This window comes from Hakea prostrata, chromosome 2 (assembly GCF_041222555.1).
Source record: "Hakea prostrata isolate BN-2017 chromosome 2, UWA_Hpros_2, whole genome shotgun sequence".
Classification (NCBI taxonomy): Eukaryota; Viridiplantae; Streptophyta; class Magnoliopsida; order Proteales; family Proteaceae; genus Hakea; species Hakea prostrata.
Window position 1 is genome coordinate 70,338,870 of NC_142601.1, and position 70,106 is coordinate 70,408,975.

General features: G+C 35.9%; 8 protein-coding genes across 11 annotated transcripts; 4 read left to right on the top strand and 4 right to left on the bottom strand.

Moving 5' to 3' along the window:
• Positions 1-669: 669 nt before the first annotated feature.
• On the top strand, positions 670-7,613 carry LOC149026190 (Putative adipose-regulatory protein (Seipin)). Its single transcript, XM_089146435.1, has 2 exons — positions 670-1,910; positions 6,413-7,613. Exons 1-2 carry the CDS (start codon positions 783-785, stop codon positions 6,896-6,898), a joined length of 1,614 nt encoding a protein of 537 aa, XP_089002561.1. The 5' UTR covers positions 670-782; the 3' UTR covers positions 6,899-7,613.
• Positions 7,614-8,583: 970 nt separating this feature from the next.
• Positions 8,584-9,990, bottom strand: LOC149026191 (aquaporin NIP1-1-like). Its single transcript, XM_089143264.1, has 4 exons — positions 9,812-9,990; positions 9,290-9,712; positions 9,141-9,202; positions 8,584-9,053 (listed from the first exon to the last, which is right to left on the bottom strand). The coding sequence occupies exons 1-4, from the start codon at positions 9,944-9,946 to the stop codon at positions 8,825-8,827; spliced, it is 849 nt and encodes a 282-aa protein (XP_088999390.1). The 5' UTR covers positions 9,947-9,990; the 3' UTR covers positions 8,584-8,824.
• An 8,421-nt stretch (positions 9,991-18,411) lies between these two features.
• On the bottom strand, positions 18,412-19,694 carry LOC149026192 (aquaporin NIP1-1-like). Its single transcript, XM_089143265.1, has 4 exons — positions 19,552-19,694; positions 19,041-19,463; positions 18,892-18,953; positions 18,412-18,803 (listed from the first exon to the last, which is right to left on the bottom strand). Exons 1-4 carry the CDS (start codon positions 19,684-19,686, stop codon positions 18,575-18,577), a joined length of 849 nt encoding a protein of 282 aa, XP_088999391.1. The 5' UTR covers positions 19,687-19,694; the 3' UTR covers positions 18,412-18,574.
• A 2,952-nt stretch (positions 19,695-22,646) lies between these two features.
• Positions 22,647-24,287, top strand: LOC149026193 (uncharacterized). The gene has a single exon (XM_089143266.1). It carries the CDS (start codon positions 22,781-22,783, stop codon positions 23,666-23,668), a length of 888 nt encoding a protein of 295 aa, XP_088999392.1. The 5' UTR covers positions 22,647-22,780; the 3' UTR covers positions 23,669-24,287.
• A 1,664-nt stretch (positions 24,288-25,951) lies between these two features.
• On the top strand, positions 25,952-27,175 carry LOC149026194 (small ribosomal subunit protein eS26y-like). Its single transcript, XM_089146436.1, has 5 exons — positions 25,952-26,066; positions 26,164-26,256; positions 26,372-26,456; positions 26,563-26,693; positions 26,811-27,175. Exons 1-5 carry the CDS (start codon positions 26,064-26,066, stop codon positions 26,880-26,882), a joined length of 384 nt encoding a protein of 127 aa, XP_089002562.1. The 5' UTR covers positions 25,952-26,063; the 3' UTR covers positions 26,883-27,175.
• A 6,019-nt stretch (positions 27,176-33,194) lies between these two features.
• On the bottom strand, positions 33,195-35,349 carry ACD32.1 (alpha-crystallin domain 32.1). Its single transcript, XM_089146437.1, has 6 exons — positions 35,094-35,349; positions 34,628-34,741; positions 34,281-34,545; positions 33,983-34,097; positions 33,672-33,836; positions 33,195-33,368 (listed from the first exon to the last, which is right to left on the bottom strand). The coding sequence occupies exons 1-6, from the start codon at positions 35,181-35,183 to the stop codon at positions 33,332-33,334; spliced, it is 786 nt and encodes a 261-aa protein (XP_089002563.1). The 5' UTR covers positions 35,184-35,349; the 3' UTR covers positions 33,195-33,331.
• Positions 35,350-36,163: 814 nt separating this feature from the next.
• On the bottom strand, positions 36,164-46,347 carry LOC149026196 (uncharacterized). 2 transcript variants are annotated; one of them, XM_089146439.1, is made up of 8 exons: positions 46,164-46,347; positions 45,312-45,992; positions 44,582-44,821; positions 42,488-42,577; positions 40,469-40,618; positions 40,251-40,375; positions 38,618-38,747; positions 36,164-37,114 (listed from the first exon to the last, which is right to left on the bottom strand). In XM_089146439.1, exons 2-8 carry the CDS (start codon positions 45,867-45,869, stop codon positions 36,989-36,991), a joined length of 1,419 nt encoding a protein of 472 aa, XP_089002565.1. In that variant the 5' UTR covers positions 45,870-45,992; positions 46,164-46,347; the 3' UTR covers positions 36,164-36,988. The 2 variants fall into 2 exon arrangements, with proteins under 2 accessions (XP_089002565.1, XP_089002564.1); XM_089146438.1 differs by having other exon boundaries at positions 45,312-46,347.
• Positions 46,348-51,239: 4,892 nt separating this feature from the next.
• Positions 51,240-56,968, top strand: LOC149026197 (RING/FYVE/PHD-type zinc finger family protein). 3 transcript variants are annotated; one of them, XM_089146441.1, is made up of 6 exons: positions 51,240-51,334; positions 51,461-51,605; positions 52,078-53,169; positions 54,403-54,603; positions 55,995-56,190; positions 56,539-56,968. In XM_089146441.1, the coding sequence occupies exons 2-6, from the start codon at positions 51,495-51,497 to the stop codon at positions 56,721-56,723; spliced, it is 1,785 nt and encodes a 594-aa protein (XP_089002567.1). In that variant the 5' UTR covers positions 51,240-51,334; positions 51,461-51,494; the 3' UTR covers positions 56,724-56,968. The 3 variants fall into 3 exon arrangements, with proteins under 3 accessions (XP_089002567.1, XP_089002568.1, XP_089002566.1); XM_089146442.1 differs by having other exon boundaries at positions 51,487-51,605; XM_089146440.1 differs by having other exon boundaries at positions 51,246-51,334; positions 51,434-51,605.
• Positions 56,969-70,106: the final 13,138 nt, after the last annotated feature.

Sequence of the window (70,106 nt, forward strand, 5' to 3'; positions counted from 1 at the left end):
ATTGGGCTTGTTGACCTGTAAAAAAAATGCTACTTTCCTTCACTACAGAGTTGGCCAATGCGCTGAACCGTAGAAAAATCCAAAGGCTAAAGGTAGAAAACCCAAACCTGTATTTCTTGTCCGTTTAAGAACTTTCACCTTATCAATGGTATCATTTAATTCTCCCATATGTTTTTACTTGTTCGTAAGTAATAAATTGTGTCTTCCACGCCTGATAAGACTACAGAATTTTTGATTTTCTTTAAATGTTATTTCAACAAAATGAATATGTACTGTATAAGAACATTATAAGAAGATAAGAGTAATTCAAGCTGTCATATATGGATGGAAGTGATGGTTATGTATCCATTCAAAAAGATTCCCATAGTGCTCGAAGCCCGTCTGTCAGTGTGATACATGAAGCTTGTTGAACAATATGCCTAAACAAGTTAATATGCCTCAGAAGAGTTAAACCCACGACCTCTTCACTAAAAAGTATTGATATCAATTACTAGAACACTCTGTATTTGCACTTCCATTTGTTTAGATAGAATTTCATTTATCAAAACGGTCCATCTCTAATGATGGTCTACCAAATAGACGGTGCAGATGAGGGGAAGGTCGTTGACGATGTTCTGATCTCTACGGTCCCAGACATCTCAATCTTGATTGCCACGTCATCATCTTCCTCTTGTAGTTCCCATCTCCTTCTCTCTTTCTCGGTCGAACATCTTGAATGAAATCATCAGAAATCAGACACCTTTTTTAATCTTACGGCGTTGCCTTCATCTCGTCTGTATTGTATGGAAAACGCAAATATTGGACAACACTTGAAGTCCGATCAGTTCTTCGACGCCCTCGAAGAATCTCCCTTCTTGGACTGCAATGGCAAGGACGAGTTCCGAGAATCCTCCTCCGAGTCTTTGACGCACGAAATCGTTGAAGATGGAGACAGTGAAGTTTTTAGAGCTAATGATTCCTCCATCACTACTCCCCGCAGTGGCCTCCGTCGTCGTCGTTCATTGCGACTCAGTCGTGAAGGAAGTCCCGGCTTCGATGAGAAGGGCGAGAGATCTGATTCCCCGGTGGTTTCGGAAGTCACCCTCGCTTCTGATTCATTATTTCATGCCCAGAAAAGTAATAAACAGAATGATCACGATAAGGTACGTGAAATTTCTGATTCTCCTCGGCTTCGTTCAAACCCTGATCCATCTATTAGTATACAAGAGGAGGATAACGAAGTTTCGACCGTCACTTCTGCAAATAACGAGCGTGTTGATGAATCCGCGACTGGGGATTCCCGTGTAGCGAACACTGATGAAAATTCATCTAGTTTTCTGGTTTTGGTAGCGGGATTGATGATTAAAGCAATAGAATTTCAATTTAGTATTTTGATTAAGCTATTTACTTTCCCTATTTGGTTATCTTATTATGCTTTCGTGTTCGTGATCAACCCCTTTCAAACTACGAGAAGGGCTAAAAGATATTTGACGGCGAAGTTGTTTGGGATTTGGGGTAATATATGGGGGATCATTTCTCCATATATATTTGAACGGTTGAAGGGATATAAGATTGGGTCATTGATCGCTAAGCTCGGTTGCGGATTATTCTGGTCGGTCTATGTCTGTTTCATGTTATGTGGCCTCCTGGTTTTGGCATTCCTGATGGGTGGTTTTGTGATGCGGTATATAGTTGAGGAGCCCATTCAGTTAAAGGAAACTCTGAGTTTTGATTACACGATGGAAAATCCTGTTGCATATGTTCCTCTCACGCATTGCTCTGGTGCCTTATGTGGTTCAGATTGTAAAGGACTAGATGAAGTTAAAAAGAATGTTGGATCACGTTTTGCTCCCCCAGGTCACAAATTGGAGCTCACCATTTCATTGACATTGCCTGAATCTGAATACAACAAGAAACTTGGAGTCTTCCAGGTATGTCCTTGCATTATTCCTAGGCTTCAGTTCTATTTATTTTGTCAATGCTTGCTGTTTGATGATAGTTACTTCTTATTTGAGCTCCTGTACCTTTTTTTTCTTGTTGGTCTTCTGTGGAACCATCACTTGATCTCCTCATGTTTAAATTCGCTTTCTCTTTTGCACAACTTTAACCAAAGTGAAAATTAAGTGGATACTGATTGTCGACTTGTCGTACAGTATATATTGTTCAAAACAGTGGTTTGTATAATGGTGACTATGCCCTGATCCATCTGACCTTGGAATAAGTTGGAGATTCTTCTTCAATCTCAGTATTCGGTGTCTGTTCCAATTAAGTTCAACCTGGAGGCTCATCCAATGGTTTCATCACTTCTGGTAGTAAAAGTATTAGATGTTTTCAGTCTTTACATATCAATCTTGGCTACAAGCCTATAACAATCTATCTCCTGTCCTAGTTGCGTTCTCTTGTTCTGATTGACATAGTCGTCTATGTGGGTACATTACATAACAAAATTAGAAGCTTTGCAGTTACTTGCATTTTCTTCCCCCCCCCCCCCCCCCCTGTGCCACCCCCAATAAAAAGAAGTCATGCTATCATGGTGTGGAGCAGTGAGATGTACCTTCTGCTTATAGTTCTGGAACTCTTTTTGCCCAGAATTTGTCTGCATTTTGCACTCCCAACTGGGTGATCTCTTTTCAATCTTGTGGTGGTTGCTTCTTTATTTTCTCCCTCTTTTTCTGTTTCTGGGTATTCTGTTCCTGTGCTTCTCTACCATCATTTCTTCCTCTGGAGAGCCTCATCCCCTTCGCCTTTCTCGGTCATAAAGCTTATGCCTTTAAACACTTGTATGGACAGTTATTTGTAAGTTTCCAGTATTGAAGAAGGTCTAATAGTAACTTAAGAAATTCTGTCATGAGACCTCACTTGGAGAGTACCACATCTACAAAGATTACATGCACTTACAATTAATTTGGAAAACCTTGAGAGTCAAGGAATCAAAACAGGCTGAAACTCTATCTTTTTATATTACAAGAAATATTGGGATTCTTATAAGATTTGATATCATGGGGTGACAAGATCACATGTAATAAGGGTTCCAGCTGGCTAAACTTGGAACAAAAGTACAATCAAGGTTGACCAAGAGATTAACTCTGATGATACAACCCCTCAAGCTAATTATGAAAGATTTTGAATCTTCAGGTTGTCATCAAGAAAGGTGAATCATGCAGTGGAGAGACCTTTAATAAAGATGTCGGCCAACTGATCCTTAGTTGAAATAAACTACATGTTAAGCTCCTCTTTCGCAACATTTTCTCTAACAAAGTTTAAGTCAATTTTTACATGTGTGAACATGAAAATCCAAATTATTGCCCTGATATTGTCACACCCTTGGGCCTTGGTAACATGAATGACAAGCTCCCAAAATAAAGAATGGAGCCAGTGATCTCAGCAGAGGCATATGCTAGTTCCTTGCACTTGGCTTCAGTAGAGAATTGGGCACTGTCTTTTGCTTTTTGGGGGTCCAAAAGTTAGACTGGTGCCCGTAAAGATACCATAGCCACCAGTTGACATAATGATCACCATTCAACACTGCTAGTCCAATCTGCACCTCAGACGGCATATTTGTGGCTGATATCTAACATGCCAAATATGACGGGACAAAGACTCCATCTCAGTCTCAATCAAGCCCTAAATTTCTTTATTCCATGATCATGTTCTTTTCTGTGATTCTCTTAATCACATTGAATCTTCATATGTAATGTGCAACAAAGAAGTTACAAATTACAATGATGATCATGTTTGCATAGAAACAATATATTAGCAATTACCACAGATGAGACCTTTCTGGACCGTGCTCTTTAACCACCTGAACCCTGATCTGCTATTCCCTGTAGCTTATTTTTCCTTCTTCTATGCTGAGAAAAAGGCATTTGGCATTCTTTTCTGTCATAAATCCATGTGATTTCCTCAACTTGACTCTAGAAAGAGTAAAATTTCCCCATAATAAATTATCTATTGATTAGCTCATTCCACAACCTGGTTGTGCTCCTTCATCGTTGAGTTTCATAACTTATTATCAGTAATAATATTATTTTGGATATTGTTGTTATAAGTTCGCTGCTGTACTTGTATGCATGTGCGCCTCTCATTCTCTTGAGGAAATTTATGAGTTCCTCAAGACTTGTCCCTATTCTGCGTCTGCTGAAAAGGCTTGATAATAGCTTTCCTTCTATCTCCAAAAAGATGTTATGAAGAATAAGTCAATTTTTCAGAGAAACAGAGACCAGGAGGAAGAGGAGACATGTGCATTACATGTAACTAGTATTTGAAGTTTTTAAATATCACAAGTGGCTTTTCTTTCTTGATAGACTGTCACTTGGTTTAATAGACTACACCTTGTTGTTCATGTGGCCCTTACAATATGAATAAGATTCTTGAACTTCTTTGATGAAGGTTAATGGGCTTGCAGACATTTTCTTCATAGATATATCAAATATTATGGCTGATTAAAGAAACAGGTTTGAGCAGAAGCAGCTGTAGGCTTGTTGATGGACACTGGTAATATGGCCAAGAAATGAACATGGAAACATACGTTAATCAACTTCTAGGCTGAGATATCAGGGCATAAATTTTTTGAATATGGATCTATTCAAATGTTTAGAAAAATAAAGGAATCAAAAGAAGTATGGAAAGAATGTGTACATAATATTGACTAACCCTAACAGATTTATAAGCATCAACCATGAGGGACTAACTCAAATCTCATCACAAGGGAAGATAAGATGTCAGCAGCAACCCAATATTATTGTTCTACTGCAACCCAATAAAGGGATAGAGATTCTAGGCCAGGTTTGGTCTGGATCTGTCCTAGATTGTCCTTGCATGGGGGACAATGAGGTAGTTTTATTCTTATGTGAGTTTCTAAGTTAAGAGTCATAGGTAGTTAGTTACTAATTATACAACTTGTTTCTAATTTTCCAAGTACTAGAAGATCTTTTCTATTTGGAATGGGTCCTACATTGAGAAGTTCTAAGTTATAAGGGATCCACCTCTTGATGCAAGGAAGCTTTCTATTTTACTGTTTATTTTTTGAAGTAAACAAAGAGGAGTCATGCAATGCCCATTGAATTTAACAATCAACCTATGTCTATTGTTGCTCCTTGTGTGACGCAAGATTTTTTTCTAAGATGCTGAAACCTTGGTGAGAAGCTAAGTGGGGGTGGTGTGAGACCTGGCAAGGGTTGTGTTGAAAGCTCTAGTCACATTTTCTGTTACCCCTAGCTGGTTTTTCTATATCAACCTCTCAGCCTTTTTTCTTTTGAGTCGTTCTTAAAGATATTCTGGGGTTCTTACCTGATGGCCAGGCTCTTCTGTTGATGAAATCTTGGGCTCGATCATATCTATGTAGTTGCAGACTTGCAGTATTGTAGGGTTTTTTTTTTTGGTAGAAGTGGCAGTATTGTAGTTACTGCTTCCAAATTTTTATTTTCTACTATGAATCTCTCATGTATAAATAACTAATCATCCAACTGTTGGATCACTATCAACATACAAGGGATGAGACCTCTAGTGGAAACTAAACTCATCCAAAATTTGGGAGTCATCCGAATTCTTGATTTAAAGCAATTTATTTCTCCTAGTCTGGATGTTTCTTACTCCCTGTGATCCTGCCTCTTAAAGGATTTTAAATATCTTGTTAAACTCAACCTATGAAAATGAAAATATGGTATGCTAATATTTAGAAAGAACCCAAACCACCAGAGTAGAAGAACAACTTTTCCTCATTAACTTGTAGCTGATTTCCTCTGCCTTCCCCCAGACTCCTTTGGTGAATTACAATTTACTGTCTCTTCAAGTTTTATCTAATCTTCAATGGCCTACATCAATCCTCATTGCAAGTGGGAAGATCTAACAGAATATCCCACAAAATGAAGGATTAGATGTAGAGTTAAGGTCAATAAAATGCTTCAATCAAACTTGGGAATTTGTTATGAAAATTTGCATGACATTAAGATTGCAAATGCTCAAATGTTGTGTTATTTGATATGAATGCTATTGAAAATGCTTAAATATCATCTTGTGGGAAATGTAAGCCCTTTGAATTAGGTCAGTGGAGTTTATGAACCTTCCCTTGCTTCGTGGATTTAAAAATACAGTATAAAAAAAAATTAACAGTTCTAGTGTTCATTTAAGTGGAGGGTCTAGAATTTGCATTATCATTCCATGTCAGTCTGCGATGCAGAGGTACCTGCATGAAGTAAGCAAGACATTCAACATAGAGGGTCCCACTGCTTATTCATTAAATTTGGTTCATTTCTGTGTGTTAAAGTTGCTGTGTCCTTCCAGGAAAAAGCAAAGTGAAAAATAATCATATCAAGATTGTCCAATCTATTAAAAACTTCAATTTCAATTTTACTAGTCCCCTGCATTAACTATTTCCCGTGTCTGCTTGTTATGGAAACTTTTGTGATGTAATCTGTTATTTATTTGCATGTAGGTCAGGGTAGTTTTCTTATCTGCAAATGGTACAGTTGTTTCCAGTTTAAGGGATACATGCATGTTGCGCTTTAAAAGTGAACCTATCCGGTATCTGGAGACATTCCTTAGAACTGCTCCTCTCGTTACTGGCTATTCATCAGAATCCCAGACCCTAAACTTGAGAATGAGAGGATTTACAGAAGAAAAAGAACCGACTGCCTGTTTGAGGGTGGTCCTTGAACGACGAGCAGAATACAGATCTGGTGCTGGTTTACCTGAAATTTATGGTGCATCTCTTGTGATCGAATCTGAGCTTCCTCTATTTAAAAGGTTTATTTGGTACTGGAAGAAAACAATATTTGTTTGGACTAGTATTTACTTGCTAATGGTAGAATTAATGTTTGTTCTAGTCTGCTGTAGACCTATTCTTCTCCCAAGAGCAAAACCCAGGGTTGGTTCCACGGCTAACAGCAGTTCCCGTCCAAATGCCGGAACTCAATCTTAAATCAGATAAGATCATAGGGATGGGATGATAATATATGCTTAGGAGATGACTATTATTTTGTACTATATTTTTCTAACATACTCTGTTGTACTAAGATATGGGTATTCTAACTTGTGCTCCTACTCAGACTCTTAAGTTATTGGATGCTGCAGGAAACTTATAATGAATCAAATAAGTATATCATGTGAAAACAGTGAAGAGAATCCTGAAATTGTATTGAACCATGTTTCTTGGCAGGATCATACATAACTAGTTTATAACAAAATCAATGAAGAAATGGCTTTCTTTGAGAACTAGAGCCTATTTATACCTCTAGAATTGGTTTGTTTGAGGTTTAAAAACTCAAGTTCCTATACACTTTAATGGACATAGCGATGTAATGACTACTAACAAATGCAGCGACTCATAAATATCACGATTACGCAAGGATATGATGGATGAACATGACAGGTTGTGCCAACCTACAATTTGTATTTCCAGCAGGTTCCAACGTTCATTTTGAGCTGGAAGTGGAGCGATCTCTGCAAGTTTTTGTTCTCCCTTGTTAAAATAAACACCACTAAATTATGAAATGAAATAGAAACAAAATGAAAACACAAGGAGTTTTAACGTAGTTTATACACCAATGTGGTATGTTATGTTCACGAGCAAAGAGGAAGAGTTTTTCCCTATGTAGAAGAAGAAAAGGAGATTTCACAATTAATTACCAAGAATGACATTACAAGAGCTTCCACCCAAAACCCTAACCAAAAGTCCAAAATCCCTCAATGATATGGTAGATGAACATAAAATTCATACAGTAGACTCACGGTGCGACCATAGGCGGCATCAGCCCAAGTCACGCATACCACATGAAACGGTCGACCAATAGTTGATGCAACACTTTGAGCAAGTAGCCACTGCACCTTTTTTTGAAAATATTAATTTACAAACACCAACGCAGTTCCCGCACGTCCTCCTCCCTTTCAAATGAATGACTTCAAGTACACAAGAATAGAGATACATGAACCGGTGATACCAATTTAGCATATCTTATTTTTATGAGGGATACATGTGGTTGTAGAATTCGGATCCGGATGCAATTGTCAAGGATCGGATAGTGGTATATCCATATCCGCATCCTATTATATTCGGACGGATTCGGATAATATCCTATCGGTTTTCGGACGGATTCTGCCGGATTCGGATGATAATTAGATAGTTATTTTCTTAAGTAGATTCTTCTAAACGGACATGAATATAGATTGAATACAAGTTCTTGAGTATCTATTTACATCTTTACCTTTTTATTTGTGAGGGCTAAGTTTGAAATTTAAGAATTTAACAACTTTGGTAGCTATTTTAGTAGAAAATTTAAAAAAATAGTCACATATCATAGATAAAAATTATAAAAATAATAATAATAAATCTAAATAATTAACTTAATCGGATAATTTTATCGGACGGATAATATTCGGTAAGAAAAGGGTATACTATATCTGCATCCTATTAATAATCGGACGGATTCGGATACCTTTAAACGGATGCGAATTTGGAAGCAAATTTCTATTATCCATTTACACCCCTATATGAGGGGAGGTGGTAATCGAGTGAATTGGCCTCTAAAACTTAACACGTAACTAATGTTGGACTCCCTATTCTTCCAAGGAATGCGAAAAAGCCAAAAAAATTATATATATCTCCATAATTCACAGCAGCTATTGTGCGAATAACTTATTTACTTTATATTTGACCTTATTACCAGATACTTCTTCTTGACCAAAAAAAAACACAACCTATTAATTTATATTTGACCTTATTACCAGATACTTCTTCTTGACAACCAAACACAACCTTTTAATGAACACTTCGTGACCATCTTTCCCATGACTTCATCTGAATTAGAGCAATGACATACATGACTAGAGACCGAGAGGAGAACTTTGATCATCCGCTTGAGATGTTCCGTGATGAGCCAGCACTCTTGAGGAACGACCCAGTCCTTGTGATCTCACGCAAGGGCTTGTCCGTGAACCTAATAAGATTGTAACTCCATGCACCACAAACTGTTCCGCATATGGGTGCCACCATGTATACCCATATTGACTTGTAACGATTCCAAGCAATGGCCGGTCCTAAGCTCCTTGCAGGGTTCATAGATGTTCCAGAAATCAACCTATCAATAAAGCTCCCATGTTTATTCTCTTCAGTTTGAATGATTTTCAGTTAACTAGATAATTAAATAGGTTTAGTTGGACAATACCCAGCAATAATCACATCTATAATGACAGTAGCACCAACTGCAAGCCCAGCAAGCTCTCCGATCTGCATCAGAGGAAAGTCAATGAAGCCTCATTGAATAAGTAGAAATCTATAATCTAATTTGGGTTTAGAAGAAGAACAAGAACTGACCGCTCGATTATCAGTTGCAACCCCAGATATTACAAACATGAGGTAGAAAGAGATGATGAATTCCAACACAAAAGCTTGCATGTCTGAACCTGCAGGTGCTGACCCAAAGAAATGACTCTCTTCTGCACCAAATAGCAATCGAAGAGTCAAGCTTGCCAAGATTGATCCCAGGAGTTGCACGGCCGCATAGGCAGGTACCTGTTTCCATGAAAATCTCCCACAGGAAGCGAAGGCAATGGTGACAGCAGGATTGAAGTGCCCACCTGAGATGTGACCCACAGCGTACACCATGACCATAAACACAAGTCCCCAAACTAGTGATATCCCAACAAGAGTCACCTCTCCTCCTTTTACTACGTTCACCACTATAGAAGCACACCCTGCAAATACTATGAAGTACGTACCCAAAGCCTCTGCTATCAACTGCACCCATGACCACCCAACATTATTCAGACTTTAATTCCTGTATATATATGTATATATACAAGTAAATATAGTTGAAATATAGTTAAAAATGGTTACCTTCTGCAAGAAAGGTACGGAAATGGAGAAGCTTGATCCCTTTCTGTTGACCTCACAACCCTCCTTCATATTAACAATAACTTCGTCCTCCATGGATTTCGAGAGGATTGGACTAGTCCCAGAGATCTCACCCATCAGTAGCAGCAGAGAGGCCAGACAAATTTTTAATCAGAAGCTGACAGACAGAGATAATGCGAGTAGAAACAGAGATCAACTCCAATTTATAGGAAGACAGTCGTCACCCAGAAGCAAAGGAGATGAGGCAATAAATAAGTCAAAACGAGGATCATGGAGAGAAATGCCTCTTTTGAAATTTGGGGTTGCTTTTATCAAAAAAATCAATTTTTAAGAATAGAAAACCTCATTAGAAGGATTATCAGGAGTAGTGCGAGACTTGACTTGAATGTTGGGTTTTGTGGGCTTAACTAACACTGGTCCCTTTATTTGGGCCCATATTAATTCAGGGGTATTATGACATTTACTATTGTGGAAATGGTTAAATGTTATGGCTTTATATTATAAATATCTTATTGGGTCCCTATAGCCGTCATACCCAATATTGGAATTTGAGATTGTTTCCACAAACTATCAAATGAAGGATTCCAAAAGGCTACGGAAGTCAAGAAATGATTCCAAAAGGTGAAAGGCTATGGAGATCAAGAAGGCAGATCTAAGGTGAAAGGCTACGGAGATTCAAGGAGAGTAAAACATTAGAGGTATTTATTCATCTACACTTTCACGATTGTATTCATAACATGCTTTAATTATTATAGAAATAATACCGATCCTGGTAAATCAGTGGATCCAACAATTGGCATCAGAGCCGTCTTTTCTATAATAATTTAAGGTTATGAATTATTAATTCTATTATGTGATTAGTTGGTTTTTATGTTAATTTGATTTATTATTGGGATCGAATAGGAGGATGATGATTTAATTGAAACCCAGATCATCTATTGATTTAATTTATTATTAGGATATCTAATTGAAACTCTACTTTGATTTATTATTAAAATCCAAAGGAAAGGACTATAATAATATTGGTGAATGAAAGTTTTGGATATTTCGTTAAATTTGTTGACCCAAATGGAAAGCAAGTCTTTCAAGTCAATCTCGGAAGCCATTTCTCCTTTTTTTTTTTTTTTTTTTCTGCAAAATCATGAGACTCCCACTCAGTATCTATCTCAAGCAGTGAATCACCACCTCAACCAGTGAATCAGCACCTCCACTCACAAAGAAAAAGAGGAGGTAACATGATTAGGGTAGAGACAATGTGGAGTGGGGGCTCAAGTTTCAACCGTGGAGTTATTACCCTTAATTTGCTTCTTTCTTTCTCTCTCGCCGTTTCTGTGTTGAGTTAGTGCAGACGTGTTGTAGTGCGGTACGGCCCTGCTCTTCTTGGACCGTTTTATTGACACGAAGATTACATTTTCGTAACTCCTCATTGGTCAGAGGAACATGGATGGTTGCCCTAACCGTGTTTAAAAAAGCACGGAGGTCCAAGCCTCAATTTTATGGGCTTGGGCGTGGGCTTTACGTAGTCGTATCTCTGGGCTGGATTTCAGATGAACCCATGTCCACCTTGAAGAAAAATAAAAAGATCATTTGTATGCATATATATTGAAGCCCAAGGTCATGGCTGGGTTGGGCTCTGGAAAGCCCAAATCCATATTGGCCCATTAGAAGAAGCTTAAAGAGGTAAGTAAGTTAGCAGTAAAAGAAAAAGTGAGTGTTTGTTTGTTTCTTTTCAAAAGGAAAATGAATTCCAAACGTGATTTCTCAAGTTTTGTTCGGGTTGCTATTATGAAATTGCCATTTCTCTTCACCTAACCCTAAAACTAGAAAGGAAATTTAGTGAGATACAGATTCCCGGATGCGTGTGCACCGTGGCGTAAATGCATGGGAAAAGTTGGATTACCTGGAAAAAGCCACCCAAGAATCCAAACACTAGAAAACAAAAAAAAATCAAAAGTTGCTGTCATCTTTGTTCTTGTACTCTTCCCTCCATGAAGTAAATCATAAAAAAATAAAGTTAAGATCTAGTTTTTTAAACTCATGGTTATCACTTATCAAGGTTTATTATCTAGGATTAGAGACAAATGGATCAGTTGATTGTGATAAGAGAGTAAAGTAGAGATTTGTAACTGTACTAGGGCCAAAGTTGGGCGATTTTTTTTTTTTATTTTTTTTTTTTAAGTTTGATATTGATCCTAAATACCCTATCCAAGGTTTATTCTATAGTGCCAAATTGGGGCAAGGCCAAGTTAGACACTTAAATTTTATTGTAATCCTAGTCCCAGCACGGGTTTTCTATTGATGGTTCTTTTCTATGCATGTATTTGATTTATGTATTTTTATGTCTTCTCAGTTATTGGTAATGAGACAAAGAAGCTGTGGAGGGGAAAGAACTTATGTTCGTTATACATTCTCTATACACCCACCAATCGAACATGAGAAGTTGATTTTTTGCCACTCCACGCTAACCCAGATAAGTTGATTTGCTTTAATTTGCTTATTCATGTAATTTGAATAAGCAAGGTCTCTTTGATTTGCTTTATATAAATAAAAATAAATAAATATAAAATAAAATAAAATAAAAAAAGATATGCATAGAGGGCGTGGATTTGTCCATACAAAATTAGCGCTTGATTGCATATGATTGCATAGATATCCATAGAGGGCGTGGCCCTTCTGTGTAGTCTTCTAGGATTTACAGTTGTTACAGTTGGTGATGGTTGTTCTGGTTCTTAAATTCATAAGGTCGTTAAACTTTCATAGTCGCGAGCAATCAAATTTAGTTTTCAACAATTATCTCCAACCAAAACCAAATTTCGCTTCCTTTTCATCTTCTCGTCTTCCCAACATAAAACAATTGAAGCAAACCCACGCTAAGTTGATCAGAAACTCTGGCATGCAAGACATCTTAGTCCATTATGTGTTTCTTCACAGTAGGTAATCACACTAGGAGAGAGGAGGATCCATCGTGAAGCCTTTGTAAACTCTATTTTTACTGGTTAAGACAAATTCATTCACGTTGTTAATGGCAAACTTCATTTTTACAAGTAAAGACAAGGTCATTCACATTATTAATGACTGAATTGAAGAGAGAGTGAAAGAGATTGAAGAACATGAATAAGAATATAATGGCTGAATGGAAGAAATTAGGAGTGAAAAAAGTGGAGAAATTGTAAGGGGAAAATCAATGTTTTCCTAATATTGGGTTTTAATTATGACTGTTGGATAATTATATGCCACATGTCACAATCCTAAACCCTAATCACATGGAATTGCAGGTAGGAGAATTGTAGAGGATGTAGATCTTGTTGGGGATGGGGGAACGGGCTGCCCAAGTGGAGAGGATTTGAATTTAGTCCTTTTCAACCCTTCTTCTCACCCCCATACAGTACAAGTCCCCATCAGTATTCACTCTTACAAGCTTTGCTAACACAAGGCGCTTTATACTCATCATCTCTCATTCTCTCTTTCCTTTAGGCTTGTTTGTTTTCTGCCAAAACTGCACTGAAGAAGTATCAATCAGATAATTGTCAATCCTATTGCATAGACTATTAACCAACAACTTATTAGATAACTATCTTACCGAGACACTAGTTAGTTAACTCTTATAGTAACGGATTGAAGAATTTCTTTATTCCATGATCATGTTCTTTTCTGTGATTCTCTTAATCACATTGAATCTTCATATGTAATGTGCAACAAAGAAGTTACAAATTACAATGATGATCATGTTTGCATAGAAACAATGTATTAGCAATTACCACAGATGAGACCTTTCTGGACCGTGCTCTTTAACCACCTAAACCCTGATCTGCTATTCCCTGTAGCTTATTTTTCCTTCTTCTATGCTGAGAGAAAGGCATTTGGCATTCTTTTCTGTCATAAATCCATGTGATTTCCTCAACTTGACTCTAGAAATAGTAAAATTTCCCCATAATAAATTATCTATCGATTAGCTCATTCCACAACCTGGTTGTGCTCCTTCATCGTTGAGTTTCATAACTTCTTATCAGTAATAATATTATTTTGGATATTGTTGTTATAAGTTCGCTGATGTACTTGTATGCATGTGCGCCTCTCATTCTCTTGAGGAAATTTATGAGTTCCTCAAGACTTGTCCCTATTCTGCGTCTGCTGAAAAGGCTTGATAATAGCTTTCCTTCTATCTCCAAAAAGATGTTATGAAGAATAAGCCAATTTTTCAGAGAAACAGAGACCAGGAGGAAGAGGAGACATGTGCATTACATGTAACTAGTATTTAAAGTTTTTAAATATCACAAGTGGCTTTTCTTTCTTGATAGACTGTCACTTGGTTTAATAGACTACACCTTGTTGTTCATGTGGCCCTTACAATATGAATAAGATTCTTGAACTTCTTTGATGAAGGTTAATGGGCTTGCAGACATTACCTTCATAGATATATCAAATTTTATGGCTGATTAAAGAAACAGGTTTGAGCAGAAGCAGCTGTAGGCTTGTTGATGGACACTGGGAATATGCCCAAGAAATGAACATGGAAACGTATGTTCATCAACTTCTAGGCTGAGATATCAGGGCATAAATTTTTTGAATATGGATCTATTCAAATGTTTAGAAAAATAAAGGAATCGAAAGAAGTATGGAAAGAATGTACATTATATTGAATAACCCTAACAGATTTATGAGCATCAACCATGAGGGAGTAACTCAAATCTCATCACAAGGGAAGAGAAGGTGTCAGCAGCAACCCAATATTATTGTTCTATTGCAACCCAATAAAGGGATAGAAATTCTAGGCCAGGTTTGGTCTGGATCTGTTCTAGATAGTCCTTGCATGGGGGACAATGAGGTAGCTTTATTCTTATGTTAGTTTCTAAGTCAAGAGTCATAGGTAGTTAGTTACTAATTATACTACTTGTTTCTAATTTTCCAAGTGCTAGAAGATCTTTTCTATTTGGAATGGATCCTATATTGAGAAGTTCTGATTTATAAGGGATCCACCTCTTGATGCAAGGAAGCTTCTATTTTACTGTTTATTTTTTGAAGTAAACAAAGAGGAGTCATGCAATGCCCATTGAATTTAACAATCAACCTATGGCTATTGTTGCTCCTTGTGTGACACAAGATTTTTCTCTGAGATGCTGAAACCATGGTGAGAAGCTAAGGGGGGCTGGTGTGAGACTGGCAAGGCTTGTGTTGAAAGCTCTAGTCACCATTGTCTGTTACCCTAGCTGGTTTTTCTATATCAACTTCTCAGCCCTTTTTCTTTAAAGTCTTTCTTAAAGATATTCTGGGGTTCTTACCTGATGGCCAGGCTCTTCTGTTGATGAAATCTTGGGCTCGATCATATCTATGTAGTGGCAGTTAATTGTAGTTACTACTTCCAAATTTTTATTTTCTATATGAATCTCTCATGTATAAATAACTAATCATCCAACTGTTGGATCACTATCAACATAAAAGGGATTAGAGTATGAGACCTCTAGTGGAAACTAAACTCATCCAAAATTTGTGAGTCATCTGAATTCTTGATTTAAAGCAATTTATTTCTCCTAGTCTGGATGTTTCTTACTCCCTGTGATCCTGCCTCCTAAAAGATTTTAAATATCTTGTTAAACTCACCTTATGAAAATATGGTATGCTAATATTTGGAAAGAACCGCAAACCACCAGGGTAGAAGAACAACTTTTACCTCATTAACCTGTGGTTGATTTCCTCTGCCTTCCCCCGGACTCCTTTGGTAAATTACAATTTACTCTCTTCAAGTTTTATCTAGTCTTCAATGGCCTACATCAATCCTCATTGCAAGTGGGCAGATCGAACAGAATATCCCACAAAATGAAGGATTAGATGTAGAGGTAAGGTCAATAAAATGCTTCAATCAAACTTGGGAATTTGTTATGAAAATTTGCATGACATTAGAAGATTGCAAATGCTCAAATGTTGTGTTATTTGATATGAATGCCATTGAAAATGCTTAAATATCATCTTGTGGGAAATGTAAGCCCTTTGAATTAGGTCAGTGTAGTTTATGAACCTTCCCTTGCTTCATGGATTTAAAAATAAAGTATTAAAAAAAAATTAACAGTTCTAGTGTTCATTTAAGAGGAGGGTCTAGAATTTGCATTATCATTCCAAGTCAGTCTGCGATGCAGAGGTACCTGCATGAAGTAAGCAAGACATTCAACATAGAGGGTCCCACTACTCATTCATTAAATTTGGTTCATTTCTGTGTGTTAAAGTTGCTGTGTTCTTCCAGGAAAAAGCAAAGTGAAAAATAATCATATCAAGATTGTCCAATCTATTAAAAACTTCAATTTCAATTTTACTAGTCCCCTGCATTAACTATTTCCCGTGTCTGCTTGTTATGGAAACTTTTGTGATGTAATCTATTATTGATTTGCATGTAGGTCAGGGTAGTTTTCTTTTTAATCTGCAAATGGTACAGTTGTTTCCAGTTTAAGGGATCCATGCATGTTGCACTTTAAAAGTGAACCTATCCGGTATCTGGAGACATTCCTTAGAACCGCTCCTCTTGTTACTGGCTATTCATCAGAAATCCCAGACCATCAACTTGAGAATGAGAGGATTTACTGAAGAAAAAGAGCCGACTTCCTGTTTGAGGGTGGTCCTTGAACGACGAGCAGAATACATACCTGGTGCTGGTTTACCTGAAATTTATGGTGCATCTCTTGTGATCGAATCTGAGCTTCCTCTATTTAAAAGGTTTATTTGGTATTGGAAGAAAACAATATTTGTTTGGACTAGTATGTACTTGCTAATGGTAGAATTAATGTTTGTTCTAGTCTTCTGTAGACCTATTCTTCTCCCAAGAGCAAAACCCAGGGTTGGTTCCACGGCTAACAGCAGTTCCCATCCAAATGCCGGAACTCAATCTTAAATCAGGTAAGATCATAGGGATGGGATGATGATATGCTTAGGAGACGAATATTATTTTGTACTATATTTGTCTAACATACTCTGTTGTACTAAGATATGGGTAGTCTAACTTGTGCTCCTACTCAGACTCTTTAAGTTATTGGATGCTGCAGGAAACTTATAATGAGTCAAATGAGTATATCATGTGAAAACAGTGAAGAGAATCCTGAAATTGTATTGAACCATGTTTTTTGGCAGGATCATACATAACTAGTTGGGGGATAACAAAATCAATGAAGAAATGGCTTTCTTTGAGAACTAGAGCCTATTTATACCTCTAGATAATTGGTTTGTTTGAGGTTTAAAAACTCAAGTTCCTATACACTTTAATGGACATAGCGATGTAATGACTACTAACAAATGCAGCGACTCATAAATATCACGATTACGCAAGGATATGATGTTGAACATGACAGGTTGAGCCAACCTACAATTTGTATTCCCAGCAGATTCCAACGTTCATTTTGAGCTGGAAGCGGAGCGGTTTCTGCAAGTTTATGTTCTCCTTGTTAATACAAACACCACTAAATTGTGAATTGAAATAGAAACAAAATAAAAACATATGGAGATTTAACGCAGTTTATACACCAATGCGGTGTGTTACGTCCACAAGCAAAGAGGAAGAGCTTTTCACCTTGTAGAATAAGAAAATGAGAACCTTACCTCTTAGTGGAGAGGTTGTAGGTTCAACTCTTGCCGGTGGCATGTATAACATCCCCATCTCCAATTTCATATAAATACACTACCTTTGTTTCAAAAAAAACCAAAAACAAAAAAGAGGAAGAAGAAAAGGAGATTTTACAATTAATTACCAAGAATGGCATTACAAGAGCTCTCACCTAAAACCCTAATTGAAAATATCAAATCTCTCAATGATATGGTAGACAAACAAAATTCATATATGTAGACTCCAATTGGGTAAGATATGGTAGACGAACAAAATTCATATATATAGACTCCAATTGGGTAAAGGGGTTGATCCATCAAGTCGGATTGTTGGCCCAAATCGTCTGCTTTCACCATAAATCTCAGAAAACGGGTCATTCGGGTCGCCCACTAAAACATGTCGTTGTAGGTTCATCTTCAAAATCAGATACAAGAGTTCAAGTCACAACATAACGTCCCCTTTTTTATGAGAAAAGGATACTCATTTACAAACGCCAACTGCAAGTTTCTTTTCCCATGCTCACAGTTTTCCTTCCTCTTCCCTTCAATTAAATTCTATTTTTATGAGTAGAATTGAGAGGAAGTTCGTGACTAAACCATGAATTATACCGTTTGATACCAATTTAGTCCTCTCTCTTCTTTCTTTTCAGAGTATTGGAAGAATACATTCCCATTATTGGTAGTATAATATGTTTTTAAAATGCTAAATATTATCATATGGAATATCAGGTAGGTCATAAATTTTGTAGATGAGTAGATCTGAAGTGTCTATCTTACTTGTCAAGCTTTAGCTTCACTAGAGTTTTCAGCACCGCAAAGCAGAAATCTGAAAATCTGGGTTGGGTTGTGGGAGAGAGCACATTATTGGTACAAAGAGTAGGGATACATGTACGGATACATTATTGGTAACTAATGTTGACCTCCCCATCCTTCCAAGGAATGCGAAACAGCCACAAAAATTATATATATCTCCATCAATCACAGCAGCTATTGTGCACATAACTTATTTACTTTATATTTCACCTCATTACAAGATACTTCTTTATCCTTTCTTGACAACCAAACACAAACTTTTAATGAACACTTCGTGACCATCTGCTTCTATAACTTCATCAGAATTAGAGCAATGACATACATGACTAGAGACCAAGAGAAGAACTTTGATCATCTGCTTGAGATGTTCCGCGATGAGCTAACACTCTTGAGGAAGGACCCAGTCCTTGTGATCTCACGCAAGGGCTTGTCCGTGAACCTAATAAGATTGTAACTCCATGCACCACAAACTGTCCCGCATATGGGTGCCACCATGTACACCCATATTGACTTGTAACGATTCCAAGCAATGGCCGGTCCTAAGCTCCTTGCAGGGTTCATGGATGTTCCAGAAATTAACCTACCAATAATAAAGCTCCCATGTTTATTCTCTTGAGTTTGAATGATTTAGTTAAATAGATAATTAAATAGGTTTAGTTGGACAATACCCAGCAATAATCACATCTATAATGACAGTAGCACCAACTGCAAGCCCAGCAAGCTCTCCGATCTGCATCAGAGGAAAGTCAATGAAGCCTCATTGAATAAGTAGAAATCTATAATCTAATTTGGGTTTAGAAGAAGAACAAGAACTGACCGCTCGATTATCAGTTGCAACCCCAGATATTACAAACATGAGGTAGAAAGAGATGATGAATTCCAACACAAAAGCTTGCATGTCTGAACCTGCAGGTGCTGACCCAAAGAAATGACTCTCTTCTGCACCAAATAGCAATCGAAGAGTCAAGCTTGCCAAGATTGATCCCAGGAGTTGCACGGCCGCATAGGCAGGTACCTGTTTCCATGAAAATCTCCCACAGGAAGCGAAGGCAATGGTGACAGCAGGATTGAAGTGCCCACCTGAGATGTGACCCACAGAGTACACCATGACCATAAACACAAGTCCCCAAACTAGTGATATCCCAACAAGAGTCACCTCTCCTCCTTTTACTACGTTCACCACTATAGAAGCACACCCTGCAAATACTATGAAGTACGTACCCAAAGCCTCTGCTATCAACTGCACCCATGACCACCCAACATTCAGACTTCAATTCCTGTATATATATACAAGTAAATATAGTTGAAATATAGTTGAAAATGGTTACCTTCTGCAAGAAAGGTACAGAAATGGAGAAGCTTGATCCCTTTCTGTTGACCTCACAACCCTCCTTCATATTAACAACAACTTCGTCCTCCATGGATTTCGAGAGGATTGGACTAGTCCCAGAGATCTCACCCATCAGTAGCAGCTGAGAGACAGAGATAATGCGAGTAGAAACAGAGATCAACTCCAATTTATAGGAATACAGTAACCCAGAAGCAAAGGAGATGAGGCAATAAATAAGTAAAAACGAGGATCATAGAGAGGAATGCCTCTTTTGAAATTTGGGGTTGCTTTTATCAAAAAAAAAAGCTCATTTTTAAGAATAGAAAACCTCATCAGAAGGATCATCAGGTGTAGAGCGAGACTAGAGAATTGAAAACTGTTTAAACTTTCAACACCCACCCACCAACCCACCCCCAGTAGTGGTGAAGCAGGTTTCTTGATACTTTTGTCGTCCATTCACATGTGTGTATACCAATTTATGCATATCATAATCCTATTTGTTAGGCTCATTTCCCTTGCTCAATTATATTGGCAGCTTGCACATCAAACTTTAAAAATTGGGAACTGAAGAAACAGCCCAATTGCATGGTCTGTAAAACAGCATTAAGGCTGGTAAGAGAGGCATACAGGGGCCTAGAGGAATTTTCAGAGCCTTCATTTCAAGGAACCATGTCTAGATGCAAATTAGAGTTTTTCAATCTGCTTGTTTGGTTTTCATGGGAGACTGGAGTGCTTTTACTTGGTTCAAGTAATTTATAGATTTCTCTAAATGTGATTAGAACGGGAGATATTTTCAATTGCCATATTTTTTTAGTAGTAGCGTTTACAGTGTAAACACATTTTAAATTGTCCAGCTTTTTAAGTTTTTCTGGTAACTGGTCCAGTTCCCATTCCTGAAATTCCTCCTAAAAATATGACAATTATCAGTACATATTTGTATTCTGAGAAGGAATTTCAGGGGAATTACACTTTTAAATGCAAATGTAACAACAAAGTTCTTGAATTTCAAGCGAATTACGCTTTTTAAATGCAAATACATTTACAAAGTCCTCAACTCAACAAAAATTCCTCACTCTTCACTGCAGCAAAGAAGGAACAAGAATAATTGAGATGTCTTCAAAACGAAGCAAAGATGGAATGCTGAATCTTCTGGAATAGAATGAATATTCCTTTTTAATTGTGATGAATATTAGAATGTTATATCCTGCAAAATTGTGCACCAATTCCCGTTTCATTCTTCTGGAATAGGAAAAATTTTGTTACTATTATTATTATTATTTAGCTTCATTCATGTCTTGCATTAATATGTACATTGCTATGACTGTTGGAATTTAGAAGACTGATTGAAAGGTAGAATTTGATACCGTATGACTACTAATTGGATACCCTTATCAGGATAAGCTTTGAAAATAAAATTAATCGAAAAAAAAGTTCTGAAAAATAAGCAAATGATCCTTGATATTGCCTTATGGTTTAGAGAAGAAACCCATCAATTTGTTTATTGGTATTTTTTATTATCAAGACATGTCAAGATTCAAACGAGATGGATACCTAGCTAGGGTATATTTTAGTATTTCATGATCCGTATAGAATAAAAAATAATTCATCATCACTCCATGCTTGATTTAAGAACTTTGTTTTCCATCACCCATATATTGGGAAGTCATAGAAAAAAAGATAGTTCCAACTTTGGAAATAAGAATTATAAATGATGAATTGACAGATGGCTCAATACAGTTAGGAAAATTATTGGAACTCAATCATTTGATGCAGTCCCTGTTAGAATAAAATGATTTGATTATAAAAGAATACTCAAATAATAATAATTGAGACAAAAAACAAAAATCCTCCTAAACTCATTCATCCTATTTGACAACTACATACCTGTAACCCAAAAACAGAGGAGATGAGACAATAAATAAATAAGAACAAGGATCATGGAGAGGAGTGCCTCTTTTGAAATTTGGGATTGCTTTATCTAAAATCTCATTTTTAAAAACAGAAAAGCTTATCAGAAAGATCATCAGGGGTAAACTTTCAACACCTCACCACCCCCACTACCTCCAATGGTGAACCAGATTTCTTGATATTTTTGTTGTCCATTCACATGTGTATATACCAATTTTTGTGATTAGGGCCTCTTTGGTTACTTGAGTCTAGAAATTTCAAATCTATGGACTCATGGTTCATAAAATTAACTATTTGGCTAACCTGAATCTGTGGAATGAAATTTGTAAATTCATCATGATTTTGTAAAACTGTTTAGCACTTTTATAGTAGGAGTGAAATTCAAGATTTCACCTGATTCTCATAAATATACAGATTCTTTTTTTTGGCCAAAAATATACAGATTCACGTTTGTGTAAAAAAAATTTCATGAATACAGGGTGTAAAGGATAAGTCTCTAAATACAAATTCAAATTCAAATCTACCGTAACTATCTCTATCCTTGATCTTATCTCCAACCAATCAATAAGAGTTTGAGTTATAATTAAAGTATCCGCAAATTGTAAAGTTTGATTGTAAACAAATTGTAGTTCAATTCAAATATTTGAATTGTAATTCATATAATATTAATATACATCACATCTCCTACTCACTAATCTGAGTGTGGAAGAATTCTCTCTCAAACAAAATCCTAACTCAGGAATTCACAAACCAAACGGGTGTTAAATTTATCATTATGAACACAGAGATTTGGAATATCTAGATTCATACAGGCCCTAACAAAGTACCAATCTTCCATATTTTTGGTAGGAACATAAATATACAACAATGAAATTTTTTTGGAAAACATTATATTTTCCTCACCATCAAATTCATGGAAATATTATCAAAAAATCAAAATAAAAAAGACATTCCACAGAAAATAGATTTCTATTAAACGGTTATCATTTTCAACTGGAAAGTATAGAAACGGGCAATTCCAGATGGATCCTATCTGGAAGAAAACAAAACCACTTAATTAGGAATTTTAGGACCGTTGCACCGAACCAAAGTTCAAACTTCCGAACCACTAGTGACCGTTGAGATCCCCTTCAATCACAATCTTCACCGTCCATTCTCACACCCAGAGTACAAACTACCGTTTCTCCTGACCAAAGCAGGCGACTTCATCTTACTCTTCTTCTTCTCTCTCTCTCTCCAGATTTCATTTCTTCCTTGTAGGAGAAAGAAACCCTAATCATTAACAATAACAACAGGAGAGGAGATCAGGAGAAGAAGCAATGGTGTCCAAAGCGATCAACAGAACTCCCATTAAATCCGTTAAAGAACGTCGGAATCGCCGCAGAAAGAAGTCGCCCCTGAAGAACCTCTCCAACGCCTCCTCCATCGTCGTAACTTCCATCAACAGATCATTTTTCTCATGTCAACGCCGCCTCTTGAAGCTCTTCTCCAAATTAGCCAAGATTAGCACCCCAATTGACAGAAAGAGAGGCTTCCAACTCTTGAAGAAATGTAAAATCAAAGACGAAGATGTAGCAGCAACAACAATAACAGAGATCGAAAAGAATCAGATCTCCCGATCTCTGTTTCACAGTACTGGGCTCCTCCCAGTTTTGATGTGTCCCAAGAAAAAAACTGTCTTTCTGGATCTTGATGAGACTCTGATTCATTCCAAATCAGGGCCACCGCCGGAGAAGTACGATTTCTTGGTCCATCCAAGGATCGATGGAGAACTCATGGATTTCTACGTGTTGAAGCGTCCAGGGGTGGAGGAGCTATTGGAAGCCATAGGAGAGAAGTTCGAAATTGTAGTGTTCACGGCGGGATTAAAGGAGTATGCTTCTTTGGTGCTCGATAAGATTGATCCCAAGGGTTTGATCTCTCATCGACTCTACAGGGATTCTTGCAAGGAAACAGCGGGGAAGTTCGTGAAGGATTTGTCGAAGATGGGAAGAGATCTGAGTAGGGTTGTGATTGTGGATGATAACCCAAATGCCTACATTTTCCAACCTGAGAATGCACTCCCTGTGCGACCCTTCACCAATGATCTTCAAGATGAAGAGCTTAAACGGGTGATCAGGTTCTTCGAATTCTCGGATTGTTTTGATGACATGAGAGATGCCATCAAGAATTATCTCCCTTATGCTACGGCCAATCAGAAATCCTAGAGACTTACGTTACTTTTAGAACTTTTCTCATTTAGGGATCATCAGTCTTCCCTTTAATTGTCTTTTCCTTCAGAAATTCTTTTCTTTGGGATCAATGGATCATTATTGTTGGAATGTGATGAGTAACAGACTTACAGCATTTCTGTTGTCCAAAATTTTCAGGTCTATTTCTTTTTCCTTCTTGTTAAACTTAAATTAGTTAGCAATTTAATTTTGCAACACAAATACAAATACAAATGCATCTAGATATGATAAGTGATGATATGATAATGCTTTTTGTCCTGTTTTTAGGTAAGAAATTGTTTTTCCTATTTCCATGCATTTTCATGTTTAGCTGAGTTGAAATAATGTGCTGTGACAAAGTAAAACAGTTTTTCAACACATACACAAAAAAAAAACCTGCCATCAAATTAAAGTCGTTTAGAGCAATACATTATTCAAATATTTGCTTAAGACAATAGATATTTTTTTCACCATTACTCCTATACAGCTTTTCAACTTCCAAAAGCCTCAGTTTCATCAAAAAATAAAAATTCTAAATCCCATCTTCTCATAAAAAAGAGAAGAAAAAAAAATCATGGTTTCAAACCCTATCTTTTAACGACTCAAACCCATTTAACCAAAACAGCCATACTACCATACACTAGTTCTTTATTGGTATTTGACTTGGTGAATGCATCAAATAGGTATTCTTCTTCCAGCTCTTCTTTTCATAATAGACACTTCTCCTTTCTTTCATTTTTTAATGTTTAAGCTCTGCAATTTAATGTATATTGACTTCAAGGAGGGACCAGTACCCACAAACGACCTTCTCTGCTTATTCAGATCACCTGATAATAATGCTTAATTTGATTCAAACTGAGAAAAAGTTGCATTTCGAATGATGGGTGCATGGTCTCAGAATTTGAAATATTTATATATCCATGGGGCTTGTTTCATTGGAAACCCGACTTGCTCTCCGTTTGAATCAAATTAAGCATTATCATCAGCAAACCAACCTGAAGAAACAGAGAAGGTCATTGATGGGTACTGGTCCCTCCTTGAAGTCAAATATTCATTAAATTGCAGAGCCTAAACACTAAAGAATGAAAGGGGGAAAAAGAAGTAAAAAGAGTTATGTTTACTACCAAATGAATTATACCATAAATTTTTCCATTTAACATTAACACCCATGAGACGTAATTTTAGACCTTGTTAAAGGACCCTAACATAAAATTTTATTTTATTAAACAAGGGAAGGTGTTATAATATGCCTCGTTTGGGGAACACATACTACTTCCTTAACATTTTTTCACTACACATATTTATGTGGGATCCACACCTAATTATATCTCCTAGAGGTGAGTCCCACACAATATGTATGGTGAGAAAGCATCAAGAAGAGAGGTGATCCGGACGGATTTTGCTTCGGTTCAGCACATTTAGCGTGATGTTAGGCCATGGATCGCACATCTCGGTCAACATTTTGATCTCAACAATTCGTTTCTCAACGGTCGAGATCAAAATCTCAATTGAGATCTCAATCCAATGGCCCACAATGTCTTGTTGAATGACGCTGAACCCAAGCAAGATCAGATACCAGACTCCATTTCTAAGGCTCTTTTTGGTATCAATTCTCATTCTCTATTATGCTTATTTAAAATAAATAAGTACAATAGTTCATTATTGGTCAAGAATGAAAAATGGTTTGGTGAATTTTATCGAAAATAAATTATGAAATGAAAAATAAGTTTGGTTTCAAAATAAAAAATTGTTAAAAATGATAGTAAACAAGTGAGAAAAGAAGGAAAAAATATGATTGTTATAAAAAAATGTGTATTGACTATTTTACCCTCATCTTACTTATAGAACTTTAAGTAAACTTACACAAATGAAGATAATGAAATTTTCATCACAATCCATAATGGACAAAAAGTTCATTATGGATTTTGGAGGTTTTTCTATTATTTTAAATAAAAATAAAATTCAGAATAGATGCCAAACAATTTAAAATAATGAAAATTTCTCATAATTGACAATGATAATTGATACCAAAAAGAGCCTAAGAGGGGAACTGAGGTTGGCGTTGATGATAATTATACCATTTACTGCTGTACTGGGGCCTTGGGCTAGCCCAACCCTTCTAGTGCCAACACGTTGATAGACCTAATCCAATGGGCCTTGGGCCAGAGAATATCGATTCCAGGCCCAGATTTGAGATGGAGGAGGGTAACATCGTCATTGGGCATAGCAGACTCTCACCTCACTCGCAAATCCAAAACCCTAGTTCTTAACAATACCTCTTCAACCGCATGATTATTTGCCCTATTTTTCATTCATCCCAGCCCGAGAAATTTCCTCTGCCAGACTTCGCTGCTGAGGGCAAGAGATCTAATCTTTCTGGGCTCCATCTGCAATGGTATGAATCGATCTTCTTCATCACAATTCACAAAATTTCCCCTTTGTTTTGAATCATTGTATTCTTTTGCTCTAACTCTTAATAATGCTGAACGCAGACGTTCAAGAGGAGAAACGGGGGACGAAATAAGCATGGCAGGGGCCATGTCAACTTCATCCGCTGCTCCAACTGCGGCAAATGCTGTCCCAAGGTCCTTTTTTTTTTCTTTTTTTTTCTCATTGAATCCTTAATTTTCGTGGTACTTCGGTGGTTTTGTATTCAATTTATGTAGATTTTTGTTGATTTTTCTCTTCCGTATCCGATAGGATAAGGCAATCAAGCGATTCCTTGTTCGAAACATCGTAGAACAGGCTGCAGTTCGTGATGTTCAGGAAGCTTGCGTTTACGATGGTAATTTACCTATTCAGAGTCATTAGAATGATCTTCCTCTTCCAGTTTGTTTTGGGTTTTCCTTGTGGAAAACATTAATTATGCTTCTCTGTTTTTTAATGTCAAGGCTACACGCTCCCCAAGCTCTACGCCAAGATGCAATACTGTGTCTCCTGTGCTATCCATTCTCACGTGGTTCGTGTGAGGTCCCGCACCGATCGCCGCAAACGTGAGCCTCCTCAGCGTTTCAGACGCAGGGTATGTGTTGATCTTGTTGCCGTGTTTATACATTTCGTTTTTTAAATTAGATGATGGTTTGATGATTCATGCTTTGTGGGTTATGCTTATTTTTGCTTCATTGATTTAAATTTTCAGGATGATATGAATAAGCCTGGACAGGGGGGAGGTCCGCGTGCACCTGGGGCTCCAAATCCTGTCCGCCCGTGATGAGTTTTTCGTTCTAGTATTTCAGAATTTGTTTTAATTCTGTAGCGAGAAGGTCAATGTACTTAAGTAAACGATTAAATTTCAATTTTGCAGCTGAGATTTGTTTTGTTTAATTTGAGTTACTGAAATGGCGCACATTGAACATTTGAGTTTTCTCTCGTAATGGAGTTTTAGTTGCTTTTTCATTCCTGGCTGTTGTGATTTTCTTGCCTAGTGGTACTACCTGTTCTTTCCGATTTTCTGTTTATCCATGAATAAAGATTTCCAAGCTATGTTTCATTTAGTTTCTAAACATAACATAGTGGTGCATGAGATAAACTAATTCATCTGTGAATGGATTGTAACTTTTCTGTAGAATTGATGTTGCTTCTTAGTTTCTCTATCTGAGGTTTACATGTTTATGTTCTCCCCAGGGAGAATGACATTCCCAGCCTATACATTGTTGATGGTGCTGATGTGTAGCTGATAGTATATACGATCATCTAAATTGTTTGCTTAAGGTGGATTTTCTATGCATTGTGGAGTATTCTAGGTTTATTTCTTGTCAGCCTTCTTCAATTATCTTTTGTTGTTGATTATGGTTGGGGAAATTGATTTATTTGATTGTTTCTGGCCTTTTGATCATGTCAACCTTTTTTATTTTAATGCATTGAGTTAGCCTTTTAGTTGGAGTGAACCCAAGTGAGCAACATTTGTTGATATGATTATGATTTGCGTACATTTTTTTTGGTTGATCTTGTCCCTAGCCATTTGAACTGACAGGAAATTTTATGTTAAAAGTACATGAATTATGGGAAAGTCCCAGATAATTTGTAGTATTATTTACTTGAGTCCGAACCATTGTGGGTTTTAGGTATTTGGCTAGGCTTCCTAGTCATTGTAGAATGAAAGTAAGTGTGTGGCATATGTGTGCAAGTAGTGTGAAACCTAGTTATTTAGCAGATTCCATTAGATGCCACATTCATTAGAGACCTAGTCTGCAGCCAAGCTAATACAATTGAAAAGTACATGCATTTGGGGTATGTTCTTTTTATCCTGTTGTTATTCTATCCTTGCTCGTGAAGATATTGATTCTTCACTAAGTCAAGATATTGGTAAAGGATAATGAGTGGTTCCTGACCTTTGACAACTAAAGTTTGTTTTTGTGGGTTCCTGCTGAGTTGTGTTCCATAGTTATGTCCAAGGTTGGAAAATCTCTTAAGCAGCTGACTTCCGTATATAAAGTGTGGATACTTGGGAGACTTGATGTTACATAAGGGCTCAATTAACTTTTGGTTTCTAGTATTGAGTTGGAACGTTTGGCTAAGCCCCATACCCGTGTGCAGGGATGGATTTGGTGTTCAACTTAAATCTGGCTGCATGGTTCAATATATGGTGCAGGTTCATTGTTTTTCAAGGTTTTTGCATGTTTTTCTCTGCGGCAGGATTGATGACAATCTAGTTTTTGCTAATTTTAGTTTTCTTAATGCATAATAACCCATATAGACTCTACAATAATTGATCTGGAAACAATCTTATGTGTTAGATGACTGGATTTCTGTAGTCTATATGCTGGAACAGTAGAGATCGTATAACCAGTATCGTATTAAAATCTTATTGTTTATAACCTCTGCGGCTGAGATCAACAAAATTAGGTGCATGAATCAAGTTTCTCAGCATTCATTATGTGTGGAATATGAGAACTATTATCCAGATGATACCTGTGGTGTGTGGCTGTTTGTCAACTTTTGGGATATCCATTGTTGCTTCGCCAATCAAAGCACTAAAAGAGCCACTGTGCCTAAAAAATGAGAGTGAAATTGGGGGATAACAGGATGCCCGAGATTTAGAAAGCTTGATCTTTGGGACAAGCTTTTGTACAGAAGAAAGTCTCAGATTTTGTTCACTTTTAATGGGACATATGCCCCCCCCCTTTTGAGGAATCCCGTTTGTACGTTAACTACTTACTACTAGTAAATCTACTATTTGGTCTAACCACAGCTTAAACTGCTTTCTTTTATGATGGTTATTTATCTTCGACTTTACCCGATATTTTAATTTTTACCATTAAATTTCGTTAGTGAAATAATGATGTGGTCATTTTTATTTATTTTAAAATTATTTTGGTTTTATTCTATTTATTTATACTATATATTAAATTATTTTATTATCTTAATAATTAGAAAAAATTAACCTTAATTTGATAGCTCTTTATTTTTTTTATTTTTTTTTTTATATTTACATTTTAGTTTAGTGTTATTTTTTAGTTTTGTTATTTATTTTTTAATTTGATGTTATCAATTTTAAGGAATTTATACTTTCGTCAGGTTTTTATTTATTTGTCATATAATTTGGCATCATCAATTTTAAGAAGTTTCTTTCCTTATCATAAAAATAATAATTTACTCTCATCTCCCCCCCCCCCCCCTCGCCATTCCCATCACGGACCGCCCACCTTATCTCCCCCCCCCAACTATAAAAATCCCAAATTTGGGGAATACGGTTTGGAAACCTGATTTCCAAAAGAAACAGAATAGAGAAAAAAGGGGAAAATGGAAAAAAAAGGAATAGGATGAGAAGATGAGAAGATTTCTGTGGTTCTTCGATTCCCTTATCTTCCTCTGTTAAGCCCTCTGTTCAGGAATTAGAATATGTAACATTTGGGAGCTTAAACCTAAGTGCAAGATTTTCTCCATTTACGTCCACTTGCATAACCAATGAAGATCTTCAGTGCAATGACTAAAGTCTAAAACCTTTCGACTTCATATCTGTGGCAGATCTAATGCGCTCCCAAACATTATCAGATTTAACAGGGTCGACCATATTGGACTGCACAAGACAAGGAACTACTACAGCTACAGCAAACCAGGATGTATGTTTTGGGAACACCATCTGCCACCGGATATGAAATCACTTTGTGAGATAAAACCCAGTAAAATCACGGATCAGAATTATGCAACAGATGTAATATATATACACCGTAGCAAGTTTTGTTAGCTCGTCATTAGCATCTCTCCTGATCAAAGCCCCAACCATCCATGCAATTCAACTCAAAATTTCAAGATTTTATTCAGGTTAGTCTAAGCTAGCGAATTCAATATAATCTCACCCACAAGTTCTGCCCACATTATCTTATTCTTAGGCAGACCAGCCAGGCTGAAGCATTTGGAACTAGGCCGTTATGGCAGCATATCCATTCGAAATCATTTGGAATGCATAAACTTTACAGTGGAAAAGATTATATGGAACACCAAACCATGTATCAACACAAGTCCTCACTTTTTCATATGCTTAGTTTTGACATAACTTGCTGATTTTTCCATCTCCTAATCATTTGGATGTATGACTTCTATCCTGAACAGAATAATCCAGCCAAATGCTGCACTGTTTCTGGAAAAGAATAATTTTGCAGATGCAAGCCAATTAGACATTCATACTATAATGATGTAGCTTCTTTACTGCATCTCTTATGCAAAGGCTAAATGAAGCTTGTATAGGCTTCATGCTTGGATTTTAAGTGAATATAAATATGTAATGTTATGTTTGAGTCAGCAAACAAACTGAAACATGAGAAAAACCCAAAAATTAGATCACCATAATTGATCTGAAGCACTTTACAAGAGATACTCTTTGATCCCATATGCCAAGACCAGCAATTGACCAGAACAGAGTAGATAAAGCAGGGAGCCCTCACCATAAAACTAACGATGAAATTACAGCTACACTTCGAAAGTCAAGCTTGGTGCGTGGTCAAGTGCTCACTTGCTCCACACTTGGTCATGGGTTTAAGTCTTGGAAATAGCCTCAAGAAACAAGGTTAAGACTGCGTATATCTGATCTTACTTCCCTAGCCCCTACTACACTGGGGAACCTTGTGAATTATGTAATGATCTTTTTCACTTATAGCTGCACTTAAAGAACATGCATCTCTTAGATATAATACAACTGAAGTGAGTCTGACAGAAGGCAAATAATGCATTTTCTCTCCATTGAGGAAATGAGCATACTAATTAAATCTAGCAGTGCTTTTGTGCAGGTCCCAGACCTAGACAAAGGTCCAGGCATGGATGCATCATATAGTAGGTGATATGGGAAAGTTTCTTGAAACACTAAATATAAATTCCAAGCTAAGTGACTTGATTGAAAAGCTCTATAAAGCAGCAATTTTGGGCAGGGGAGATAAATGAGACATCAACTACTAAGAAATCCAGGAATTTGTGCTCAATAGACACCCAACAGTCTAAGAGAAGTTTAGTGTTCTAAGTCTGTTCTCCGAACTGTTATTCTTTTGTGGTTTCTCAATGGCCACATCTCTTGCCACAATCCTTTTCTCTATATATAGTAATTCCCAAATTGAACTGCAATTCCACTATATTTTGACTACTAACTCCTCGTGTTTCTATTTTCCCACATAATAATGCAATATTGGTAGAGGAATTGATAATCCCACGATGCAAAGCCATAGTCGAAAATTGAAATCTGTAATTAGCAAAATACCTAATGCAATTGAATTACAAGGAGAAAGAGACTCAATTGATGACAATATCCACCAAATCAAAACCATAGAATTTCGTTTGTCTTAAAGCTACATCACATGAACTCAACCACTCTTCCACCACAAAAAAGAGCTATGGAAAGAAAAAGGAAAAAGCAGAAAATGTCCATTTCCTGAGTGGATTGAGTTTCCATTCAAGCAAAGAAGATAAGGAAGGGGATCAGATCTCTCAAATAAATTCACATCACAGCCCCTATATCCAAACTCAATGAAACCAAGTGCCATTTTACAACATTAAAATGTATAGAAGGAAAAAACTGGACTTCACTCACAAGAGAAGATCTGTGGAGGTAACCTCCAAGCCTCAGATGTGGTGAAACACATGTCGTCGATAGCATCGCTTTGGCACCATCGACATTTGGAGCCCTGCAAGCATTCAGATTTCGTGGACTTTTCAGTGCAATTGGGAACCATCTTGATGTTTTTCTTGAACCCTAGCAGATTCCGTGACGAACCCCCTGAAATCTCTCGATCGCCGACTCTGAGTGAGGAAGAAGAAGACGAAGAAGCACAGAAAGCCGAAAGAAGTAGAAAGACGAGAATAACAGCCAAAAGATTTGACGCCCTAAATGTGGAAGCCATTGAAACGTCTAGCTCACTAGCTGTGTTAGAAATTTTATGACCTTTTAAGACTCTCAGTCGCTGGTGGAAGCTTAGCTACCTCGTTTAAGATCCCTTCCCTATCTGGGCGTGTAGTTCCTGCCCAGCACTTGCATGGATCAATGAGAATTTATGCAAAAGCAGTAATTTCACACCTTCTGAGTCTCTGAGTCTCTGAGACTTTGAACATAAGAGCCACAAAACTGTTTTTATGATCAAACATGGTTGAAAGTCATAGACTCCTGTGAGGCATGCACCATGCCATGCCAACTGATTCTTACCAAGAACCAAACCGGTTGTTGACTCGGTGAAAGATCTTGTTGGTACTGTGCAAGAATTTTATCCCTTTGGTTAGGAACATTTTAAACGGGGATTTAGGGGTTGAATCAGTTAATATAGTCATAAAAATCTTAAAATTGTTGTTTCAAATTTGATTCTCTTAAAGCACATTTGGCAATTGTCTTTTTTAAGTAGAACAAATTTTGCAAGAATTATATTTATGTTTTTATCAAAGAACGGTGATCTAAGCACAATTTTGAGTGTTTGGTAAAATTTTTGTTGAGAACATTTGAGATGATAAGAAACTTTTTTTTTTAAAATCTTATGAAAACACAAAAGAATTAGAAGTTGTGCATGAATGAAAATTCAGTTGAGTGCCCATTTTTTATGTAATTTTGATGTGCTTTGTTTTTAGGACAACAAAACAAGTCAAAGTTATTTTTCCAAAAACTTTCTTAGACAGGAAAATTGGATGATTCCTTTCTCAAAAATGGAAAAAATAACCCATTTTACAAAACCATTTTGACGTTTTTCAACATTTTAAGAGCAAAAGAACACAAAAAAAAAAATTGTACCTTGGACCGTTACCAAACATGTCCTTAATATGCCATTGTTTGGTAAGAAATTTCTTGACATACCAATGGATACCTTTTCAATTTTCAACCAGAAAAGCTCAAACTTGGGATAAATTGTTTTTGTTTCCAGAGAAGATTTCAAAACCTTTTGGAGCCTGCAAACACTGATCTCTCTTCATCCATTAGTATCTAATTAATTCCTTTGATTTGAAAGTCGAAAATGAAGGTTTTTCGTTTCCCTTTACTTGCATCCAGAGCCTCAAAGATATATAGCTCTACAAATACCATCAAGATCAGCACAGTGCATGTAACCAAGATTAAAAGAACTTGTAAATAAATTAATTAGTCTCATCATATAGTGTTTGATCGCGTACAGGTATCAAGAAACTACATAAATTTACTGATGAGAGTGTAGTATGCTGTTTAAGAACTCCTGGTATACATGTGTATCCAGTGTCTTCTCAAAGTTTAGGAAGTGTAATGTGTAGGATTCCATCCCTGCAGTCATAGAAGCCACAGTTTTCTGTTTAGGCATTACATAAATTGAAAGCAAGTTCATACAAGCTGGTTTCAGAAATCAATATGAATAATATCAGAGGGAAATTGAACTTCCAAATGTTCAATGTCTTATGATATGTGAGAAAATTTCAAATCTCATGTGAAAATTTGAATTTGTGTAGCACCTACATGTGCGCTTGTTCTGCCATATCTACTGAAACTAATGGAAGTAACAAGAACTAAAGCAAGTACATCCAGAAAAAAGAATACAAAACTCAGAAGAGAAAGAAAAAGTAGACTTACAAGAACACAGCTGATATACCATCCTTTTTCACATTGTTTGGGAGTGGCCAAACTACCTGGTATGGCTCCTGTGAAACTTCTCTCATATGATTTGCAATGAAGAAATCATCAGAACCAGTTGCAGATCGCCATCGTTGAGTTGAGTATTGACTCATCACAACCAATCTGTCAGAAAATTGATAGCATGTATAACAGTTAGCCTCCATAACTGATGAGGATGGAAAAAAACCTCCCAACTTTGTTAATAATATAAATCCCTTTTATATATCAGTTTAGGGTAGCAATAAGTAAAATCTTAGGCTGTATCTTACTTGTGGTCATCAACCTCCACTCTTATGTCGTTAATCTTAATTCCAGGAAGTTCTATTGTAACAAAATAATTATGACCAGCCTCTGAAACATGCATCTTTGGGAACTGTTCAGTGCCTGCATTTCATATTACACCAAAAGGAAAACAGGGTATTATCATTAAATACGTCAAACCCAGTTACACTTCCCCTCCCAAAATATCTTCTACCTTAACTAAATCTAATTCTAAGAGAGAAAGTGAAAAACTTAAATCAATTTGAAAATGACAACATTGTTGTTCATGTCCACATAAACCCATACCCTTGGGCCTTGTACCATGCCTTATTTCCTTAGAGAAAACCTGCTTTTGTCCACTCGATCCAACACTTGGGCGGGCGAATAAAGGAATATCAGTTGTAGCTTGTTTGCAGTCTTGCTTCTTGCTGGTATCTTGTTCTACACTATTTGGTGAGTTTCTTTCCTTCCTAGCTGGTCTAGAAAATGCTGGTGGTTCAGAAAAATATGAAATGTTTTGATTTACCGAACCAGGACAACTGAGAGACGCACCACACTTGACCAAGCTATCCTGTCAAAAAATTGAAATCAGAAAGCAGCAGATATTAGTTTCCAGACTCATCAATAAGAATCAAATGGAAAGGTTTGTGCACCTGTGGCATTGAAACTGGTCTCATGAAACAAGCTTGAGATACGGATCCTTGCCGTGCGAAAAGGACTCTGTTATCACATCTTCGGATCACAGAATTTACACTGCTACTGCAGTTCTGCAGCAAGAAAAAATAAAACATCAAAGGGGTAAGGATGGCTGAACCTGACAAGAATTTGAGTAGATTCAACTGGGTTTACGTAATCAATTGACGCTTCAATTGATTCTTATAGCCAATTTGAACAACTCAAATTGAAAAGAACAATATTTGATATTTCAAGATTAGCAAGTTGGGCTTCTCCTTGTCAACTGTTTCTTCAGGATAGGAGGTTTCCCAAATTCAGAAAACCAAAGACCCCAGGAAGGAATCTAAGAACCCAACTTCATATGTGCTAGTTATATTCAGAAGAACAAACAAACACATTATACAGGGACAAAGGAAACAGAGAAGTGTAAAGCAGGAGGCTTACAGAGGAGAAAACAGAATTGGATGATGAATTCTCGGTGCTGGCAAAGTGACCCATTATCAAATTTATTCTCCTATCCAATCGATTCTCCATCTCTAACCAAACCCGGGAAACCTTGCTTGACTTAGTACAACTTCTTCGAGAATTTAAGTGAAAGATGATAAGAACACAAAGCTTACAGAACTGCTGCCCAAAACTTGAGGAGTAAATAAATAGGTAGAGAATCCCGTCCAAATTATTAATATTTAATAATTTTCTGTGAGAAAACCATCCGAATGATCCGATCTATAGAAGATATTTTCAAGTTCTGAACTCTAATATCCATTCGGGGGATCAAGAAATCACCACGCACCCGGTGCTATAACGTCCTCTCCATAATTGCCACGTGGCAGCTTAGATACGCTATGTTTAATTTCCATATTTAATTTTCATAGTGTCGTAAAATATAAAATCTAGATTTCTCTTTATTTTGTTGTGACATAAATATAAAAAACCAAGGGAAAATCGAAAAATCTGCCATCAATTGAACTGATTATTAAAGAAAAGTTAAAGCTTCTCGATTGATGTGCAGTTGTGTGTTAACTAAGGGTAACTTTATCCAAACAAATTATCTTTGTGAATTTGGCTTACCTAAGCAATGGTTTTAAGCCTGTTTAGTCACATGAAATTCAGGAATTTGAAATGAAATAGAATTTTAAATCTATGAATTCATGGTTCAAATCATTAAGTGTTTGATAAACCTCAATTTTATCGACGTTCATAGAATTTCGTTGAGTTACTCCGCGTGGAAGTGCAAATTTCATCAATTTTATACTTGTGATAGAACCCATGAATTACCCAATACCCAATGATAACTTAATTCATATTTTTAAGCAAAAAATGAATTCCTTAAATTTCATCATATTTCATAAATTTTCAATTCATGAATCCAAATATCTAAAATCTCTTAATTTAAATAATCAAACCAACCATAAGGCATTAGTGAAACAATACAAGTTTCACTGTACCAAATTAAAGCTACCTTTGGAGAATGTTTTAAATGGAACACTTCTCAACTTTTAATACTTTGCATTCAGTTCTGTAGTGATAACGATAACTTACATCTCTTGACATCCTCCTTTATAAAATTTACTCCATGAGAACTATTTTTCGTATTGGAGATTACGTATCTTTGTTTCTCCTCAGAAAAATAAAAGAGATCAGAGAGAGACTCATAAGCATTGCGCTTAATTTCCCAAAAAAAAAAAAGACACGTAAGCATATTAGCATGGCATACTTACCGATAAAATTTTCTCCATTATCTTTTCCTGAGAAAACGAACAAATAAAAGGAATGACACAATTCTTGACCCGCCTGCCCAGGTTGATCGGTTCAATAAGCATTGGTGACAGAACTAAGAAAGAAAACCTGTTCATCCATTCTAATAGAACGATCAAAACCTTGAGATTTACCTGGTCCGGTACCTTTTTTTTCTCTTTTTTTCTCTTGAGCAAAACATCACAAGCATCAAAACAAGATATGTCCTTACTTCTCACTCTGATTGAAACGCTCTACAAATGTTATATAATCATAAAGTTCAGAAAAAAAGATTCCAACCATGACTAGGGCACATCAAAGTATTGACACCGTTTGACATCTCCATACCTCTCGAGTCTCCACCATCTGATGACTCTGAAATACACTGAAGGCTCTGCAAAACAATCACGGTTCTTCAAGCAACAAAGCCGTTCAGATCATTTCCAAGTTTCGGCAAGCCATCAACTCGAGACACTGATATTACGTACGTTAGAAACAATTAGAAGGTTATCTGGGACACATTGATATATTCACACATATGCTACATCAAAAGCATTACTAAATATATACACTTTCCCTGCAAAGCACAAGGGCGAAAAGGATCAAAATTCAACACCACTGTTCAACTGAACCGAAAAGGAAGGGCTCCCAATACTTCCAAGCGGGGTTTCAACTCTAAGAACTATTCCAGAGTTCCCAACATTGCCATTCCACTTAGACTTGCCAACCTGTGTTTATCCGGAAAGGAATATATTAGAAACCTCAAAAATAATATCAACTTGCAATCAAAAGATACAGCCAGAAAGCTCAGTGTGCAAAGGTCAACACCTTAATTAAGGGGTCATGAGTTCAAACATACTTGAGGGCTATCTACCAAACAACAAAAACAGAGAGACACAACCTCTACAAATTGGATATATAAGTAGTCACTAGAGAAAAATAAATCATGTTTCTAGGCGGGTAAGAACCCATACTTCTAGTTTTCTAGTTTCAGAGCTTTATGGACTCGCATGTTGAATTGTTCTTCCCTCCCAAAGCAATATTTTATTATCAACAGAAACTATGGATGCCAAATCTGCTAAGAGTCATCAGAGAGGGATTGGAACACCACCAGTGTGTGTTAGGAGGTCATTTTCAAGGGAGAGGGGAGAGAGAGAAATCTACATATTTATAGTTTGTACACAGCCTTTTCCCGATAGTTCTACATTAGCATTTCATTTATAGTTTATTTCCAAATAAGGGGTAACCTTTCAGAATTCAGAAATCTACATATTTCTCCTACCTATGTTATTGAAGAAAAAGAATTTCACAAAATAAAAGGTTCCTATCATCCTTTCTTTTAAATCCTACTTCACTCTGCTTTTTTCTCCTCCGTCACCTTTCTCTCTTGCCCTATTTCAATTTTATTAAGTTTTGCATTTTTCTTCCTGGTGCTGAACCCCCAGATTTCTTTCACGGTAAATGAGAGCTCAATGTCAACAAAAGGAACGTAGGGCACTTGACCACAAATGATAAATGCCACAACAGAACCATATGAGGACCTAAGACTACATTGTACGCCTCACCAACAGTTCCAACATATCTACGAAACTTAAACACCCCCACCCAACCCAAAAACAAAAAAAGGCTCTACGAGGAGGGGGGGGAGGGGCCCTCAGCCAACAAAGTGACCATCATCTCAAGCAGCTATACAATTTGTAATTTCCTACAAAAGACCACACCTTCAGTTCATTTTATTCTCTGCAAACTTGCTATACTTTTTTTCCTCACTTACTAGGCAAACCAAAGGAGCCACAATGAAAATCCTTACTAGTCAAACCCATCAAGAAATTTGAACAAAGCTGGAGCTACATGAAACAGATACCCTGTGCACAAGAATCCCACCATTGCAGAGTTCTGGGAAGGTTATAACATATGCAGCTTAATCTGCAACCGTTAGGACACATGGGAGCAACTATACCGTCGCACTCATGCCTGCCCAGAGTTTCACAATTACAAGTCGCTAAAGAATTACATGTACACAATTTAACCCTCACCAGAAAACATACTGTGCTGGGGACTGGGGAGATATCTTCCAAGGATGAAGAATGTCACTAACAAATTCTAAAGCATGCTAATATTACGAGTAGTCCATTTATAAGAATTTGAACCATCCAACACAAAATTTACACAATGCAGCACAAGAGAAAAGTGAAATGGGCAACATTTCATGAAGTAAAACGATAACGTACAGAGATTGACGCAAAAGCGGATGGCTGAGTTGTCCACGAACAACCAAATATGAAACTCAGTTTCTCCTTCACAGAATGAATGATCTCTGCTCGCATACCAGGATTGCTTCCACCATATGTGGGGCATAGGCTGAAAAAAGAAGATTGAAATTACAATATATACACAAAGCTCAAAGCAGTATGCACACCCAAGGAAAGTATCATTAATTTTAACAGAAAAGTAGATTCAGGAAAGATTATGAGCTGAACACCTTTCTCAATACAAACCATACCAACTTCAGTATGCAAAGCGGTAAGAAAGACTGATACACTGAATAAAATTAGTTGGCTTATCGTCAAAAGTCCATTCAATTCTGGTAGAGCTTTCATCAGAACAAGTTTCTGTTGTAGGCTGCTGATATTCAGATAACATTCATACTTATGTGACTCAGTTTGTTTTAATTGAGTGCAAAAAAGGAAAGGAAAGTCATTTCTCCTCTGCATAACACCATCCACAAAATACTGACTACAGTCCCAACTCTAAGCAGACTACCCACCTTCCAGATTTGAGACCGAGAGCAAAGACTAAAGACATTCACATCTAAAAAGAATGAATGACTCCCAAAATAACCTAGAATTGGAACTCACAGGCAGCCAACACATAAATTTGAGCCTTCCAACTTAGACTCCAGCAGTGCAGCTTGAATCTTGATCAATATGGCCCATCTGTCAGCCCACAAGCTTTATTTACTTATCCTACTTTCTTTAACTGGCTACTGAGATTCTAAATCCAATTAAATCCACTAAAAGAAACATCTATCACTTGCCTAACCCACTTGCATAAAATTGGCTAAAAGCTTAGAATTGTTATTACATATGACTTCAATTCCATGAAATCATAGTCCTGCACCTATCCATGCAAAGAAATCATAGCTATCAAGGCAGCAAGGTGACCATGGCATTAAAGAGGGTCCAAAAAGCAAGGCGCCTGCACGGGATCCAAAGGTGACTAATGAGCTTGGATGTCTGGATAACATCTAGATAACTATGAAAGAAATAATACTGCATGTCTGCTTTTCTATAAAGTTGGTTGATATGTCACTTCCTAATTTACACAAAAAAGAATTTCATATAAAATCCATTTTTGTGTCATGACTATTCACTGCACGTATACGAGGAATTCAACTTCGTGCTAGCCACCAGAATGATGGAATACTTACCCATCAATCCATGTTCTCAATCAACTTATGCTATGCAGAAAACACAACATTGAGCAGCAAGCAAAATGAAAAGTTGGTAGTCTGGAAGAACTGCACTACAACTAGCAAACAGTATTACCTCCAAGCTATGCAACACTCGTCATCCATAAATATCAGTTACAAACAAGTAAAGATTAAAAAAAAATGATAATAATTTTTTTTTTAAATTAACATATTAGATTATAAAATGTTTTATTTTTCATCATCACTCAAAGACAATTGAGAGGGGGGGGGAGATATTCATAATGTTAGACAATAATACAATTAGAAAGTTCAATCCGGAATCTAACACAAAGAAATGAATGGCACAGTCCATGTCAAATTGTCAATGACAAGAAGGCAACATTTACACACAGAATAAGTCCCCAAGAGAAGCATGTCCACGCCCAGCCTACCTGAACTGGATGGTTGGTCGCACCATGAGACCCGATCTCTGCCACGCTAAGGCTTGTGCAAGACCCAGAGAAAATGATTTATCAGGCCATTGAACAATTGGTGTAATGCGGGTACCCCACTTATTCTGCAAGCATTTTAAGCATTAATAATGCTTTACTAGAGCAAACAGCTCAAAACACAAGGCCGACAAAAGTAATATGTGGTGAGAACAACTCACTTTGCAAGAGAAGCTAAATTTCATTTCTCCTGGGTATTGACCTTGAGCTTGAAGTAAACCACCCAAGACAGGTAGGAAAGCACTGGTAGTTAACCCCTCACCAGCAACATATGTAAGTTGCCCATTTGGAAACTGCACATCCATGAAGGACTGAAATAAAAGGTAAGGTTAGAAGATCTATCCAAATTCCAAAATTGAGAGTTAATAATAGTTCCAAGAGAAGCTGAAAATGAAAGTTAATGCAGTATAAGCAGACAATGCTTCCTTAAAGATAATTGGTAAGAAAATATTTCAACACAATGCACCAGAGGTTTCTATCCCACTCCCCTACACTTGCTCACAGAGGAAAAAGATGTCAAAGCAAATAATCAATTTCCTGGTTCTCAAGTGCAGTTCAGTTTCTGATTTTGGTCACAGCCTGATTCATTTTTTGTTTATACCAGAATCCAGGAACCCCAAAACCATAACCAAAATCATAACGATCTAGTTCAGCTTGATTGAACCAGTTAGGGTTGGATATTAGAATGAAAACGAGGAATCACACCTATTGGCTTGTTGTTCACTTAGCAAAAAACAATCATACATGATTAATTAAAGGCAGAAGGGAATGAGTCTATACATCCATTCCTTTCCCTTCTTTAGCTGAGGTTTTCGTAGGATGTTGATTAGGGAAGGGAAAGAGTATTTTAAGGCTTCAAGGATGGAAAGATGGACAATTTTTATTCAGGTTCACAGATGAAATTCCCATGTTCTGCTGCTTCTGCAAGATATCACTTCAATAGACACCATTTAAACATGTATTTTGTCACCCTGAAGCAATCTTTGTTCTCCAAATCAGACTTCCAGGAAGAATAATGTCTGGGGTGGGAAACCAAGGTACTTTGAGGACTTCGCAGATTGCCATCATTGCCAAATAGAGCCCTTGCCATTGACTTATTGGGGCTTTTTCCTGATGCAGAAACACAGCCTTGGGCTGCTGACCCAAACTTAACTGGGTTTCCAGACCAAGATGAACCAGGTTCAGTTGGAGTCAAGGGTCTATTAGGATCTAAGAAAATACTTATTTGGGGTAATAATTTCTTTGTTTATTCTATTATAGAAATTAGATTCTTAGGATTTTTAGTTTCCTAGGTAGAATTGGTCACTTAATAGGGGAGCTAGTTAAATTAAAAGTCCTGCAATTTTCTATAAAAATATGATGTTAATCCCCCATTGTAGATGCAGATTGGAAACTATGAATTTATGTTCGTGAGAGCCAGCAGGACTGGTGTCTGTGTCAGCAGACTCAGCACGTTCTTCCCTTTTCCTACTCTTCCTACTCATCCTATTCTTCTAATTCCCCTACCATGAAAGCCCATCGTAGCAGGTTATTCCTAAGGTCTGCATTACTTCCACACCCAATCCCAATGCAAGGGGAACCACTCCCTGATGAGGATAGTTTTTCATGGTCAATAGACCAGACGAGAACTTGGATTCTATCTTTTGTCAGGCTGGGCGTTCTCTTCATAACTTTTTATGGAATCCAACAGTGGAGCTATTCAATGGTTGCTCACATGGTAATCTAAGATAAATCTAGGATTTGAAAATACTCCAAAAATCTAGAACATGGTTGCTTGTGCTCCCTCAGGACAAATTAGTGAAGGAGACCCCCTCACAGGTTGGACTAATGTTTCTTGTCATTAGACTAGTGGCAGCCAGAAGAATAGGCTCTGGACATCCCCTTGTTCAAGGAGGAGCATATAGTGTTATTTGAGGATATTAAGGGACCTAGTAGCTAGCATGATGATTGTTCATTGTGTTTGTAGTCAAGACCATCTAATGAGATGGTGGATACATATTCAGAGCCAGAAGTGAAGTCTAGCATCTAGTATGGATCTCTATTCCTGTGTAATACCTATTAATGAGATAGAAATATAAATAAACACACACTTTAGAAAACAGTAACTAGTGTAACCCATACTTCGATTTAAAAATTATAATTATTGTCTTGTAACATCTTAGTACAGATTCAAAACTTACACAAGCAAATGGGTTCAGGCAGATCATTGACATCAACAGCCACCTCCTATGCTTCGACCAGACAGCTGGACAGAGAGAATGCATTCCATTCTGACAATAAAATCCAAGGGAAATATAAATTTTTAGTTAACCAAAGACATGAAAAACCAGAGACACCGTGTGCACACAAAATCAAAAGAAAAATTAATCAATAAGATCCTAAAGAAACTCCTAGCATTTTCAAAAATATAAAGCTACAACTCCAAAGAATCCTCCTACTTGCTTTTGCACCACTTAACAAAGGTAAGGGAAAATTCCCAATCCCTGACATGAGAGCTTAAATTTTTTCTGCTTCATTGAAATATTTGCAAGTGCACCAAAAGTCATCAAATGTGAAAAAGCAAAGTCCATTCATAATCTTGGCAATAAAAATTATCTTCTTCAACAGTTCATATTTTCAGCTTTTATTGCTCCTAAATTTGCTATATCAGTCCCTTGCATCAAAACTGATAAACGTCTGCTTGATACCCTTTTCTCTACCTGGGAACAGTATGGCGTGTTCCACTTCTATCAAATATTTTGCTAAAACTCAAATTGCACAGTTCGGGTCTAGGATACTTGGGGTCTGCTTGTATTATTTTGGTGGGTAAGTTGACCCCAATTTGGTGGCCAACGAAATCCACCTTGATGATATTGATGATCACATATGATTGAGGCACTAGTTTTTTTTTTTTTTTTTTTTCATCTCAAGCAATTTCACACATGTAACCACAATTGAATAACAAAAGTTCATTCTAGCGTTTTCTGTCGAAAATGTAGCATGATGTTACTACTGCATATAAGGGATTTTCAGTTGCAGTTTTAATCCCAGGGTTCTTGCGCTATGCTAATCGTGGTTCACCAGCAACTTGCACTGCTCTTTCATCTGTCTTCTTTGTATTGACTAATGCCTTCCTTCCTTGTGAAGTCTTTATGATGTTGTTTCTGCTATGATATTCTAGATTTAAGTTGAAATTCTCAGCTTCTTATTTTGTCTGTTACTCTCTGGATCTATTTGCTGCAATTTTTTCTGCTTTTGCTACTTGCCAAATGATCACGGGTCTGAGTCTGAAAACAGACTCTCTGTGAAAATAGGGGTAAGGCTGTGCACATATGACCCTCCACAGACCCTGAGTGGTGAGAGCCTCATGCACTAGGTACACCATTTGCTGCTGATTATGGAGTTCTTGTGTTATTGCTGCAAGTCAAAGGATGTTCTTTCAGTCATCACTAGTGTTTACAACTACTATGTACAGTCATTAGTAGTTTGTCTATACAGAAAGAGAGAGTATTGAAGTTGTGGTAACATTTCTTTTAGTGTTGATGGAGACATTTATACTTTGAGGTAGTGTTTAGGCCATGGCTTGAGAACTCCGTTTTGGAGGCCAACTCAGTGATCCAAAAAACCGAGATAAACCAAGACCTTGCTGGGTTGGTGCACCATTCTTTTTGTCGAAATCAAAGCCAGATTTGAGCAGGAAGCACAAAATTACTATGAAGTTCCAAGACGTAACAAGATCTCACAGAGATACTGAAACATTACTAGGATATCTGAGACAATAATTCCTAGGGTTGGAGGGGGCGAAAGGGAGATGCATGGGTGATGGGAGGATTGGAGGTGCAAGTGGAAGGGGGAAGAGCAGGAAGAGGAAAGGTTAGATATGGAAGGTGGCAAAGGAAGGATGAATTGTGTGAGGGAAGGGGACTAGGAGAAAATTATCCATTTTGATTTATCATAGGAAAAATATGGATGAAAAGTTCCTTTTTCATAGGGAATCAACCCCCCCCCCCCCCCCACAAAAAAAAAATATTGAAAAAGAAAAGCTTGATTAAATAGAAGAGCTAGTATAGGGGGCATACAAATTTTTCCTAATGGTAGATATGGGATACAGGTTTCAAAACAGAAGTACATAAGTGCATGATAGCGATCAAGAATAAGCAAATGCATAAATACTTTTAACAAAAGCACATTTGTTTTATTTGTTTAATGTTTCCATATGCTGGCATCCAGGAATGCTTCCATTGTAAACATGTTGATTGCTGCAAATAACTCCAATGATAGGAGAGTAGTAATACCTTGCGATCATACCCATACCAAAGCAAGTGCTGCTTTGATAAGTGAACTGGCAGAAGAAGTGTTGTATCCCGAACAAATAGCACTGGTCCAAGTTGAATAAGGAAGAGAGGTGAATTCTCGTTCCCAGAATTGGAACCTCCATGTGATGCTTCTGCTCTCCACAGGTCACCTCTTGCAACTAAAGAACTTTCAATATCATGGGTTCTACTGTCGTACGTTGATGTAACATTAATACTTGCCTGCGGCACATGCAACGCTTTTGACAACTCTTTCCAACATCCACAGCAATAAAGATTTTGAGCAGTCTATAATTCTTACTGAATGTATGGACAAAGAATTGCAAACTTGGATATCACTTAAACAATTGTGGTCAAGGGTTTGGTTTTAAAGAAGTTTGTCATAGAAACAATTTGACCACAACAGTTGATAATAACAATCCCAAAGATGGAACAAACTTGAGGGAAGCAAGAGTCAAGGTCTGTACAACATAAAGATATTAACGAGACCAATAGAAAGTATAATTTGGGGGTAAGATGGTGTCTTTATGAGGGGGGGAAAATTTTGAAGGAATTCGTAAATTCTTTTTAATCGACAGAAAAAAAAATATGAGTTCGAATAAATAAAGACTGTATTCATTTTAGAATATAGAATAAGGACCAAATGATCGCAAACATCCATAACGAGCGGGCTGCTGAAGCCATAGATAAAATGATCTTAGAAGCTTTTTACCTGTGGTTTTCCAAAGCGCCCAATGGATTTTAGGTCAAATATAAAACTATCGTCATCGGCTGATTCATCCGATGCACCGTTGTTCTCTGCAAATCCATAATCCCTAAACTGCTCTGCAAGAGATTCAATCTCCTCCTTTTGTCTATCCAGAACAACTTCTCTTCTTTGGGTACCCAAATCAACCTTGACAGATAGCGTTTCGTTCTCATCTTGCCAAAATGGCACGGGCAACCTCCGAAAAAACTGATGCACGACTCCATTCAAGGAAGCCCCAAACTCTGCCCCAGCTTGGCCCAATCTGTTTCCAATATCAAAGATAGCAGAAACCCCACCAATAGCAGAGTTATCGGCAACTAGTCCAAAATCCCTCTTCCCAAAACTCTGCGTGGGGAATTCAACGTCGAAGAGCTTCGGTGTGGGCGAAGTTGGCCACGTGAAGGAGGGAGTATTTATATGAGATTGAAGCAACCCCGAGAATCCCTGAGCTAGCCGATCGGCCAAATCGTGGCCCTGGCGTTGCATTTCCTCCCATGCTTCAAAGGACCTCTCCACCGACATTTGGTAAAGACGAAAGTCTTTCCGACGCTAAATCTGGCTTCCGGCACAAAAAATCAAGATAAGACGAATAAACATCATATCCACTGGACTTTGGCTTCTGAGAAGTAATTGCAGAAGATGAATCTGGCGACAAATGGAGAATAAGATTGAAGTATATAACTGTAATCAGATTGCAGATTTAGAGACAGACAATAAGGTGAACGACATGAGCGAAAAATTAGGGCTCGGAAGAAAGAAGCGCAACGAGATTACAAGAATCGAAGAGAAAAGAGTGAAAGACGGCGATTGTTTCACCTGTTAACGTGATTTGCTTCTGTTTCGATATGAAGAAGAAGAAGATAAGGCCAATTGTCAATCCAGGACTATCCGAGAAGCAAGTAAAAGTGAACGGTGGGCTCTCTTGTCAACGCGCAGCGCCGGCAGCGTTTGTAGCACTAACGAATCCGGAACGAGTCCGAAATGCATGTGTCTTTGTCTTTGTGTTTGTGTTGTGTGTTGTGTGAATCTGAATTATCTAATCTTACGGTTAAAAAAAAAAAGAATGCGGGACCCATAAGCAGCATCTCGTTTTCGCATCTCGACCTCCTGAGTCTTGAGTCCGAGTCGCGTAAAAATGGCACAATTCCACGTGTACCCTTTACTGGATTTTTATTTGCAGCATCCAGCTGGGATTGTGCCACTTAATCAAAACATGATCCGATGGCTGAGAATCAAATGGAGGAGCATTACTTGTAAATATTATAAAAGCAAACCCCGAGGGGTGGCTCAATTAGCAAAAACTCAACACTTCCTCATAGGAGGTTAGAGTTCTATCAATATTTATAGGAAAGAGATTTATTTATAATCCACCTTATTAATTAATACTTAAAATGAAGTTCACTCTTAAGTGTGTGGTGGAATAATTCATAAGAAACACAGGATTTGGACTTCCATGTTTTCTTCTTAAGTCGAAAAATCGTATATATAGGAGTGGGGTATTACATATGCCATCTGCATGGATTCAACACAAAAGTTGAATCTATGAAATCTTCACTAAAAAATATGAGTTTTTACTACTCTATCAATCCTGCATTGGAACTAAACTTTCTATATTTTTACCTCCTTTAGTCTTAAGTGTATATCTAAACCACTCATTTGGAAATATAATCCAGCATTATGAAATAAAGCTTTCAAGTCTTAATCAAATGCTTGAGGATTGAAATATTTTCTTATGATATTTCTTTAGCTGTTTTGGAAGGTTTTGATGATTTTTTTTTCTGGGACTCTTACATTTAAGAAGAGGAGGTGGATATTACTTATATATGCCATTCTCGTTTCACAAAATGACAAAAATTAATATGAGACATGGCAATTTTGCTTTTGTAGTTTTTGAAAATACAACAATTGGGTTGTTGATGGATATAAAAATCCCCTCTATTTTCAGAAAATATCATTAATTACAATTAGATATTTATAATTAAAAGAAAGGCAGACTGATATAAATTCCATTTAGTTGCATAGAGATTTAACCATCAAGCAAGTTTTTTACCACAATAAAATATTCAGCTTTCGTGGCAAGATAACCACCTTATACTCCATTGATTGAATCAAAAGAGAGGCAATGATTGGATCCGGTGCAGGTGTACCAGCCATGATTTGCCACAGGGAATACTCTCCCGAAATATATAATAATAATATTATCATATTCTCCTTCACTGAACCTCTTTGGGCGTAACGAAAACCATATCTTAACCGGAAATAAAATCAATAATAAGATACAATTTTCCTTTTTCTTTTGTTTAACCCAGAAGTGGAGAATACTTAAGTGTCAAATAACGGGTTTTCTTTTGCTATAATGTTTTTTTTTTTTTTTCTACGCTCTTATCAAAGGATAATAATCTAAAAATAATTTTGACCATTTAATAAAATATATATTGAGAATACTTGAGACGATAAAAATATTCAAAAGAAAAAATTTATGAAAGCGAGAAGAGTAGAAATTGCATGCAAATGAAATTTAGGTAGAATGTCCCTATTTGACATAAATTTGATATGTGTTTTTTATTTTTAAGAACGAAGAAACGAGACTAATTTACCATCATTTTGAATACAATAAATTACACCCAAAACAACAATGGCAAAAATAAACAATGTTTGATATTTAGTAGCGTAATTTGCAAGTCTTATATTCATATTGGTAATATTTAAAATTATTTTGAGATAATTACCATTGTTCTCCCTATACTTTGATTTTATTAACAATTAAATATCATAATTTATAAAATTACTATTACCCTTCTCACTTCTAACGGTGTTAAGTAGTTATTAACATTTAATATGTAATGTCTATTTTGTCATTCATTAAAATTTAGAAATGAATGTTAAGACATTACCCTCATTTATAAAAACTATATTAAATGTCAATTATATCCTTAAAATTTATACTTTATAATTAATTTTGGAATTTGTAAAAATATCAATCATCTCCATGTAAAATGTGATGAATACCTAGATTAATAAAGTTTATGAATTGATTGCCTCTTGAGATTTTATTTCTTCATCCCTAAATCTATAAAAATGTGTATCGTAGAAAATGTGTATCGTAGTGAAGACAAATTATTTCGCAATATGAATTTGAGTTTAAACAGTAGAAACAGTGACTTGGGAGAAAGAACAAAAAATATATTTGTGTATGTTGTAATTCTTTGAATTTATATTAAGAACAGAACAATAATGATATTTGTTGTAGCACAATACTTGTTAATGACAGTCTTACTATTGCACTAAAAAATATAAATCACATGAATTTGCAGGAAAGATTCATCTTCAATGAATGCGTTGTCCTTAAATTATTTTATTTTTGTTTTGTTTTGAAAATTTAATTTGGGGATTGGTGGGACCATACGCTTATGGTTGTTAAAACTCTCAAGCTCAACTTATATTTTCCACAATCACAATGATGGAAGTTTTACAAACAAATAAGCTTATACAATGTTAATTGAGATTAAAATTGATAACATACACAATTGTTAGCATATATTATGTGATTTTCAATTTTCAACTTTGAATTAGATTTGACATCTTGAGTTTATATTTTGAGTTGTATTCAATCACATAACTCATTTATTCAATATTTGTTTTTAAAGAATAAAATTTATTTATTTCCTTTATTGGTAGCTTATTTTTAGAGAATAAAATGGATTAAAGGTTAATTTCTCCCTACAACTAATTAAGGGTAGTATGGGTAAATAAGTATTTTAGATAACTCAAATTTTATTTTAGAGATTTTGAAAATATATATAACTATAATATCATTAATAAACTAATGGAGTTTAACAATAAAGACATTAATAGTTGCAAAAAAAGTTAAAGGTGTGATTAATAATTTTAAAAATACATAAAATAAAGGAGCAACAGCAATTATTCTAATTATTTTTTATTACAAATTGAATGATGGAGTGGTTGACTGAAATTAGAAAAACATGTTGAAGAAGCTTTTAACATAGACTTGATCAAAGTCAACAAATGTATAATTTATGAATCCTACAATGTTTTGTTTTATATCTTCCAAATATATATTTTGAAACTAGAAGCTAACTTATGCGAATCATAAACATTTTATGTATGTTGCGTATATATCTATAACAAGATTAAGACTACTAATTTTCCTTTGAGACACATCTTAATTTATACACACAAAAACGTAAACAATTTATACACACGTTTTCGAGTTCAAATTTTTGTAGATTATGTCAATCCATGTAAAACCAAAATCGAAGCAAATCTAGGTACTAAAGAAACAAACATATACTTAAAACCCAAAACTGTACATTTCCTTAACTATTTCAAAATTTATATACAATCTGATTTTTATGTAACTGAAATGAAATATGAAATAAAATTAAATAATCATTTATTTTTTTGTAGCAAATGAATTTATTGAGTATCCGAAGCATTACAGGCAATGATGTCCTCATTACAAAAATGCTGGCACAAAAAAGGAAGTGGTATTTGACCAAACAATTGATGCCTATACACCCAATTCTCCTGTCATAGTCTACGTCTACCTGACAGACCATCTAGGCTCATTTATGTCAGGTGAGCTGTGAGAGAAAAATTTTAAAAGTACAAAAATACCCTCTACCCTAGAATGGTGGTGGCAAAGGGATTTTTATTAGCGGCAGCCGCTGCTGCCAGCAGCCAGCGGCGCGATCGAGCCACATGTAAGATGTGAATCCAATGGTTGAAAATGAAACTACAGAAATGCAAGTGTAAATACAACTTTTTTTATTTTACAAAATCTCAACTTAACTTTTTAAAATTTACAAAAAAGGCCCCTGGTGTTCACCCGACTGGTGTCTGTCGAGATTCTTCGAACGAACGCTTTCTTCCTGTTCTATTTGCAAAAAAAGCTGCTCCACTTTGCCTGAAATCCGTCAAATTTATTCGCTTTCCATTCCCTGCAAGTCGGGAGTTTCAATGTTTGGGGATTTCTTCTCCATTAAAATTCATTGAAGTTTCTTTATCTTCATCTCCATCTTAAACTACTTTCTTAGTTACACGGGTATTCAGTGAATTTGATAGAAAATAATACACTTTGATTCATTTCCTGCACAGATTATTCTCGCATTGAAACAAAAAAGATGGAAGAAAGATATAGTGAGACCCAAAAAAGAAGATGAAAAGAATAGCTTAACAAGCCAAAGAAACAGCCTCCTCCCAGCGGACCGAAAGTGGTGAGAATCTCCGTCTGATGCCACTGATTCATTCGGTGAACAAGACGAGCTTTTCTGTCGCCACCGTGTGAAGAGGTACATCAGTAAGATCTGGATCAAAAAGCCCTAAATCGATTGAGATCTGGATCGAAAAGCCCTAAATTGAATGCATCTCAGTCAATTAATACCAGGGAGTTGCTTTTGTAAATTTCAAGGAATTAGTTGAGATTTTGTAAAATAAAAAATTTATATTTACATTTACATTCCCACACTTTCATTTATAACCATTAGATTTATATGTGCTGACGTGGCTCGATCGCAGCCATTGGCTGCTGGCAGCAGCAGCTGCCGCTAATAAAAATCCGTGGCAAAGGTATAACCTTGTTTCAGTTGATGAATAAGTAGTCCAATTCATTAAAATCGAGTTGAGCCCATGTAGTTGTAAAAGAAATCATACAAGATTAGGCCGGACTAGGAAAGTGATCAATGATATTTTTGCATATAATTTTAGCACTAGCCGGTTCAAGTCGAGCCCGGCCAGGTAGAATTCCACCATACAGTAGGGCCCACTTAATGGATAAATCAAGCACCGTTTAAATGGAATCCTTAAAACGACAGCGATGCAGTTCCCTGCACGAAAGATAAATCATTAGTCATCTCTCTCTCTCCTGGGTATTCTCATTCGATAACTTTCTCCTCTTAACATACTCAACCGTTGCCGCAAGATCTCCAGAGTTCCTTTATTATTGAGTTGGATAACTTCCCATTTGAGTAAGTTGGAAGGTTAACGTTTGTGTTCTATATTATCTCTAGGAGATCGTCAATTTGTTTAATTTTCTGGAGATATCTCATTTTTTTGAATCATTTTAGCCGAAATTAATGTTGATTCTCGACTAGACATCTTTATCGAAGCTAATCGGCGGGTTCATCAATGGAGCGAGATAATTTGTACCCCGAAGTTCCTACCGAATTTTTGGAGTCTAGGGTTTCTCTTCTTGCAATCGGAGGAGAGCGTAGCAACCAGGAACCGTTATCCAATTCGGTAATCAAACTATTCCCTAGGGACTCTGAAATTTAAATTACCTCTTGGAACCTCCTTTTTTTTTTTTTTTCGTTTGTTTGTTCCATCTCGTGTCTCTGTGTGCTCCTGATTGGAAAAATTGATTGGGTGTTGTTTAGCTGGAAAAAGATTGGAATTTTCTACGTTTGGTTTACCCGTATCTAATTTGAACAAATTCGTAGTTTTAGCTGCGAAGAAGCTGGCTTTTTTTTTTCGGGTTTATCATAAAAGCAGAAATTGATTCCTTGCATTTTGTCTGGGTGTTGGGGTTTTAGTGATGGTGTTTGATTATATGGCCAATAACTTCTTTATTTCGGAATTTGGGTGTTAGTTAATTTTGTTTTTGATTGTCTTTATTGAATTGTGGTTCGGGATATTATAACAATGGAAGTTTTCTGCGTTTTAACTTGGAATTGTATTGACCCTGGGATTTTTCTTGGGCTTCGGTTTTTAGGTATCTGGAGAAACCGAGAGATCCTGTGAGGACGTCGTTTATACGGGGACAATTGGCTCTCGAAACCATCAAAATGGTCAGCCCTTAGATTTTGATGCACAAATACCCAGGGACAGTGGAGAGAAGGATCGTGGGCAGAGTGATTCTAATGCCAGCCATCAAAAAGGTCTGCCCTTCGATTCTGATATCGATATACCTAAGGACAGTGAAGAGAAGGATCATGGGCAGAGTGATTCTAATGCTAGCCATCCAAAGGGTCTGCCTTTTGATTATAATGCTCAGATATATAGGGACAGCGGAGAGAAGGATCATGGACAGAGTGATTCTGGTGCTAATCATAAGAAACAAGGAAAATATTTCTATTATGACTCACCACTTTCTGAAGAAACTGGGATTTGGATACCTGTTTCTGTTCCTCCCATGTCTGAAAGTGCGCATGAAGAATGGGCCAGAGGCTTTGGTTCCAATGGGGGTTACTTTCCGGAAGGAGAAATAGACTGGAATCAATTCATTGGAGAAGATAAGGAGATGACCATGTGGGACGTAGTCGTTGAGATGCTGCTTGCAGCCCGTGGAAAAGTGACTGCTCTTGCCTCCACTGATATTCATGATAGGATTGCTTGGATGTCGAGCCATCTGCTTGAACAAGCTTGGGGAGAGATGGCTCAAACTCTTTCGGAAGCAAACTTTGGTAATGCAAAGGAACTTATTGAATCCGAGCCACCTAAATGGTTGTTTGACAGTGCTGCTTCTGCTTGCATGCTATGTAGTGTTCGCTTCCATCCCATCATGTGTCCCAGGCATCACTGCCGGTTTTGTGGTGGGTTATTTTGTAATGACTGCTCAAAAGGAAGGAGCTTGATGCCAGTAAAGTTCCGCGCGAGTGATCCACAAAGGGTTTGTGATGTATGCTGTGTGCGTCTTGAGTCTGTCCAGCCATACTTAATGGATCAAGTCAGTCGTGCTGCACAATCGCCCACACATGATCTTACTGATCTCAGTACATTGAGATCATGGGTAAACTTTCCATGGGGACAGACAATGGAATATGAGATTTACAAGGCTACAAACACAATTCGGGGTTATAATAAGGTAAGAGCTGTAGTAAATTCCTAATGTTTTTCGTAGATGGATTGTTGCTCTTCCTGATCAAATCTTAAAACGCAAATATGCATGTGTATCATCTTTTTTATCCCACTTCCTAGATGTTCTCTGAATTTTGCTGGAGTTTTGAGAATTTCATGCCTGAAGATTCATCTACTGGGGTCGGCTATATGGATCATTGCCTTCCAGTCCGTTCTATTTGAGGCCATACTAGATACAAGGTCCATGCCATGCATATATTCTCTCACCATTTCTATGGTTATGTTAAGTTCTGTCCCTAGCTCTTTTAGTACTTTCAGTCTAAGATTAGGTCACTTCTCCATATGATGGCATTTAAAGACTCAAGTTGAACACGGTCATGCCATCTCAAGCGACTTTCTTCTAGCTTATCATCCATTGGAGCCACTCCAAAACCAGTCTAATGCCTTTTTTTTTTTGGGGGGGGGGGGGGGAGGGGGAATGAATATGATAATTCGTTACTTGTACATGGCTGTGCCATCCTTTAGCTTTGCCACTTCCTCATTTTGGCTACATTGAGTTTATTTATATGATGTTTCTTAACAACCCAACAATATATACCACACATCATGGATGGTTGTTGGACTTACCATGTTCATAAGAAACTCCTTGAAAGCTTTGTTTTTAAAGTGTGAAAGTTGGTGGCACAAATATGATGGCAAACTTGTGCATAGGTTGGGATGGGTAAGGATGGTTTGAAGGGCTTCCCTATGTCAAAACTCTCCACTTCTGTGAAGAAAATTCTTAACTTTGCCCTGGTATGTGGATTCACTCAGGTGGATCTTTTTGGAAGATAAAAGTTACTGTCCCCTTTCCATGTTTGTTTGTAAAATGTTCTGGACGTAAAGAAACACCATTGCTTTAAAACTTGGCTGTGTTTGTGCCAGAAGATCTAGAATTGATGCCTTTAAATTATTGTGATCTCTAAAATTTGAATGGAGTAAAAGTAATAGTGATACATGCACCATTCCCACTTTTCTAATATCACCGTATATAATGCCAAGCAAATCTTTCCCACTTACTGCCAAAATAGAAAGATGTTATCATGAACTCCTAGCTATATTGGAAATGGTATATTTTTGTGCGAAGTTTAACTGGTATTATGTGAAGTAGAGTATGCATATTTTTCTCCTCCCCCCCCCCCCCAACCCCAACTTTCCTGATTTTGAAAAGGCTTACAAATATTAGAGTGTTATTGCACAGGTCGGTGCACTGAAACCTGAAAGGTCAATTCCAGATTCAATTTTGAGGCAAGCAAAAGGCCTTGCAATACTTACTGTTGTGAAAGTTGGCATGATGGTTACCTATAACATTGGAACGGGGCTTGTAGTTGCTCGTAGAGAAGATGGGTCGTGGTCTCCACCCTCTGCAATTGCCTCATTTGGTGTTGGATGGGGAGCTCAGGTATGGCAGTTCTTTATTTTGTTTATTACACTTCTGACTACGGTTGGTCAATAAGAACTATATTTTGTGTTTGCTGTATGCTGGATGTAATTATGTTCCTGTGAGTTAGGTGATCAGCTTTTGAGAGATTAATGTAATAATCTGGTATTGGGGTCTTAACTGGGCCAAGAAACAAGGGTAGAAACTAGAAAATAGGGAGGCAAACAAGCAAATATGGAGTTTCTTGTAAGAAGCCAAAACATTGAACTTAACACCTTGAAAGTCAAGAAGCTGTCAGCTATTCTTGTTGAACCATGTTTAGATGGATTTAATTTTAAATGGAGGTCCGAACTTAGTTCTCTTGTTTCAAGAAGTGAACTTAGAAATTCTACACAAACAAGAAAATTTAAGGACTTTCAGCTTTGAAAAAAAAAAAAGTGAAGAAAATGCTCCCAAGAAAAAAAATCTGGATCTCATTTAATGAAATAATTCCAAGTGTAGGCCTTCTTATCACCTCTAATTTATGGACTTAAAGGCCATGTAATTATATCTACATCCCCATATGACAACTGGAACTCTTTACAACATTTCCTAATGTTACTGAGCTTAGACTTGATAATAAGTGAGGTTAGTGGTCATTTTTGTGCTTATTTCTTTCTGATATTGCATATATTGTGTAGTGGTAAGCGATCCTGTTCCAGCCAGATGTAGGCATTCGTTTCTTAAAATAGAATGCCTTTCACTTCATGATGTTCCTCTTTTTTCTTTTTCCTTTTTTTTTTTTTGGGGGGGGGGGGGGGTGTGAGGAGCGGGGAAGGTGAGATTGTATGGAAACAGCCACTTGATTTTCCTGTCCCAGATGGTGTCCCAAGTACAATATATGAGACGGGTTGGCCAGGAAAACAATAAGCCGGCCAAACTTCTGGGATGCCCCTTTGAGACATTGGATACAGAATTGGTGGTGTTTGTTTCTGTGTTTCTCATTTTCAAGTAATAATAAAGTATAGCTACAGAGTAGGTGTTGTGTTTGTCTATTATATTCCTGATTTTGATCTAATAATTCAGTATAGCTGATTTAAATGTTAAAATGCCTAGTTGACCCTGGGAAATGACTTGTTTCTTTTAGCCTGTGGTTTATGAGTACAAAGTAATAATCAAATTTCTGGAGTGGCATTTTGTAAATGGTTATCAGTTCATATTCTTCCAAAAAAGAGGACAAATGGAAATGATGACACTTGAATCATATGGTAGGTGTGACAAAGGAAAAATCAGCAAATCCTTGTGATGTTGACATCTTCTGTTCCTAATTTTCCTCAGTATATGAGTTTTTCCACTGTTATTCTTTTTGGGTAAAATCTCTTTTTCAATGCACTCAATTGGCAAGTCTTTTATTGTGCTATGTTTTATTGCAGGTTGGAGGGGAGTTGACTGACTTTATAATCGTATTGAGGACAGAAGAAGCTGTTAGGACATTTGGCAGCAATATGCATCTCTCAGTCGGAGCAGGTTTAAGTGCAGCGGTTGGCACTGTTGGACGTGCTGCTGAAGCTGATTTACGTGCTGGTGATGGTGGTTATGCTGCTTGTTATACATATAGTTGCAGTAAAGGTACTTTACGGATTTACTTTATTCTGTTTGCCACTTTCTATAATGATTTCAAGAACCTTGATTTATTATTTCCATCAATAATTCTCTGTTTCTGCTGCATTATAGTATCTGGGGGGGTCTATGAAACTTGGTTCGATATGTCAAATTTTGAGTGGACTGTAAAATGTTAATAGCAGAAATATAATCAACAGTCCTCATGATTAAACAGAATATATGGCTTTGACACTGTTATGGGACACTGATCCACTGTTCCACTTAACTTGAGGTTTAATTGGCATAGCTCATTTCTCTGGAAAAATTTCTGCTTTCAGGGGTCCACAATCTAATTAAAATATGGTTTCCTCTCAGGTGCATTTGTTGGTTGTTCACTTGAAGGGAGCATCGTAACCACACGCATGCTGGAGAATTCACGATTTTATGGTAGTTCAACAATCAATTCATCAGATATTCTTCTTGGGTCATTGCCAAAGCCCCCTGCAGCTGCCATTCTCTACCATGCACTTAGTGATCTCTATAGGAAGTTTGAGGGATGACTGGGTTGATTTGGTTCAGTAACCAGGAAAAATATGCCCTGGCTAGGTATTTATTGCATGTGCAGCTAATGATGTCTATTCTTTATTTCCTTGTAAAGAAATTAGATTCTGGGGTGGTTGTACAGCATGGGATTTCATGGAAAGGGAGGAAAGAAAGCATCTACTTACATTTGGAATTATCGCTTAAATTGTACATATGCTATTACTAATTGATTTTATGGAGGAATAAAGTTGTGGTGCGGTTGGGTGGATTTTTTTTGGTTCCTTCTATTTTTTTCATGATTTGTAAAACCTTTTATGTGTCTTGTGTGGTGTTTTCTGGGCAAGGATCATTTTTAGATAAAAGTGAGGTGGATCTATAAAGATAGGCCGCCAGTTCAGTTGATTAGGAATATGAGATTTCGGATGAGTTGGGATCATCTCTCCGACGGCTTCCCAACCACAAAAAAAGTGGGGCTTACACACTTTTTAAAAAATAAAACAAATTCAAAATTTCACCTGTGGGCCCCACTATGTTTTTGTGGTTGAGAGGCTGTCAGGGAGCACCCTGTGACGGGGAGGTGATCCCGACTCATTTCGGATCTGTCTGAGGTCTGAGATTTATTTGTTGGAAAAGTTCTATAATGAAGTTTCTGAGTTGCAAAATCCACCGAATTTTGAACCATGGATTCAACTTGAACCCAATAAAAATTCGATCATCATTTTTCGAAGATGATTACTTAACATTGGAGGGTTGAAGTGGAGCCTAACAAGATTTTACCATAGGTAAAAAAAATTTTAAATAACATTTCTTTGCTGAACTTGTATGAGAATCATTTCAGCAGGACTTCTAAAAATTCTGCAGGCTTTTGCTGAACTATGGGGGCAACTGGGGTGAAATGATGTAGGATCTTTTTTTATTTATTTGTCTGCCATTCAAAAAAAAAAAAAAAAAAATAATAAATAGATAAATAAAATCGAATTAAAGACAAAAAGCTTTAAGGGGAGGGGAGGGTATATGTTGAGCAAGTTGTATGTATACTTCTGAGTTTTAAGGGGAGGTATATGTTGAAACTTATTGCAATATGCACTTCTGAAAATTCTTAGCTTTTTTTATTTATTTGTTTTCAACTCCACATCAAACACATAAGCTTGTTATCTATTTTATTATCTTACATCAACTTTTCTACAATGCAACCATGGACCCATTAATTAACAAAGAAATAAAATATTTAGAAACTATGTTATATTGAGAGTGATGAGTGAGAACCAAACTTCATTGGTTGCTTCAATTTTCACCAGCTTAGGTCAGAATCCTTTTGTAAAATGCGAGTTTAAATAGCAAGCTCATTCTTCTTCCTGCATGATTCTTCTCCTACTCCCTTTTTAAAAGCAAAGAGTGAAATTTCAAATTCAAAAAATGAGATCTCGAGAATCATTGTAACCAAAAATTGGTTTATAGTTAAAGATAGAGGGATTAGTGCTCCATCCTAGCTTACGGCCTTTCTCCATTCCAAGAGTAGTTTTATTTAGTATTGACCAATTAAGGAGTTTGAAATTTGAAAACAATATGAAAGTTGTTTTTGAATAGATAACTGGAAACTATTAAATCCCAGAAGTTATCCATTTGGGTGGTCTTATGAGAGACATACCTATGGTTTCAGTTCCACGTATCTACTTCTAGAATCATTCTGAGCTGACTACACTGCATAACAAGCAGAGAAAATGAAATTAGATGCCGAATTTAAAATATGGAGACCCAGTTTTTTTTTTTTTTTTTTGTAGACAAAGATCTATATATTAACACGTGACCTAGACAAGGTATCTAGATTACAAAAATTAAGAAACCAATGATCCACAATAGGCCAAAGAGTCCGGCACACTACGGACACGGTCTCATCAGTAAGAAAGTCAGCTACTGCATTACACTCCCTATTAACATGGAGAAATGACACACTTTGTAGCCGAGAAGCCAAAGACATGTCGACTGGAATCAGTTTCGACGTGGATAAGCATTTAATAGCTTCTGCTGAATCTGATTTGATCAGGACATTGCAAAATCCATCTTCAACTGCTAGTAAGAGGATTTTTTTATCTGTTGGCAGAGCTAACCGTCTGGATTTTCCAAATAAAATCCAACGGTTTAAAATTAAAGATAAATTTCTTAATTTTACATTAAATGATTAATAGTTATCAAATTTACGAATAATAACCCTACTCTTCTTTCCTTTCCTGTCGGTTCTCTCCCCCACTAGTTCGTCTTTTCAACACCTCTGCACGCTCGTTTCCACTCGTAGTTCTTCTCCAGGGAAAATCGATTCATGGAAAAATACAGGATTTAAGTCTATTACAGGTCGGGTTTTGCTCACAAACCTGGCAACGAACATCCATGCCCATGGTTCCCTGGCTAGAACCTTCGGGCAGAAGCTTAACCCAGTATTTTTGCACTCCATTCTTGACATCCAACTGTGCCTCTACCTTCGGAACAGCTCTGAAAATCTTGGGAGAAGCAGAATTTGCCTGGTCCTTCTCAGATGAGGGGAAGTTCAGGGACCTCCCATAATCGTCGGAAGCCGCCCGAGTCGAAGACTTGGAGGAAGTGCCTCCAGCAGAGTAGAGATCCCCCTTCTCACCATCATAAGGATAGACACCATCCCCAAGCCCATCATCACGAAGACCACTTCGATCGCAGTGGAATGAGCTTTCGGGTCTCTTATCGTACAGATAATAGCGATTTCGCCCGTATAGTCCTTGATCAATATAACCACCACCGTGATCGAATTTCACAACACTCTAAGTGTCGGTTGAGTGAGTGGTTTCTATTGAAAGAGAAGACAAGTTTTTGTAGAGAAATCAGAGCAGTTCCAAACTCAGATGGCAAAAAACCAGACGAACTATTGAGGAAGAAAACAGACAGAAAATGAAATAAGAGTAGGTTTTTATTTGTAAATTTGATAACTATTAATCCTTTAATGTATAATTAAGAAATTTATCTCTAATTTTAAAGCATCAGATTTTATTTGGAAAATCCAGGCGGTCAGTTGCTAGCAGCAACAGTTGTCGCAAATAAAAATTCCTAGTAAGATGCCCTCTCTTAAGCCAGCATCCACATTAATTTTGACAAAACCCGCTCAGATAGGTCCAGTGAATTGAATACTAGAGCCCACATCTGTTTGAGCAATCTCCTCTGACCGAATAGGAAATCTTAGAAAATTCTTCAGCCTCTTTCACCCCTTCTCTGCAACAAGTGACCACTGCAACCCTTTGAAGATCAGATCATTCCAAACTTTTATACGCGATGAGAGAAGTAAGCTCCTTCAATAGCTGCTTATCAGAAAGCTCTGCTTTCAGCATTTGATCGCTGCACAAACCGATAGATTCGAGGAAGGGGAGAAAGACAAGGGAGAAGCAAACCAAGCTCTTCAGACGAACTCACAGTTCAGCAATATTTGATCAATTGACTCCAGGTTGCTGCACTACATTAGATGCCCAGTTTAAAATATGGAAACCCAGTTTGGTGTTCTGCAAATAAGTACACATCGATCAATACAACTTAGTAGGAGGCAATCTGTTCTTAATCCTAATGGGCTTTAACCAATCACATTGAAAGAACAATGTTCTAAGAATATCTTCTTTCTGCTTATAGAAGCAGGCGAAGGGTGTCAATGGTCCCAAGTTTGAGGTCTTATTTGTTGAAGATATTTTCTTTTTTCATTTATTCAACCCAATTTTATTTTCTTTCTTTCACATGAATTTCACCTCATGGGTTAGTGATTTGAAACCTGTACTTTCGAGTTTTTATTGAAATTATCAGTGACTACTCAGTACATATTCCAAATTATTTGTTCAAAGAGTCTTACTAGGGTTTGATTTTTCTCTTATTAGAAGGAGAGGTTCTAAGAGGGATAGAACGTTCATTATATTCTTGAAACAAAAATATTCATTATATGACTCAAAATTGGTGTTACTAATCTTTTGGCTTCTTCCAATCTCTCAAAAATATTACACTCTTATCCATAGAACTTAATGATATCTAAATTATGATGGAACATACTTATACGATAACCTTCATGTCAATAGAATGAATATTAAACTTCACATAGATGAGATGAAGATGAATTGATTTTATTGAATTTACTTTTTGAAAAATATGGTTTGTATTTTAAATTTCTCACTTGTTACTTTCTGTTTTATTTTTAATTGACTATCTTTTAAAAATTTAGATGCATAATTTAGGGATGAGGTTTTTACCTTCAAAAGAGTAAGCCATTTTCTTGGCCTTAATTAGGTTAGTTTTTTGTGAGCTGTAAAAAAACTTTTTTTTTCCAGCCACCAAGATGTGGAATTACACTCAAGTTTAAATTCAAATATGAAAATTTAAATAAATTCGGCATCTTATTATTATATGTGAAGAGAAAGTCTTCATTGTCCCATTAGAATATCGTTATCTGATCTGACAAGATTCATCAACTAGATTCCAACAAAAACATTATTTATAAATATTTTTGTGAAATCCTTTCAATCTTAGAACTTGGATCATAAAATAGAATTACACGTTACTTTTGGTTAAAATTTCCTTGACCATACACACTGAAGTTCCAGTCATCAAAATTAAGGTTTCACAAAATCCTCTTATTTTGTTCCAAACATCATCATACAAGCAAATCAAATAAGCAGATTATATCTCACATTTGACCCCACTAATCATCTCTTACAAGCAGCAAGCAAAAAGAGTTAGGTAAGTCCTAGATCTATGGTGTTTATTTAGATTTTCACTATATATAAGCATCAAGACTTGTGTAAAAGAGGAATTCGAAATTCTTAGTGCTTTTTCTGGAATGTAGATCATCTCATTTGACGACTTTACAACCACAAATTACATGGGGTGAGAAATAAAAAATAATAATTAAAAAAAAAATCCCATCACCGGGATTTCCCGTAATTTGTGGTTAACAACCGTCAAGAGAGCACTGAGTGTTCCACTTTAAGAGAGACGATCTTAACTCCTTTTCCTGTTGATGTGGTACGCATGCTAATATATAGAGTACATCGAGAGCAGAGAATATGATTTGTACCTGAAGTTTAAGGGCATGCTCTAACTATTCTCACATCAAGCAGACAAACTTGTAATCAACTTCATTAGGGTAAATATCACTTACCTCCCCTCTTAGCTGGACAAATAGCACTTACACCCCCTCTTAGTTGGATAATATTACTTACTTCCCTTCTTACCTAGCAAATATATCAAACACCCCCCTCTGTTAACTTTATCGGTTAAATTTAACTTTTACCGTTAAATATTTTTCTGGCTAAAAATAATTTTTATTTTATTTTAAACCCTAAATTACCGTAATCACTCTAACGGTTAAAATACTAAATTACCCTCAATTAAAATAATTGTTAAAACCAAAACACCATAGTTAAAACCCAAATTGTCTTTAATTATTAAAAGTCAAAATTAATATTTTTGTTTTTTTTTTAATTAAATTATCAAACAATTAAAAAAACCCAAATTAGTAGTACGTGTTTAATTTGGTTAACATACCATTTTTTTTTAATTGCATTTTTTATTTTACTGGATAGTAGTACGTGTTTTTTAAGTTGTTTGATAATTTTTTTAAAAAAATAAAAGGTTATGTTGGGCTTTTAATAATAAAAAATAAATTATATTTTAACTATGGTGTTTTGGTTTTAATAATTATTTTAATTGAGGGTAATTTAGTATTTTAACTATTAGGATGATTACAGTAATTTAGGGTTTAAAATAAAAAATATTTTTAGCCAAGGATAGTTTGGAATTTCAGAAAAATATTTAACACTAAAAGTTAAATTTAACCGAGAAAGTTAACAGAGAGGAGGTGTTTGATATATTTGCTAGGTAAGAGGGGAGGTAAGTAATATTATCCAACTAAGAGGGTTTAAGTGCTATTTGTCCAGCTAAGAGGGGAGGTAAGTGACATTTACCCATTTTATTATCTTGCATAAACTTCTCTCCAATTCAACCGTGCCACACTAGAATAGTCATCTTAACAATAAGGGTGAAAGAAACATAAACTAAGAAACCGAGGACCCATTAACTAACAAAGCAATAAAATATTTACAGAAACCGTGTAATATTGACAGCAATGAAATGGAAACCAAATTTCATTAGTCACTTCGCTTTTCACCTGCGCTTCTCACCGGTCATGACAGAATCCTTTGCAAAATGCAAATTTGAAGAAAAAAAACCATTCTTGTTACCGCATGGTTCTTCTCCTTCTTCTCCCTTTACAAAAGTAACAAGTGAAATTTCAGATTCAAAAAATGGAATCTAGAGATTCATTGTAACAGAAAAATTGGTTTGTGGTTAAGGATAAATGGATTAGAACATGGCTTTAAGTTAAGAATTAACCCATGGGCTTCATCCAAGCTTACCCCCTTTCGGCCTGTGTCGCCCATTTGGCTATTTGACAGCTTGTACGTATTGGACAGAAAAGATTTGGATACCTCATGCCATTTAATCTTTTGTTTGCGGTTCCTTCAATTACAAGAGTAGTTTTATTTAGTATTGACTAGTTACGGAGTTTGAAATTTGAAAACAGAATGCTTCCAACAAAGGTTGTTTCTGATTAGATACACTGGAAGCTATTTAATCCCAGAAGTTACCCACGTGAGCCATCAGATGAGAGATATAACTATGGTTTTAGCTCCAGCACTGCAATTCTACTTCGGGAATCATTTGGAGATTACCACACTATATAACAAGTAGAGAAAATGACATTAGATGCCAGTCTAGAATGTGGTGTTCTGCAAATAAATACACATAGATCAATAAAATTTAGGGGGAGTCAATCTGTTCTTAATCTTAGTGGACCTCCAGTCCAACTGTGCCTTAATCAATCAACATTGGAAAAACAATGTTCCAAGAGTATCTTCTTTCTGCTTATGGAACCCAATTTTATTTTTTCATTTTCACAAGGTTATTGATATGAAACATATACTTTCAGAGTTGTTAATAAAATTATCAGTGACTACTCAGTATGTATTCCAAATTAATTCTTCAAAGAGTGTTATAGGGTTTGATTTTTCTCTTATAAAAAGAGGCAAGTCGGTCAAGGACACTTGGATCATGTTGCCCTAAGAGGGATAGAATGAATCATTATATGACTCAAAATTGGTGTTAATAACCTTTTGGCTCCTTCCAATCTCTTAAAAATATTACTCCCGTAGCCATAGATTTTATAACAACAAGAATAAAATTTATCCAAACTAGATGAGGTCGATTCCATAGAACTCAATGATATCTAAATTATCGTGAAACATACTTATCAATAACCTTCATGTTGGTAGAATGAATATTGAACTTCACGTATATAGTATGAAGATGAATTCGTTTTATTGTATTTATTTTTTGGAAAATATTTTTCCATTTTAATTTCTCAGTTGTTAATTTCTATTTTATTTTTTACTGGTTATCTTTTAAAAATTAAGATGAATAATTTATTTTCTTGGGTACAAAGGGGCTTTATTAAGCCGGAGGATATTAAGAGGTGTTGGTTCCAACCATTAGAATGGTTCTGTGTTGGCAAGATGTATAATTTAGGGATGAGGTTTTTACCTTCAAAAGAGTGAAGGCCTGTTTGGTTACATGAGTCTAGATATTTCAAATATCTAGAGATTTCAAATTTATATAATCATAATTCTTAAAATTAATTGCTTGGTTAACTTGAATCTGTGAAATAAAATCTATTTGGTTGACGTGATTTTTGTGAATGAGCAAATGTTTAGCTCATTTATAGTTAAGATGAAATCTTTAGATTTCACCATATACCTATAAATCTACAGATTCATGTTTTTAGTGTAGTGTAGAAAGAAGAATCTAAGAATTTTCACAACCAAACGGGTATAAATATCGCATTCATGAATCCAGATATTTGAACTGGATTCATGTAACCAAACAACCCTAACCATTCTCTTGGCATTAATTAAGTTGTTTTTTTTTTTGTTTTGTTTTTTTTTTTTTTTGATAAAAGAAAAAAAATTACTATTAAACATTTTGAAAGCACTTACAATTGTAAAATAAGTCATTCGTTAGATTAGATGCTATAAGAGCTAATTGGTCAAAGTAAGTTTGGAGCATAGAGTTTGGTCATATTTGACTTCTTTTGTTTAAAATAAGTTTTAACCAAGGCATTAATTATGTTCGTTTGTTGTAAGCTTTACGTTTCTTCATTTCTCATTCTCTATTAAAAGAAATAAGTATAAGAATTCATTATTGTCAAGAATGAAAAAATGATTGGGTGAATTTTATCGAAAATAAATTTGTTATCAAAATAAAAAAATTGTTAGAAAATGATAGTGAACAAGTGTGAAAAAAGAGAAAAAAATATGTTTTTTTATAAAAAAATGTGTATAAACTATTTTACTCTCATCTTAACTATAAAAGTTTAAGTAAACTTGGGCATAAATGAAGATAATTAAATTCTCACCATAATCCATAATAGACAAAATAGTAAAATAGTATGTCTATTATGGATTTTGAAAGTTTTTTTTTATTATTTTAAATAAAAAGTAAAACTGATAATAAATACTAAACAATTTAACATAATAAAATTTTTTCATAAATGAGAATAATAATTGATAAAAAAGAGCCTAAATAAATCTGGTATCTTATTATTATATGTGAAGATAAAGTCTTCATTGTCCCATTAGAATATCGTTATCTGATTCTGACAAGATTCATCAACCTAGATTCCAACAAAAACATTATTTATAAATATTTTTGTGAAATCCTTTCAATCTTAGAACTTTGGTCATAAAATAGAATTAAAACATTATCATATGTTTAAAATTTCCTTGACCATACACACTGAAGTTCCAGTCATCATAATTAAGGTTTCACAAAATCCTCTGATCAACGGTTTATTTTGTTCCCAAAGATCATCATCCAAGCAAATTAAAGAAGCAGATTGTATCTCATATTTGACCCCACTAGTCATCTCTTACAAGCAGCAAGCAGAGTTAGGTAAGTCCTAGTTCTATGGTGTTTATCTAGATTTTTACTATGTATAAGCGCATAAAGAGGAATTCTCAGTGTTTTTTCTGGAGTGCGGATCATCTTTCCTAATGGTTTTACAACCACAAATTACATGGGGCCTACAAGTAAAAAAAATTCCATCACCTATCCTTGTAGGACTTCCTGTAATTTATGGTCAACAGTCGTCAGGGGAGACGAACTATCTGTTCTATACCAGTGGACTGCAGTCCAAATGTGCCTTATTTAATCACATTGAGAGAACAAATTCTGAGAATCCTGTTTCTGCTTATAGAAGCAGCAAATGGTGTGCATGACTTTGAAGTTTGAGGTCCTATTCAAGTTGGGAGCTAAACTTACTCATTCTTCTTGAGGTCTCTATTAAAGGGTTGTTTAATCATAATGAACGACACTTCTTTGTAAAGGGGTCATGAGTATTCCCGTATTATATGTAATAATCTGCACTCCTTAATATAAAACTTACAGGAAAATTTATCCTATAGTGACCCTCCATTTGACATTTTCAAAATCAAATTTTTTTTTCTTCTTTGCATATATTTATACTTATAGCACCAAAATTAGCACGTAAATTCATTAAACCTTTTCCAATGATTTTTATTCTTCAACATCATTAGATTATTTCGTTTAATACATTCTTTGTTGTGTCAATAAAAATCTACAGTTTGCTGCTTTAACTTCAGGAATAGGTGTGAACATGGATGTGATTAAACTAAAAAGAGAGAAAATGTAGGCAAAGATTATAAAGAATGGCTCAAAAAAAATAGTAAATCACGGTTTAAAAAATTATAATAATAGTAAAAATACATAATTTATTCTGATAAAAATAACTTATCAAAAATCAAAATTATAGAGTACAATTGAAAATTTTGAATTTTGATAGAAACTTCTCCTTCAAGGTTGATAATTAAAGCTTCATTTCTCTTCGGAGCTTGTACTCCTTTAACCAAAGAGGTTATCACCGTGACAGTCCTAGATGATACATATAATAAATAGTTCTATAATAGTGTGTCTATGAAAAATGAAAAAGGAAAATAAAATCTGTGTTCTTTGTACATGTTTTAACATTTTAGTTCCCTCCGTTGAGTTTTAATCATTACTTTTCTCCTTCGCTTTTCTTTGATTAACTCTTATCTGTTTAAGGAGATGGAATTATTATTGGAAGAAAGAAAGAAAAGTAAGATATACTTTTTAAATTGAACGAGAACAGAGTGTTATACTTAAAACATAGAATAAAAAATTTCTGGTAAGATACCTAAATACTAAATAATATAGAAAAAAATGTAACATTAACTCTAAATCACAAAATACATTATAGCTTTTTAGATATTGACTCTACTCATGCTATTAGATGTGAGAGTACTCAGATCCTTGTATTTCATTGAGATTTAGACTCAAACATGGAAAATTACTTTATTTTACAAGAAATATTGTTGCTATATGATTTATAGCTCTACAAATTGAAATTGCATTGTCTTGGGACTAGAGATTACTATTCTGGTGTGAATAAAAGGAAAAGGAAAAGGAAGGAGATGATTCTGTTTATACAAGAATCAATTCTGATTGGACTGGGGAGGTAGATGGCGATTTTTGTATTTTGGGAGGAGGAGAAAAAAAAAAAAAAAAAAAAAAAAAAAAAAAAAAAAAAAAAAAAAAAAAAAAAAAAAAAAAGGAAAAAAAAAAAAAAAAAAAAAAAAAAAAAAAAAAAAAAAAAAAAAAAAAAATTAATCCTGTTAAAACCAATGGTTTCTAGTGATAAATTCCGAAATAAAATCTAAATATTATTTTTTTTGATTCTGGGGTGGTTGTACATCATGGGATTTCATGGAAAGGGAGGAAAGAAAGCATCTACTTACATTAGGAATTATCTGCTTAAATTGTACAAATGCTGTTACTAATTGATTTTATGGAGGAATAAAGTTGTGGACAGTTGGGTGTATTTTTTTTTTGGTTCCTTCAATTTTTTCATGATTTGTAAAACCTTTCGTGTCTGTGTTTGGATAAAAGTGAGGTGGATCTATGAAAATAGGCCAGTTCAGCTGATTATGAGTATGAGATTTCGGATGAGTTGGGATTATTTCCCTGTCCTTGGAGCACGGAATGCTCCCTGACGGCTTCCCAACCACAAAAACAGTGGGGCCCACAAGTGAAAAACACTTTTTGAAAAAAATAAAACAAATTCAAATTTTCACCAGTGAGTTCCACTGTGTTTTTTATGGTTGAGAGGCCGTCAGGGAGCACTCCCGATGCGGAGATGATCCTGACTCATTTAAGATATGTCTGAGGTCTGAGATTTATTTGTTGGAAAAGTTTTATGATGAACTTCCTGAATTACAAAATCCATCGAATTTTGAATCATGGATTCAACTTGAACCCAATAAAAACTCGATCATCATTTTTCGAAGATGATTACTTTACATTGGAGGGTTGAAGTGGAGCCTAACAAGATTTTACCTTAGGTAAAAACATTTATTTGCTGAACTTGAATCAGAATCATTTCAGCAGGACTTGTAAAAATTCTGAAGGCTTTTGCTGAACTATGGGGGCAAATGGGGTGAAATGATGTAGAATCTTTTTTATTTGTTTGTGTGCCATTCAAAAAAATAATAATAATAAATAGAAAAATAAAATCGAATTAAGGACAAAAACTTTTAAGGGGGAGGGTATATGTTGAGCAAGTCGTATGTATACTTCTGAGTTTTAAGGGGAGGTATATGTTGAAGCTTATTACAATATGGATTTCTGAAAATTCTTAAGTTTTTATTATTTATTTGTTTTCAACCCCACATCGTACACATAAGCTTGTAATCTATTTTATTATCTTATATCAACTTTTCTACAATGCAATCACGTCACATTGGAATGGTCATCTAAACATAGGTGTAAGAAACAAAGACTAAGAAACTAAGGACCCATTAATTAACAAAGAAATAGAATATTTAGAAACAATGTTGTATTGAGAGTGATAAGTGAGAATAACTTCATTGGTTGCTTCAATTCTCACCAGCTTAGGTCCATAATCCTTTGTAAAATGTGAGTTTAAAGAGCAAGTTCATTCTTCTTCCTGCATGATTCTTCTCATACTCCCTTTTCAAAAACAAAGAGTGAAATTTCAAATTCAAAAAATGGGATCTCGAGAATCATTTTAACCAAAAATTGGTTTATAGTTAAAGATAGAGGGATTAGTGTTCCATCCTAGCTTACCACATTTCTGTCTGTGTCACCCATTTGATAGCTTGGATGTAATGGACGGAAGGGTTCTAAGATACCTCATATCATCTTTTGTTTGCAGTTTCTGAATTCCAAGAATAGTTTTATTTAGTATTGACCAATTAAGGAGTCTGAAATTTGAAAACAGAATGTTTCCGATGAAAATTGTTTCTGAATTGATAACTGGAAACTATTAAATCCCAGAAGTTATCCATGTGGGTGGTCTGATCTGATGAGAGACATACCTATGGTTTCAGTTCCACGTATTTATTTCTAGAATCATTCTGACTACACTACATAACAATTAATAGAGAAAATGGCATTTGATGCCCAGTTTGGTGATCTGCAAATAAATACACATAGATCAATACAATTTAAGGGGAGGCAATCAGTTCTTAATCCTAATGGGCCTTAACCAATCACATTGAAAGAACAATGTTCTAAGAATATCTTCTTTCTGCTTATAGAAGCAGCAAAGGGTGTCTATGGGTTCGAAGTTTGAGGTCTTATTCAAGTCGGAGCTAAAATTTCAGTTCTTTTTTTTAAAAATTTTTCCTAATTGAAACCTTACTTCTGGTTAGGTGCCCCTTGTTATTGAAACTATCAGTGACTATTCAGTATATATTCAAAATTATTTTTTTCAAAGAGGGTTATTAGGGTTTGATTTTTCTCTTATTAGAAGAAGAGGGTGTAAGAGGGACTAGAATGTTCATTATATGACTCAAAATTGGTGTCACTAACCTTTTGGCTTCTTCCAATCTCTCAAAAGTACTACACTCTTATCCATAGAACTCTATAGCAACAAGAATAAACTTTCTCCAAACTTGATGAGTCTGATCGGATCGTATAACTTAATAATATCAAAATTATTTTGGAAAATACTTATACGATAACCTTCATGTCAGTAGAATGAATATTGAATTTCACGTAGATGAGATGAAGATGAATTGGTTTTATAGAATTTACTTTTTAAAAAACGTGGATTGTATTTTTAATTTCTCAGTTGTTACTTCCTATTTTCTTTTTAATTGGCTATCTTTTAAAAATTTAGATTCATAATTTTGGGATGAGGTTTTTACCTTCAAAAGAGTAAGCCATTCTCTTAGCGTTAATTATGTCAGTTTATTGTGAACTGTTAAAACTTTTGTTTCCAACCACAAAGA

Bases quoted from the DNA above. Each gene is read 5' to 3' on its own strand.
- LOC149026193 (XM_089143266.1), top strand. From the start codon at position 22,781: ATGGTGTCCAAAGCGATCAACAGAACTCCCATTAAATCCGTTAAAGAA.
- LOC149026197 (XM_089146441.1), top strand. From the start codon at position 51,495: ATGGAGCGAGATAATTTGTACCCCGAAGTTCCTACCGAATTTTTGGAG. The intron at 54,604-55,994 runs GTATGGCAGTTC...GTTTTATTGCAG, and splicing joins GTGTTGGATGGGGAGCTCAG to GTTGGAGGGGAGTTGACTGA. The intron at 56,191-56,538 runs GTACTTTACGGA...GTTTCCTCTCAG, and splicing joins TACATATAGTTGCAGTAAAG to GTGCATTTGTTGGTTGTTCA.
- ACD32.1 (XM_089146437.1), bottom strand. From the start codon at position 35,183: ATGGAGAATCGATTGGATAGGAGAATAAATTTGATAATGGGTCACTTT. The intron at 34,546-34,627 runs GTGCACAAACCT...ATTTTTTGACAG, and splicing joins GACCAGTTTCAATGCCACAG to GATAGCTTGGTCAAGTGTGG. The intron at 33,837-33,982 runs GTAAGATACAGC...ATTTTCTGACAG, and splicing joins GTGGAGGTTGATGACCACAA to ATTGGTTGTGATGAGTCAAT.
- LOC149026196 (XM_089146439.1), bottom strand. From the start codon at position 45,869: ATGTCGGTGGAGAGGTCCTTTGAAGCATGGGAGGAAATGCAACGCCAG. The intron at 44,822-45,311 runs GTAAAAAGCTTC...CATGTGCCGCAG, and splicing joins GGCGCTTTGGAAAACCACAG to GCAAGTATTAATGTTACATC. The intron at 42,578-44,581 runs GTATTACTACTC...TTTTATTGTCAG, and splicing joins GGTATGGGTATGATCGCAAG to AATGGAATGCATTCTCTCTG.
- LOC149026190 (XM_089146435.1), top strand. From the start codon at position 783: ATGGAAAACGCAAATATTGGACAACACTTGAAGTCCGATCAGTTCTTC. The intron at 1,911-6,412 runs GTATGTCCTTGC...ATTTGCATGTAG, and splicing joins AGAAACTTGGAGTCTTCCAG to GTCAGGGTAGTTTTCTTATC.
- LOC149026191 (XM_089143264.1), bottom strand. From the start codon at position 9,946: ATGGGTGAGATCTCTGGGACTAGTCCAATCCTCTCGAAATCCATGGAG. The intron at 9,203-9,289 runs GTCAGTTCTTGT...CCTCTGATGCAG, and splicing joins TTGCAACTGATAATCGAGCG to ATCGGAGAGCTTGCTGGGCT. The intron at 9,054-9,140 runs GTATTGTCCAAC...CTTTATTGATAG, and splicing joins ATAGATGTGATTATTGCTGG to GTTGATTTCTGGAACATCTA.
- LOC149026194 (XM_089146436.1), top strand. The intron at 26,457-26,562 runs GTAATTTACCTA...TTTAATGTCAAG, and splicing joins GGAAGCTTGCGTTTACGATG to GCTACACGCTCCCCAAGCTC. The intron at 26,694-26,810 runs GTATGTGTTGAT...TTAAATTTTCAG, and splicing joins CTCAGCGTTTCAGACGCAGG to GATGATATGAATAAGCCTGG.
- LOC149026192 (XM_089143265.1), bottom strand. From the start codon at position 19,686: ATGGGTGAGATCTCTGGGACTAGTCCAATCCTCTCGAAATCCATGGAG. The intron at 19,464-19,551 runs GTAACCATTTTC...TCATGGGTGCAG, and splicing joins CTGTACCTTTCTTGCAGAAG to TTGATAGCAGAGGCTTTGGG. The intron at 18,954-19,040 runs GTCAGTTCTTGT...CCTCTGATGCAG, and splicing joins TTGCAACTGATAATCGAGCG to ATCGGAGAGCTTGCTGGGCT.